Raw genomic sequence first — 72,089 nt, forward strand, 5'->3', positions numbered from 1 at the left:
AACCCGGTATGGCCATTTACGAATATACTGTCATGCCATTCGGCCTTTGTAATGCCCCAGCAACATTTCAATGTTTTATTAATGACATCTTCCATGACATTTTAGATAATTTTGTAGTTGTATATCTAGACGATATACTCATTTATTCAGACACTGAACAACAACATACCACCCATGTTAGGACTGTTTTAGCACGTTTACGAGAACATAAATTGTATGCCAAAGTAGAAAAATGTGAGTTCCACAGTTCTAGGGTCACTTTTTTGGGATATGTCATTTCCAACTCTGGAATTATGATGGATGACTCAAAAATCCATGCGATAACCCAATGGCCAACTCCTAATACCAAGAAACAGGTACAACGGTTTCTTGGATTCGCCAACTTTTACCGTAAGTTTATTTGTAATTTTGCACATACAGCCAGACCTCTTACTGACTTGACTAAGTTGGGAAAGCCTTTTAAATGGACAGATGAATGTGAACAGGTCTTCCAAAAATTAAAAAAAGACTTCACCACAGCTCCCATACTGCAGTTCCCAGACACTAACAGTCAGTTTATAGTCGAGGTTGACGCTTCGGATTATGCTCTGGGGGCAATCTTGTTGCAAAAAACAATTCTTACTGATAAAATGCATCCAGTTGCTTACCTGTCCAGACTACTTACATCTGCCGAATGTACCCCGTTGTGGAGAGAGAATTACTGGTGATCAAGATTGTGTTTGAGCAGTGGAGACACCTACTTGAGGGTGCTACATGTCCTATTGTAGTTATAACGGATCATAAAAACTTGCAGTACTTACAGCAAAATAGAACTCTCTCAGCCAGACAACTTCGCTGGAATCTCTACTTCTCTCGATTCGACTTTATCATAACTTATCGACCAGGTAGTCGAAATGGTAAGGCTGATGCCCTTTCCAGAAGGGACTCCAGACCACTTACTCTGGAAGCACCATCTACCATTATTCCAAAATCTAAAATTCTAGGGTTACTTATAACCTCTCATCCAGATTTTCAAAACTCTCAAATCAATGATCCATCCAAACCACTGCATCTCCTCCATACAAAACAAAACAGGTTGTATTATTATAATAGCTTATTATATATATCTCCTACTTGCAGGACTGATCTCCTTCACTCTTGTCATACCTCTCCTCTATCTGGACATTTAGGTTTTAGGAAAACATTGGATTTGCTTCGCCGTCACTATTGGTGGCCAGCTATGACCACATCAGTTCAAAATTTCATCACCCAATGTACCACCTGTGCAACTTTGAAACCAAGTCATCGATTTCCAATAGGGTTGCTCCAATCATACCGGTCCCTGAAACTCCTTGGTCCCATATTGGAATGGATTACATTGTCGACCTCCCACCATCCAACTGTTACACTTCAGTACTTGTAATAGTAGACTTGGCACATTTTGTCCCTGCAGTGGGTTTACCTACTGCTCAAGAGACCTGCGAAATGTTCATTAAAGAAGTAGTCCACTTACACGGGCTCCCCACAGTGATTTTGACTGATAGGGGTTCACAATTTACGTCTCGTTCCTGGAGGACCCTCTGCCAAACCCTGCAAATTACTCAGAAACTCACAACTTCTTATCATCCCCAGTCCAACGGGCAAGCAGAACGAACTAACCAATGGTTGGAGCAGTATCTGCAGTGTTTCTGCTCAAACCAACAAGACACTTGGGCGAAGCATCTAGCTTTGGCAGAATTCGCTTATAATAATTCCACTAACTCATCCACCTCTTTCAGCCCGTTCTTTCTCAATTATGGTTTACATCCAAGAATTTCCTACCTACCCTACACTCCATCCTCAAACCCAAGGGTGAATGATGCTGTAAACGATATCTCCCAAACTTTCACCGTTGCTCATCGTAACATTCAATCTGCACAAGCATCGCATAAAAAATACTACGATTTGCGTCATACACCTCAACCTACCTACCAAATTGGTCTGATGAAGCGCATGTGCTCATGCGCGAAACGCGTTAGATGGAGCTCACCTAACTTGTTGTAAGCCTGCATTGCAATAAACTCCATTACTGACCCCAGGACTCAGTTTCCTTTTTCCTCATTTCATATACCTACCAAATTGGTCAACATGTATGGCTCTCTACTAAGAATCTACGCTTACGTACCCCATCTAAGAAGTTAAGTAAACTTTTTATTGGTCCTTTCCCGATTGTGGACATTAAACATCCTACGACTGTTACTCTTCAACTACCTGATGTCTACAAAATTCATCCCACATTCCACATTTCCCTAGTGAAACCCTGTCTTGTTCACAACCTGACCCCCGATTTGGTCTCCCACAATGTGGCCCAGGATCTGGAATATGAGGTGCATTCTATTGTTGATTCCAGGCGCAGAAAGGGTGTTCTGGAATATCTCATCCACTGGAAGGACTTTGATCATTCTGAGGACTCCTGGGAGCTGGCTACTTCTGTATCTGCTCCTAGGTGTGTATCCTTGTTCCACCGTCGAAACCCCGATAGGCCTGCTCCATGAACACTCGTGGTGCATTCCTTTTTGGGGGGGCTGTGTCAGATCCTATCTGCCCCCTGTTACTGTTCCTTTAAATTTCTCTTGTCAGCCTATAAAAACCCACAGCTTCTTTGACTCTTTGCTGGATTATTTTTCCTGTCTCTGACGTTTCAGAGTTTCAGTGAACCAATCCGGTTCTCACCTTACAGGAAATCAGTTGCTTCTGTGGACTCTGCTCCTCTCAAGCCTTTTGCGCTCCTCCTAACACTCTGCGCTCAGAGCCTGTCAGCTCTCACTGCCTCTCAGCACTCACAGCCTGTCAGCACACGCTGTTACGTCATCAGCTGCAGCCGCAATCGTTACCACTCTCACAGATCCTCAGTGCAGGGGTAAATCAAGCTGTATTGTCTCCTGGCTTGTGACGGTTCCCTCTAACAGCAACCTCAGGTCGTATACTTCCAAACCGGTGATATTTATTCTTATTCATGAACGCTGTAACTCCTATATTCATATTTTAAACTGCAGTATTACTCTTCATATTATTACTTGTGATTTCTACCATTTTCTCCACGCCTCTGCACAGTGATACAGACTCCAGTGTCTGTCTATCACTATTGCATTAGGCATATATCAAACTCAGATTCTCTGCCTGCAGAACTTTCAGCTGTTTGTAGTCAAGGAAACTGAGACATTCATTTACCAGAAAGTAAACTTCTAATATAAAAAGTTTTGTTTACAAAATATTCTGATACTGTTCAAAAGGTGTGATAGTCGGACCTGATCAACACTGTCGGATCAGGTCCGACAGACCTTTGATAAATATGCCTCTGTGTTCTCATTGGTTACACTTGTCATGTGATAATATATCTCGTAAAGTGATACAATACTTTTTGTCTCCAAACTGTGACTGTATAAGAACTAAAGTAAAATTAAACTCTATAATTATGTTTCTTTATTTGTTATGTGTAAATTTATATATATATATATATATATATAATTAAAAAAAAAATAAGTTCTAAAATTATACTACCCAACAAAGAATTTTTGATCATTAAGAAGTCTTACGTTTATGATGGCTTACAAAACGGGAAAATTCTATTGCCATCTTAAGATAGGTATATTTATGGAAAAACATCTCTAGAATATAGTAATTTTTTAACATAATAGAAGACTGATTTAATATTCATCAACTGAAAATTGAGTTTATCTATATAGCTCTTATTATCCTTATTTTTAGTAATCGTATATAGATGCTGATCCGACTGGATCGCATCCATAAATGATTGCTGATTTAAATTTACTTGTTATATATTTTTTTATACATTATTTCAGTTGATGAATTTAATCTTAATATACAATATTTTTTTAATTTTGTGAATCATTAAACTTCTTGATTGAGTTCCTGAGTCCTACGAGAATCTTGATTGTTTCATGCGGCGGCCTCTTGGTGGTCGATTTGCGACTTCATTGGTGTTTGCGGCCACCCCTCCTCCTCCGTCTCGTCTGGCTCCCTGTGGGGAAAAAGATGACTGGGACTGAGGTGTTGTTCCTGCCGAATTTCCTCTTGACGTATCACTTGCATCGGATCGTACAGAGCGGTCTCATCCTCAATGATTCTGGTGTCTGACATCACCTCTGTAACCTCGCACCTCGTGAGATTCCCATCTGTATACATGACAATTCAGATAGTCATCAGCATCACGAGAAAACTTGTTACGTTTGCAGTCCTCATTGGTTTTACGGAATTCCTCTATGTTAGTATCCACTTCTGTTTTCAAAGTAGTAAACTTGGTAAGGGATCATTTTTCCTTCAAACCAACTTCTAATGCTTGGATTCTTTGTTGGTTAACTTGTATTTCTTTCTGTATATGTTAAATGCTCAATATCATCAAATCGAATGAGCATTTGTGGAGAATTTTCTCAAATGTGGAACAATATTATTTGTCATCCATAAAGCGTGTAGGTTTTAGGGACACTCTAAGCCCTCTGGGAATTCTGCGTAATCTGTAATATTCAGCAAGGGTAGAGGAATGAAGATCCCAATTTACTTCTTTTTTCTTTTCTCTCTCCCATTGTTTAGAATTTATTTCTGTATCTGAACCAGCCAGAAAGTCCCTTGGGTCAGAGTAGTGATGGCAGCAGCCTCCACATCTGTAAATGTAAACACATCTGGTTGTACATCAATTGCTTAATTTGGAAACTGTTTTACTCAAAATTGTGCAAGGAGCAGTGAAACAAAGTCAATGATAGACGTAAATACAGCACAAATGTCAATAATGATACAATTATTGGGTGCAAGCTGCCTCTGTCCCACCAAGACAGACTAATATAGATATAGAAGAAAGTCACCCCCGTCCTCAGACTAAAAGTATACAAACAATAAAATTCACTTAAAACCATAAAATAGTGCTCCCACCACCAAAATCATGCCCATCGATTACCGCTGGGGTCCCACAAGCGAAACTGCGCATGCGCTGAAGGAAATATGGAGTAATCGAAAGGGCCAAACCTCTAAAGAATGAAAGAGATACACACCATGGATTATGTGACACCCCTAGCAACCCATAGCAACATAAAGCATAACAATCTACTGAAATATGTTAAACATCCTACGAATTAGACATTAAACAAATACCAATTTCAGGCATTAGAAAGTAGTCAACTCTTATTCACACAATATACTGACTACGCTACGTTAGCATTACCAATATCATCAAATATATTAAGACAATGCAACTACAATTAATTAATTACTAACTGTCTATGCAACTAAGATGAATTAATTGCTAACTACCTATGCATGTTATACTATGAAACTCTGTCTATTATAATGTTGGACTTCATATCACTTAGCTAAATGGAATCGAATCACATATTAAAGGCCACTCAGATACATCAAGAGAACGAAATATAAAGTAACAGAAGCCTGCTACAAAAAGCACTGTAAATCCAAATTGGTGTTAAGTCCGCTGGGAAATAATGTATCCAGATCGAAAATCCAATGAAACTCCCTTTGTAGCAGGCTTCTGGCTCTATCACCACCCCTCAGTCTCATAGGTATGTGATCTATTATGATGTATCTGAGGTCTGAAACAGCATGTTTAGACTCCAGAAAATGACTGGCAACCGGTTGGTCTGACTAGCTATTTTTAATGGTTGACTGAATTGCAGACCGGTGATTTGCCATTCAAGTCCTCAGATCATCCTGGGTCTTACCCACAAAAAATCTGCCACATGGGCAATGTAAGAGATTTACAACATATCTTGTGGTGCATGTGACCCTATGCCTGATGTAATACTATTTGTTAGACCAAGGATGTATGAAGAAGTTACTCTGGGTTAGACTCCCACATGTTGTACATCCACTGCATCGGAAACAACCATTTTTGGGGATACTTAACCAAGTTCTATTGGTATAGCTATCCTTAAAATCTGGCGGTAGCAACAGATCCTTCAGAGAGCATCCCTCCCTAAACCTCACCATATGGGCCTCCATCTGCATAAGTGGCAACAATTTATCTGTGGAGATAATATCCCAGTTCTCTCTTAGGGTTCATGAGAAACCAAGTCTCTCTGGAGAAAAGATGGTGGTGAAAATCATCTTTTCACTACTCATCTCCTTTGCAGTCTTCAAGTTGATCGTTGTATCCCGGGAATGTTGTATATGGGCTTCACCATAGCCTCTTTCCCTGAACCTCATCTCAATCTTGGAGAATTGTTCATTCTTTTTGTCCTCCTCAGTATTATTACTGGTAGCGCATGTTTTAAACTAGGAGGATGACAGCTTGTCACTTTCAATAGTGAATTCCTGTCAGTTTCCTTTTGGAATAAAGTGGTACAAAAGGCATCAACACCCTTGCATTTGTATTTGTAGCAAAAATAAAATTTTCAGCCAGCAGGTCCTATTTGTGGCAAAAATACTATTCTTTGTGGTTTTTCAATAAATACATTATTGTAATTATTATCAAGACTGATTTTTTTTTTGTTTTTTGTTTTTAGTTAGGTGACCACATCACTTTAAATAAAATTAGAGGTAGCCCTTACCTTAAAAAAGTCTGCCGACCCCTGCTCTAGAGTGTGCAGCTCACAATTTCAGAATTAAATTACACTAAAAGTGGACAAAATAAAAAATTAAAGTATATTGCAGAGGTTTTTTATATATGTGATTTTACATTTTATATTACCATCTTAGTGTGTTTAATGTCCCTTTAGAGAGGCACATAAGTAAGCTAGCTGATATTTTATATTTAAAAAACAGTTTATCTCTATGTCCGACCAGGACACATTCCTGAAATTATGACCAGGACAAGTTCCTGAATCCTGTGTTCTACACAGACTTGTTTGCACAGCTTTATCAGTCTCTAATTTTAATCAGCAGGAGAGAAAGATAATGGGATAACTTAAGTTCAAGCATGGTGGTGTCCATTTCTTAATTGAGCCTCAGTGGTATTTAGAAACTATCAATTTTTAGAGTTAAATTACAGGAAAAGGGAACAACATAAATAATGAAAGTGTATTTCATAGTATTTAAACTACACATAATTAAATATTTTATATTACAATCTCATACTGTTTAATATCCCTTTAAGAACTACATGCATTTAGAGCTTCCAAAGTGTTGACATATTTATTTTCAACATTTGTAACAGTTCTCATGTTTTGTGCGAAATATCATGTATTGGGTTGGTGATAGATTAGAAAAGGTGAGATGAGCCTCAATAAAGTTTGAACATGTTCTCACTTGAATAAAAGTTCAAATGGTTTGGAGTTTGAGGAGTTTATTATCTAGTTAATGTCAAAGAAATAAGATAGGCACAAACCAAATTCCTGTTTACTATAGTTTGATTATTCAAATGGAATATCATAAAGTTTCTGATTACATTAAATGGACAGTCAAGTCCAAAAAAAACTTTCATATTTAAAATAGGGCATGTAATTTTAAACAACTTTCCAGTTTACTTTTATGATTATCACCAATTTTGCTTTGTTCTCTTGGTATTCTTAGTTGAAAGCTAAACTTAGGAGGTTCATATGCTAATTTCTTAGACCTTGAATGCCGCCTCTAATCTAAATGCATTTTGATAGTTTTTCACCACTAGAGGGCATTAGTTCACGTATTTCATATAGATAACACTGAGCTCATGCACGTGAATTTACCATGGAGACAGCTCTGATTGGCTAAAATGCAAGTCTGTCAAAAGAACAGAAATAAGGGGGCAGTCTGCTGAGGCTTAGATACAAGGTAATTACAGAGGTAAAACGTGTATAATTATAACTGTGTTAGTTATGCAAAACTGGGGAATTGGTAATTAAGGGATTATCTATCTTTTAAATCACCAAAAATTCTGGTGTTGACTGTCCCTTTAAGTAAACATTAAAGATTAGGGGCCAATTTATCATGCCCTGTACGGCCCCTAATGCCTCTGTTTCCGCATGAGCCTTCTTAAGACCACTGTTACTATCCACCCGATCGCATAGGTTGATTGACACCCCCTGCTGGCAGCAGATTGGCCGCGAATGTGCAGGGGGCGGCATTGCACAAGCAGTTTACCAGAAATGCTTGTGCAATGATAAATGATGACAGCAGATCATGTCCACTTGCACTTTCATAAATCAGCCCCTATGAATTTCAAAACAGTACAAACAATAATTTAAGAAAAATGTACAGATAAATAATTCCTCACCTTTTTATTCTTAGATTCTTTCTGCAGAAGACAACCTAAAATTGAATAGAATTAATAATTTAAGTAATCCTTCATGTGTTAGAGCTTAATGTTATGTCAAAATATAAAACCTAAAAAGTATAACAAGCGTGAGGTTTCTGGGAGCAACAGTAATGAATGAGGTGCATAGTACCCACCAGCACCAACAGAACTACTCTTGTATGACACTGAAATCTTTTGATTGGTCACTGATGAAGCAGAAGCGCCACTTGAGTGGTGGTCATTTACTAATTATCTACTGGTGTACGCGTCTGTTGGTGTATTTGTTTATGTATGTGCAGGTGAGTTATAATTTGTATGATGCACAATATAAGCACACAAGCATAAGTAAGGGCTCCCAAGATATGTCTGAAACTTAAAGGGACAGTAAAGTCAAAACTAAACTTTCATGATTCAGATAGGGCATGCAATTTTAAACAACTTTCCAATTTACTTTTATCATCAAATTTGCTTTGTTCCCTTGGTGGTATTTTTGAAAAGATAAACCTAGCTAGGCTCAAACTGATTTCTAAACAGTTGAAAACCGCCTCCTAGCTCAGAGCATTTTGAAAGTTTTTCACAGTTAGACTGTTCTAGTTCACATGTGTCATATAGATAACACTGTGCTCACTCCCGTGAAGTTATTTTGGAGTCTTCACTGATTGACCACACTGCATGTCTGTCAAAGGCACTTAGTTAAGGAGGCTGTCTGCAAAGGCTTAGATACAAGGTAATCACAGAGGTAAAAATTATATTAATATAACTGTGTTGGTTATGCAAAAACGGGGAATGGGTAATAAAGGGATTATCTATCTTTTTAAATAAGAAATATTTTGGTGTAGACTGTCCCTTTAATACATTTAACCTTTGTGGTTTAGTTACTGCCAAGTCAACATAATTCAATTTTAAAATACTTTTGTTTTATATATATATATATATATATATATATATATATATATATATATATATATATATATATATATATATATATATATATACACAGGGAGTGCAGAATTATTAGGCAAATGAGTATTTTGACCACATCATCCTCTTTATGCATGTTGTCTTACTCAAAGCTGTATAGGCTCGAAAGCCTACTACCAATTAAGCATATTAGGTGATGTACATCTCTGTAATGAGAAGGGGTGTGGTCTAATGACATCAACACCCTATATAAGGTGTGCATAATTATTAGGCAACTTCCTTTCCTTTGGCAAAATGGGTCAAAAGAAGGACTTGACAGGCTCAGAAAAGTCAAAAATAGTGAGATATCTTGCAGAGGGATGCAACACTCTTAAAATTGCAAAGCTTCTGAAGCGTGATCATCGAACAATCAAGCGTTTCATTCAAAATAGTCAACAGGGTCGCAAGAAGCGTGTGGAAAAACCAAGGCGCAAAATAACTGCCCATGAACTGAGAAAAATCAAGCGTGCAGCTGCCAAGATGCCACTTGCCACCAGTTTGGCCATATTTCAGAGCTGCAACATCACTGGAGTGCCCAAAAGCACAAGGTGTGCAATACTCAGAGACATGGCCAAGGTAAGAAAGGCTGAAAGACGACCACCACTGAACAAGACACACAAGCTGAAACGTCAAGATTGGGCCAAGAAATATCTCAAGACTGATTTTTCTAAGGTTTTATGGACTGATGAAATGAGAGTGAGTCTTGACGGGCCAGATGGATGGGCCCGTGGCTGGATTGGTAAAGGGCAGAGAGCTCCAGTCCGACTCAGACGCCAGCAAGGTGGAGGTGGAGTACTGGTTTGGGCTGGTATCATCAAAGATGAGCTTGTGGGGCCTTTTCGGGTTGAGGATGGAGTCAAGCTCAACTCCCAGTCCTACTGCCAGTTTCTGGAAGACACCTTCTTCAAGCAGTGGTACAGGAAGAAGTCTGCATCTTTCAAGAAAAACATGATTTTCATGCAGGACAATGCTCCATCACACGCGTCCAAGTACTCCACAGCGTGGCTGGCAAGAAAGGGTATAAAAGAAGAAAATCTAATGACATGGCCTCCTTGTTCACCTGATCTGAACCCCATTGAGAACCTGTGGTCCATCATCAAATGTGAGATTTACAAGGAGGGAAAACAGTACACCTCTCTGAACAGTGTCTGGGAGGCTGTGGTTGCTGCTGCACGCAATGTTGATGGTGAACAGATCAAAACACTGACAGAATCCATGGATGTCAGGCTTTTGAGTGTCCTTGCAAAGAAAGGTGGCTATATTGGTCACTGATTTGTTTTTGTTTTGTTTTTGAATGTCAGAAATGTATATTTGTGAATGTTGAGATGTTATATTGGTTTCACTGGTAAAAATAAATAATTTAAATGGGTATATATTTGTTTTTTGTTAAGTTGCCTAATAATTATGCACAGTAATAGTCACCTGCACACACAAATATCCCCCTAAAATAGCTATAACTAAAAACAAACTAAAAACTACTTCCAAAACTATTCAGCTTTGATATTAATGAGTTTTTGGGTTCATTGAGAACATGGTTGTTGTTCAATAATAAAATTAATCCTCAAAAATACAACTTGCCTAATAATTCTGCACTCCCTGTATACAGTATATATATATATATATATATATATATATATGTGCATAAAGTAGCCCATCTTGTGTTTCTCCCCCCCCCCCCCTTATAGATAGGCTAATAGACTAATATAATAATTTCTTACATCTTATCTTTGGATTTCTGATATATAACTCTTTTGGTTTTATTTCCATTGCTTCCGAATATATATTTTTTAGATTCTTACCATAATTTACCCACAGAAAAAAAAAACATGCCTTATAAATATTATATAGAGAAGCATAAGCATAAATAATTATACATATCACAGAACGTTTCTGTGATGATCCCTGTCTCATCTCTCCTTCAAGTTATACATAAATGGCAGTATCATAGGACGTGCTTCTGAAAATCATCCAATAATGCAAGATAATCTAATAAAATCCATCAGAAGAAATAAATATCTCTCAGTAATATAAATTGATCAATTTTATTATATCTACTTAAAACTACATTTTCTAGATGTGAAGGAAAGAGAGAATGCAATGGCCTAGATTTAACTAAACATTTAGTTTATGAGACTAATATCTCCATCATAAAAAAAAGCAGCAACTATAGATTGTAAATTCCCACGGGAATAGGGACCTCAATTCCTCCTGTATAAGTTTTGTATCATTGTTTTATTTAAAGGACCAGTCAACACAGTAGATTTGCATAATCAACAAATGTAAAATAACAAGACAATACAATAGCATTTACTCTGAATTTCAAATAAGTAGTAGATTTCCAAGTTATGTATATTTCCACTACCCCTGTACCATGTGATAGCAATCAGCCAATCACAAATGCATATACGTATAGTCAGTGAATTCTTGCACATGCTCAGTAGGAGCTGGTGACTCAAAAAGTGTAAATATAAAAGAATGTACACATTTTTTTTAATGGAAGTAAATTGGAAAGTTGTTTAAAATTACATGCTGTATCTGAATCATGAAAATTTAATTTGACCTGAGTGTCCCTTTAAACTAATTGTACACATGGACAGTACTGTGGACTATGTTGGTGCTTTTTGAATAAAGAATAATTCACAAGCGGCTAGATTTGGAGTTTTGTTGGTAACGACCCACGTAGCTAACGCTGGCTTTTTTCTGGCCGCACCATAAAAATTACTCTGGTATTGAGAGTCCACAAAAAGGCTGCATTAGGCTCCAAAAAAGGAGCGTAGAGCATTTTTAACGCAGCTTCAACTCTCGATACCAGAGTTGCTTACGCAAGCGGCCAGCCTAAAAAACGTGCTCGTGCACGATTCCCCCATAGGAAACAATGGGGCTGTTTGAGCTGAAAAAAAACCTAACACCTGCAAAAAAGCCGTGTTCAGCTCCTAACGCAGCCCCATTGTTTGCTATGGGGAAACACTTCCTACGTCTGCACCTAACACCCTAACATGTACCCCGAGTCTAAACACCCCTAGCCTTACACTTATTAACCCCTAATCTGCCGCCCCCGCTATCGCTGACCCCTGCATATTATTTTTAACCCCTAATCAGCAGCTCCGTAAACCGCCGCTACTTACATTATCCTTATGTACCCCTAATCTGCTGCCCCTAACACCGCCGACCCCTATATTATATTTATTAACCCCTAATCTTCTTCCCTCAACGTCGCCTCCACCTGCCTACACTTATTAACCCCTAATCTGCCGAGCGGACCTGAGCGCTACTATAATAAAGTTATTAACCCCTAATCCGCATCACTAACCCTATAATAAATAGTATGAACCCCTAATCTGCCCTCCCTAACATCGCCGACACATAACTTCAAACATTAACCCCTAATCTGCCGACCGGAGCTCACCGCTACTATAATAAATGTATTAACCCCTAAAGCTAAGTCTAACCCTAACACCCCCCTAAGTTAAATATAATTTTAATCTAACGAAATTAATTAACTCTTATTAAATAAATTATTCCTATTTAAAGCTAAATACTTACCTGTAAAATAAATCCTAATATAGCTACAATATAAATTATAATTACATTGTAGCTATTTTAGGATTAATATTTATTTTACAGGCAACTTTGTAATTATTTTAACCAGGTACAATAGCTATTAAATAGTTAAGAACTATTTTATAGTTACCTAGTTAAAATAATAACAAAATTACCTGTAAAATAAATCCTAACCTAAGTTACAATTAAACCTAACACTATACTATCATTAAATTAATTAAATAAAATACCTACAATTACCTACAATTAAAATTAACACTACACTATCAATAAATAAATTAAATACAATTCCTACAAATAACTACAATGAAATAAACTAACTAAAGTACAAAAAATAAAAAAGAACTAAGTTACAAAAAATAAAAAAATATTTACAAACATAAGAAAAATATTACAACAATTTTAAACTAATTACACCTACTCTAAGCCCCCTAATAAAATAACAAAGACCCCCAAAATAACAAAATGCCCTACCCTATTCTAAATTACTACATTTCAAAGCTCTTTTACCTTACCAGCCCTGAACAGGGCCCTTTGCGGGGCATGCCCCAAGAAATTCAGCTCTTTTGCCTGTAAAAAAAAACATACAATACCCCCCCCAACATTACAACCCACCACCCACATACCCCTAATCTAACCCAAACCCCCCTTAAATAAACCTAACACTAAGCCCCTGAAGATCTTCCTACCTTGTCTTCACCCTACCAGGTTCACCGATCCGTCCTGAAGAGCTCCTCCGATGTCCTGATCCAAGCCCAAGCAGGAGCTGAAGAGGTCCATGATCCGGATGAAGTCTTCTATCAACGGCATCTTCAATCTTCTTTCTTCCGGATCCATCTTGCAGACCTCCGACACGGAACATCCTCTTCTCCCGACGCCTACTAGCCGAATGACGGTTCCTTTAAGGGACGTCATCCAAGATGGCATCCCTCGAATTCCGATTGGCTGATAGAATTCTATCAGCCAATCGGAATTAAGGTAGGAATATTCTGATTGGCTGATGGAATCAGCCAATCAGAATCAAGTTCAATCCGATTGGCTGATTCGATCAGCCAATCAGATTGAGCTTGCATTCTATTGGCTGTTCCGATCAGCCAATAGAATGCGAGCTCAATCTGATTGGCTGATCGGATCAGCCAATCGGATTGATCTTGATTCTGATTGGCTGATTCCATCAGCCAATCAGAATATTCCTACCTTAATTCCGATTGGCTGATAGAATCCTATCAGCCAATCGGAATTCGAGGGACGCCATCTTGGATGACGTCCCTTAAAGGAACCGTCATTCGGCTAGTAGGCGTCGGGAGAAGAGGATGTTCCGCGTTGGAGGTCTGCAAGATGGATCCGGAAGAAAGAAGATTGAAGATGCCGTTGATAGAAGACTTCATCCGGATCATGGACCTCTTCAGCTCCCGCTTGGATGAAGACTTCATCCGGATCATGGACCTCTTCAGCTCCCGCTTGGATGAAGACTTCAGCCGGATCATGGACCTCTTCAGCCCCCTGCTTGGGCTTGGATCAGGACATCTGAGGAGCTCTTCAGGATGGATCAGTGAACCTGGTAGGGTGAAGACAAGGTAGGAAGATCTTCAGGGGCTTAGTGTTAGGTTTATTTAAGGGGGGTTTGGGTTAGATTAGGGGTATGTGGGTGGTGGGTTGTAATGTTGGGGGGGGGTATTGTATGTTTTTTTTTACAGGCAAAAGAGCTGAATTTCTTGGGGCATGCTCAGGGCTGGTAAGGTAAAAGAGCTTTGAACCATGTTCAGGGCTGGTAAGGTAAAAGAGCTTTGAACTTTTTTAATTTAGAATAGGGTAGGGCATTTTGTTATTTTGGGGGTCTTTGTTATTTTATTAGGGGGCTTAGAGTAGGTGTAATTAGTTTAAAATTGTTGTAATATTTTTCTTATGTTTGTAAATATTTTTTTATTTTTTGTAACTTAGTTCTTTTTTATTTTTTGTACTTTAGATAGTTTATTTCATTGTAGTTATTTGTAGGTATTGTATTTAATTTATTTATTGATAGTGTAGTGTTAGGTTTAATTGTAGATAATTGTAGGTATTTTATTTAATTAATTTATTGATAGTGTAGTGGTAGGTTTAATTGTCGATAATTATAGGTATTTTATTTAATTAATTTATTGATAGTGTAGTGGTAGGTTTAATTGTAACTTAGGTTAGGATTTATTTTACAGGTAAATTTGTAATTATTTTAACTATTTTAGCTATTAAATAGTTCTTAACTATTAAATAGCTATTGTACCTGGTTAAAATAATTACAAAGTTGCCTGTAAAATAAATATTAATCCTAAAATAGCTACAATGTAATTATTCGTTATATTGTAGCTATATTAGGGTTTATTTTACAGGTAAGTATTTAGCTTTAAATAGGAATAATTTATTTAATAAGAGTTAATTAATTTCGTTAGATTAAAATTATATTTAATTTAGGGGGGTGTTAGTGTTAGGGTTAGACTTAGCTTTAGGGGTTAATAAATTTATTAGAATAGCGGTGAGCTCCGGTCGGCAGATTAGGGGTTAATAATTGAAGTTAGGTGTTGGCGATGTTAGGGAGGGCAGATTAGGGGTTAATACTATGTATTATAGGGTTAGTGAGGCGGATTAGGGGTTAATAACTTTATAATAGTAGCGGTGCGGTCCGCTCCGCAGATTAGGGGTTAATAAGTGTAGGCAGGTGGTGGCGACGTTGTGGGGGGCAGATTAGGGTTTAATAAATATAATTTAGGGGTCGGCAGTGTTAGGGGCAGCAGATTAGGGGTACATAGCTAAAATGTAGGTGGCACCGATCACCAGTAGTACACCAAAAAAGGATTTACCACTACGTTATCCAAGCAGAATAAAAAAGACCACACAAAAGAAGTAGGATCAGTAATCAACCTATCTAATATCACCCTTAACAGCTCCCAAGTCAGTCTACTGAACAAAGGGTTGTCTTTTGCCCCGTCCACCAACTTTGATCTCTTTTCCACTATTCTAGACATTAACGCTTTGGTTAGAAAAATCACATTATATAAACACTTTTCACAAATCACATACACTGACAATGAACAAGCCAACAGCGTACAGCTAGAAAATACAGCACATACAAACATTAACTCTATAGGCTTACAATTTAGAGATCTCTGTGATCTGAACACTCTCACCTCACTCCAAGCCCTCACACTCAGAGAAGTCAGCACCTATGACACAGTTCCCACACTCAAAACACTACCACACACCAAATCTTACTTTTACCCAGTCCACAGCAGAAGTGAAGCCATAGAGATGTTCCAAAATCTTATAGAATTGGAACTCACTAGTTTACACTCCTCCTTAGAGAACGCCTCCAACGCGACAAGCAAACATAATCTATCTTCTAGTGAACAATTGGCACTCAAATCACTTAGTACTAATAAAGACATAGTGGTTACCCCAGCAGATAAGGGAGGGGCCATAGTAATCCTTAACACTGATGACTACAAAAAAGAGGTATACAGACAATTAAACGATAGGGAGACATACTCAAAACTAACTTTCAATCCGACACACAAATTCAAACAAGAACTCCACAATTTATTGGATTCTGCAATTGAGGAGGGACACCTAACTCAAGACATAGCCACTTATTGCCTAGTTGAGTACCCTACCATCCCTACATTCCGCATAGTCCCCAAAATACATAAGACCCTCACTGACACACCTGGCAGACCTATAGTAGCCAGCAGAGGCTCACTATGCGAAAGAGTAGGGAACTGGCTAGACAACATATTACAACCCATAGTCAAATCCTTGCCAGGGTACATACGAGACAGCACACACCTAATACAACAAATACAAGCAGTCACATGGCAAGAAAATTACACTTGGTTATCTATAGATGTCTCAGCACTTTATTCGAGCATCCCTCATGAGGAAGGCCTCACAGCTTTGACATATATGCTAAGGAGACACACCAGTTACCCAGAGGAATTCATCACATTCCTTGTGGAACTCACAAAATTTCTCCTTACACACAACTACTTTGTCTTCGAGGGCCATTACTACCTCCAGAAATGTGGCACTGCCATGGGGGCCAAGTTTGCCCCCTCTTATGCAAACTTGTATATGGGATATTTTGAACATCTTTATCTCTTTGGGGGTGGACTGGCCCTTGAGGACAAGGTAGTTGTGTATGGTAGATTTATAGATGATCTAATTCTGATCTATAAGAAGAACACAGAACTTACCATCCAAGAAATTATTAATTATTTTAACAATAACATACTCAATCTGACATTCACACACCAAAATGATGACCACATTATTAATTTTCTAAATCTTACACTAGAACACAATAGGACAGGAGAAATCATCACTAGCACATTCAGAAAACCGCTAGCAAGAAACACGATACTAAGAGCAGACTCTTGCCATGCCCCACACATACAAAAAGGTATCCCTAAGGGCCAATACCTCAGACTACGGAGAAATTGTAGTTCCCTCCAGGCATACATCAAACAAGCAGATGAACTAACAAATAGATTAGTAGCTAGAGGCTACAAAAAAAGTTTACTTCTCAAAATCAAATTGCAAGTAATGAGAATGGATAGGACATCACTGCTAATTAGCAAAACAGCCAAAAGTACATCAAACAGAAATGACATAAAAGAAGACATATGTTTTGTCACAAACTATAGCAATCAATTTTACACCATCACTAGAATCATTAAAAAGTATCTCCCTGTTCTCAATAGTGACATCATCCTAAGGGATAAATTACAGAAATGCATTAGATTTGTAGCCAAAAAAGCACCAACAATACGAGATAAGATTACACACAAGTTTCATGATAAAACCCCATTAACCACCAATTGGCTCACTCCCACAAAAGGCAACTACAGATGTGGCCGTATACCATGTAAAAGCTGCAAATATACCGATAAGTATCTAACATTTACCTCTTCCCAAACCAACACAACATACCCCATCACCACTAGGATGGACTGTACATCAACATACATAATTTATTTGATCACATGTTTATACTGCCAACAACAATACGTTGGTATCACCACACGTCCCTTAAAAGACCGCATAAGGGAACACCTCTTATCCATAGAGGAAGAATTCCCTAGAACACCAGTGGCGAAACATTTTCACACACACCCACAAAAACTGACCCATTTTTCATTTAAAGCAATCGAACATATAACAAATAACCCTCTAGGAGGAGATAGGAATAAAACTCTATCCAAAAGAGAAGTATACTGGATCTTCATGCTTCAAACTAGGGCACCACAAGGCATGAATAAAAGATACGATGTCAATCTGTACATTGAATGAATAGTACCCCTTCTTCCACTCATCCAGGATGCCTTTGATCCCAAAATCTATATGCCAGGGACATATGATAAAAACCTTATAGTAGAGAAAAGTACGAAACTATAAGTAATAACCAAGAAACATACATATAAAATTACAGGATGTTCCCAGTTTAGATCTAGACGAATTTATCCCTCTCCCAAAAATAAATTAATTATTATTTTTTCCTTTAGCTAATCTATTGTATAAAGAAAAAAACACACAAAAATTCTTTTATCATGCTTTCTAATAGCTCTACTCCTTAACCAGTGTTGTTATTCACAACAGGTAAGGTAGCTAACATACCCCTGTAGTCCCCTACAGTATCAATCAATAGAACTTCCTTTCTTAGTATGGACAATACCTATTTTTAGAGTAAACTTTTTATTTACTGTTTGTCCTTTCTCTCCTATTTGTAATACACAACTAGGAGTCATTATTACCAGGGGACCCAAGGGATATAGCATAGTAAATATAGATTGTTTTATGGGTCTTACAGAAGTAACTTACAAACATACAGTATCAAAGTTACCCAAAAATGCTATTAGACTACAGAATGTTATTAATTATTAATCATTTTTATGCATGATGATGTTTGGAATAGTACTGTTAGCCCCATGAAGGGCCATTGTCAATTTTTGTCCCAGTTGAGCCACATATTACTCCTGCAAGTCCAAATTTCCCCATAAAGGGCTTTGTTAAATCACGGGTCTTCAAAATGTGAGCCAACTGTCTAACTTAAATATGTGCTTATTCTCAGATGTAAAAAATGTAAAAAACATAGAAACTGAAATCAAAGCAAATTATACAATAGGCACCTAGATACACATACACTGTTGTGACATTATTCAGTACTATACCAACTGAGATTTATATATATATATGTTAGAAATAATATGTATAATTAAGTTCTATTTTTAAAATCATTTAATCATTATTTATCTGTTCTATTCTAGTTCTCTGCTGCACAGGATCGATGCAAACATAGCAGTGGGTGACCATCAGACCACACACCTGTTGGCAATTTTTACATCCAATGATGAAATTGCCATACCTGCCCTGATAGGTCACTCACCACTTTATATTGACCCTGAACAGCAGAGACTAATATCTCTGATGAAGCGCATGTGCCCATGCGCGAAACGCGTAAGATTGGAGTTCACCTTGTATCCAGAAAGCCTACCTTGCAATAAAACTTTTTCCTGACACCTGGACTCAGCTCTCCTTCTTCCTCATTTTGTACATAGCTAAAATGTAGGTGGCGGCGCTTTGCGGTTGGCAGATTAGGGGTTAATTATTGTAGGTAGCTGGCGGCGACGTTGTGGGGGGCAGATTAGGGGTTAATAAATATAATACAGGGGTCGGCGGTGTTAGGGGCAGCAGATTAGGGGTACATAAGTATAACGTAGGTGGCGGTCGGCAGATTAGGGGTTAAAAAAATGTAATCTAGTGGCGGCGATGTGGGGGGGCCTCGGTTTAGGGGTACATAGGTAGTTTATGGGTGTTAGTGTACTTTAGAGTACAGTAGTTAAGAGCTTTATGAACCAGCGTTAGCCCAGAAAGCTCTTAACTAATGACTTTTTTCCTGCGGCTGGAGTTTTGTCGTTAGATGTCTAACACTCACTTCAGACACGACTCTAAATACCGGAGTTAGAAAGATCCCATTGAAAAGATAGGATACGCAATTGACGTAAGGGGATCTGCGGTATGGAAAAGTCGCGGCTGAAAAGTGAGCGTTAGACCCTATTTTGAGTGACTCCAAATACCGGAGTTAGCCTAAAACCAGCGTTAGGAGCCTCTAACGCTGGTTTTCACGGCTAACGCCAAACTCCAAATCTAGGCCAAGAACTGCTGGTGCAATGATAAATGCCGACAGTGTATGCTGTCGGCATTTATCGATGTGTGGCGGACTATCATAAATTGACTCCACAGACTTGATAGAGTGATACATGACCAAGGGCAATCATGTCTTTTTAAATTGTGCATGCTGATTAACAGTTTAGGTGAAAGATCCCAAGTATGCCTTGAGGAATGAGCACTCAGGAATGCATACAGTCAGCTTCTTTTAGCAATCTCCAAAATTCCTGAGACAAATACTGTTCTATCCTGCAAGACTACTTAAAGGGATGTTAAACAGTAAATACATGCAAGACATAACTATGTATTCAAATAAAAGATCAGAATAATATGTAGATGCATTTTTTACCCTGATATTAATTGTTTAAATATTGAAAATATAAGTGTAAAGGTGTAGTTTCTAAAAAGTACTATAGTTTCTATAAATTAATGGGAACAAAAATGTTTGAACTAGTTTTCTATTTATCTCTGTTTTTAATAGCAGGGAAGATAGTTAAGGGGAAAACTTAAGTTTAAGCATGATGGTATCCATTATTAAATCAAGTCTCAGTGGAATTTATAAACCATCCATTTTCAGAGTTAAATTACAGGAAAAGGGAAGAAAATGAATAATGAGAAGTATATTGCACAGTTTTTAAACTACACAAAATGTAACATTTTATATCACCGTATCATACTGTTTAAAATAATTGTAATGTTTAATCAATTAAAGCCCAGTATCTAAAAATACTATTTTAATTCATTAAACTTTACAAACACGCTTTTTGTTACGGTAAACAGACCGATGATCCTCCGCCCACATCTTCTTCTTTATTTTGCAGATAGATGATGAATCTGGCTTCCTCCAATTGTTGCATGTCCCCATTGGCGTCCAGCTCCTGGGGCACGCAACGATTGGAGGAAGCCTGATTCGTCATCAATATGCAATATACAGTCGGAGATACGGGCGGATGATCAGTGGTCTGTTCACCGTAACAAAAAAGTAAGTTTTTTTTTTTTTTTAAAAAAAGTGTGTTTGTAAAGTTTAAAGATACTGGGCTTTAATTCCTTAAACTTTATAATCATTTTAATATCCCTTTAACAACTATATGCATTTAACGCTTTCAAATTGTTGACATTTTATTTATTTTCACCATTTCTCATGTTCTCATGTTCTATGAGAAATATCATGTATTGGGCTGGTGATAGACTAGAAAAGGTGAAATGAGCCTTAAAGGGATAGTATAGTCAAAATTTAACTTTTATGATTCAGATAGAGGATGCAATTTTAAGCAATTTTCTAATTTACTCCTATTATTAATTTTTCTTCGTTCTCTTGATATCTTTATTTTAAAAAGCTGGAATGTAAGCTTAGAAGCTAGCCCATTTTTGGTTCAGCATCTGGATAGCACTTGCTGATTAGTGTCTAAATGTAGCCATACAATCAGCAAGCGCTATCCAGGTTCTGAACCAAAAATGGTCTGGCTCCTAGATTTACTTTTCAGCTTTTTTAAATAAATATACCAAGAAAACAAAGTAAAATTGCTAATAGGAGTAAATTAGAAAGTTGCTTAAAATCATGGACGTTTATTTTTGACTAGCCTATCCCTTTAATAAAGTTTGAACATGTTCTCACTTAAATGAAAGTTCAAATGATTTGAGGGTTTGGGGAGTTGAATATCTAGTTAATGTAAAATAAATAAGATAGACACAAACCAAATTCCTGTTTACTTGTAGCTTGATTCTTCAAATGGAATATCATAAAGCTTCTGATTACATTAAGTAAACATCATTAAAGGGGCAGCCTTCTCCAGAATTTTTATTGCTTAAAAATATAGATAATCACTTTATTACCCATTCCCCAGTTTAGCATAACCAACACTTCTATATTAATATACTTTTTACCTCAATAATTACCTATTATCTAAGAGCCTCTGCATCTGCCCCCTTATTTCTGTTTTTTTGACAGACTTGCATTTTAGCTAATCAGTGCCCTCTCATAAGTAATTTCAAAGGTGTGAGCACAATCAGCTAGATTACGGGTTTTAAGCGCTATAGAGAAATTAACTAACGCAACAAAAGTTATGTTATTTAATTTCCTATAGCGCTGCTATTACAGGTTTGCAAACATACGCCTTTTGCGTGCGATATGGTTGCGTTGAGCTCCATACCGCACACAATCAGAGCACTGCTGAGATGTGCCCGTGCACAATTTCCCCATAGATATCAATGGGGAGAGTCGGCAAAAAAAACTAACACCTGCGATCGCGGAAACAAAGGTTCAGTAACGCAGCCCCATTGATGTCTATGGGGAAATAAAAATACTGTTTAAACCTAACACCCTAACATAAACCCTACATCTAAACACCCCTAATCTGCTGCCCACAACATCTTTTGATGTCTGCCTACAGTTATTAACTAGTGATGTCGCGAATAGTTCGCCGGCAAATAGTTCCCAGCGAACATAGCATGTTCGCGTTCGCAGCGGCGGGCGAACATATGCGATGTTCGATCCGCCCCCTATTCTTCATCTTTGAGTAAACTTTGACCCTTTACCTCACAGTCAGAAGACACATTACAGCCAATCAGCGGCAGACACTCCCTCCCAGACCCTCCCACCTCCTGGACAGCATCCATTTTAGATTAATTTGGAAGCTGCATTCTTAGTGAGAGGAGGGACAGTGTAGCTGCTGCTGATTTAATAGGGAAATTGATAGCTAGGCTAATGTATTCAGTGTCCACTACAGTCCTGAAGGACTCATCTGATCTCTGCTGTAAGGACAGCACCCCAAAAAAAACTTTTTAGGGCTAGAACATCAGTCTGTTTTTTTTTTTTCCTGTGTAATCTAATTGCAGTTGCCTGCCTGCCAAGCCACTTGCCCAGTGCCACCACTCATATCTGGTGTAACAGTAGTGTAAATTATAAAAAAAAAAACTATTTTGACTGTGAAACTTCAGTCTGCTAGTGTAATCTAATTGCAGTTGCCTGCCTGCCAGCGTGTGTGCCAGGCCCACTTGCCCAGTGTCACCACACATAGCTGGTGTAACAGTAGTGTACATTTAAAAAAAAAACTTTTATAACTGTGAAACATCAGTCTGCTAGTGTAATCTAATTGCAGTTGCCTGCCTGCCAGCGTGTGTGCCAGGCCCACTTGCCCAGTGCCACCACTCATATCCGGTGTAACAGTAGTGTAAATTTAAAAAAAAAAAAAAAACTTTTTTGACTGTGAAACATCAGTCTGCTAGTGTAATCTAATTGCAGTTGCCTGCCTGCCAGCGTGTGTGCCAGGCCCACTTGCCCAGTGTCACCACTCATATCTGGTGTAACAGTAGTGTAAATTTAAAAAAAAAACTTTTTTGACTCTGAAACATCAGTCTGCTAGTGTAATCTAGTTGCAGTTGCCTGCCGGCCAGCGTGTGTGCCAGGCCCACTTGCCCAGTGCCACCACTCATATCTGGTGTAACAGTAGTGTAAATTTAAAAAACAAAAAACTTTTTTGACTGTGAAACATCAGTCTGCTAGTGTAATCTAATTGCAGTTGCCTGCCTTCCAGCGTGTGTGCCAGGCCCACTTGCCCAGTGTCACCACTCATATCTGGTGTAACAGTAGTGTAAATTTAAAAAAAAAAACTTTTTTGACTGTGAAACATCAGTCTGCTAGTGTAATCTAATTGCAGTTGCCTGCCGGCCAATGTGTGTACCAGGCCCACTTGCCCAGTGCCACCACTCATATCTGGTGTAACAGTAGTGTAAATTTAAAAAAAAAAAACTTTTTTGACTGTGAAACATCAGTCTGCTTGTGTAATCTAATTGCAGTTGCCTGCCTGCCAGTGTGTGTGCCAGGCTCACAGTGTATACTGTGCCCACTTGCCCAGTGCCACCACTCATATCTGGTTTAATAGTAGTGTAAGTGTACATTTAAAAAAAAAAACTTTTTGGACTGTGAAACATCAGTCTGCTTTTTTTGTGTCAGGCTCACAGAGTATACTGTGCCCAATTGCCCAGTAGCACCACTTATATCTTGTTTAATAGTAGTGTAAGTGTACATTTAAAAAAAAAAAACTTTTTGGACTGTGAAACTTCAGTCTGCTTTTTTGTGTTAGACTCACAACAGCGCATACTGTGCCCACTTGCCTAGTGCCACCACTCATATTTGGTGTAACAGTAGTGTAGATTTTAAAAAAAAAAACACTTTTTTGACTGTGTTAAATAATAGCAGTCAGTTTCCTTCACATGTGTGCGTTTCAGAGCCTGCCTGCCAGGGCACAGTGTCACCCCAGTGCAACTTATATCTGGTGTAACAGTAGTGTAGATTAAAAAAAAAAAAACACTTTTTTGACTGTGTTAAATAATAGCAGTCAGTATCCTTCACACGTGTGCGTTTCAATGCCTTCCTACCAGGGCACAGTGTCACCCCAGTGCAACTCATATCTGGTATAACAGTAGTGTAGATTTAAAAAAAAAAACACTTTTTTGACTGTGTTAAATAATAGCAGTCATTTTCCTTCACACGTGTGCGTTTCAGGGCCTGCCTGCCAGGGCACAGTGTCACCCCAGTGACACTGGGGTGACACTACCTGATCGAAACAACATCATACCTGATGTTTTAAAGAATGTTATTCCAAACAATTTAGAAATGTTAGGTGATTTATGCCCTTTATGGCTTAAAACCAGACTCTGCATCAACTATGTAATTTTCCATGGGAGTTTTGCCATGGATCCCCCTATGCCACAGTCCAGGTGTTAGTCCCCTTGAAACAACTTTTCCATCACTATTGTGGCCAGAAAGAGTCCCTGTGGGTTTGAAAATTCCCCTGCCCATTGAAGTCAATGGAGGTTCGCCCGGTTCGCCAACTTTTGGGGAAGTTTGCGTTCGCTGTTTGCGAACCCAAATTTTTAGGTTCGCGACATCACTATTATTAACCCCATAATCGGCCGTTCCCAATATCGCCGCCACCTAAATAAAATTATTAACCCCTAATCTTCCGCTCCCTGATATCGCCACCACTATACTACATTTATTAACCCCTAAACCACCAGCCCCCACCTTGCAACAAGCTAAATTAAACTATATTAACCCCTAAACCTAACCCTAATGTAACCCTAACCGTAACGTAAACCTAACGTAACCCTAAACCTGACCCTAACACCCCCTTACTTTAACATAATGAAAATATAGCTAAATTAAATTTACAATTATTAACTAAATAAACCTATTAACCCCTAAACCGACAGCCCCCACATATCACAACAAGATAAATTAAACTATATTAACCCTTAAACCTAACCCTAACTCTAAATCTAACCCTAACAACCCCTAACTTTAACATAATAAAAATATAGCTAAATTAAATTTGCAATTATTAGCTAAATAAACCTATTAACCCCTAAACCGCCAGTCCCCCACATCGCAACAAGCTAAATTAAACTATTTTAACCCCTAAACCTAACCCTAACGTAACCCTAAACCTAACCCTAACACCCCCTAACTTTAACATAATAAAAATATAGCTAAATTAAATTTACAATTATTAACTAAATAAACCTATTAACCCCTAAACCGACAGCCCCCACACATCACAACAAGATAAATTAAACTATATTAACCCCTAAACCTAACCTTAACCCTAAATCTAACACTAACAGCCCCTAACTTTAACATAATAAAAAATATAGCTAGATTAAATGTACAATTATTATCTAAATAAACCTATTAACCCCTTAACCGCCAGCCCCCCACATCGCAACAAGCTAAATAAACTATATTAACCCTTAAACCTAACCCTTACCCTAAACCTAACTCTAACCCACCTAACTTTAACATAATTAAATTAGATATAAATTAAATTTACAATTATTAACTAAATAATACCTATTTAAAACTAAGTACTTACCTGTGAAATAAAACCTAAGCTAGCTACAATATAACTAATAGTTATATTGTATGTAGCTTAGGTTTTATTTTCATTTCACAGGTAAGTTTGTATTTATTTTAACTAGGTAGAATAGTTATTAAATAGTTATTAACTATTTACTAACTACCTAGTTAAAATAAATGCAAACTTACCTGTGAAATAAAACCTAAGCAACCTTACACTAAAATATAACATTACAAAAAATAAAAAACCTACCATTACAAAAAATAAAAAAAACATTCCATTACAAAAAAACAAACTAAATTATAAAAAATAAATAAATATTAATCCTATTCTAATACCCTTAAAAAAAAAGAAACACCTCAAAATAAAAAAACTACTCTAGAATAAACTACCAAGGGCCCTTAAAAGGGCCTTTTGGGGGCCCTTAAAAGGGCCTTTTGCAGGGCATTGCCCTGAGATAAACAGCTCTTTTGCTCCAAAAAGAATACAACAGCTCCTAACACTATACAAACCCCCACTCCCTAAACTACCAAGGGCCCTTTAAAGGGCCTTTTGGGGGTCCCTTAAAAGGGCCTTTTGTAGGGCATTGCCCTGAGATAAACAGCTCTTTTGCTCCAAAAAAGAATACAAACACCCCTAACACTATACAAACCCCCCACCCCCCAGACTACCAGGGGCCCTTAAAAGGGCCTTTTGAAAAGGCATTGCCCTGAGATAAACAGCTATTTTACTAAAAAAAAACATCCCCTAAAAATATACATTACACAAAATAACAAACAAATTATCAAAAATAAAAATGAATTACACCTAATCTAATTGTCCTATAAAAATAAAAAATCCCACCCAAAATAAAAAAAACCTAGCCTACAATAAACTACCAATGACCCCTAAAAGGGCCATTACACCCCCCAACAGTAAAACCCACTACCCAACCAGCCAACACCCCAAATAAAAAACTAATTAATATAACCTAAGCTACCCATTGCCCTGAAAAGGGCATTTGGATGGGCATTGCCCTTAAAAGCGCATTTAGCTCTTTTACTGCTCAGACCCTAAACTAAAAACAAAACCTAAAACTAACCCCCAAAGATCCACTTACAGTTGTTGAAGTCCCGCTTGAAGGATCCATCCAGCCGGCGAAGTCCACATCCATGTGGCAAGAAGTCTTCATCCAGACGGCCTCTTCGATCTTCATCCAGCCGGCGCAGAGCAGGTCAATCCTGAAGACATCCGACGCGGAGCATCCTCTTCATACGGTCTCAACCATACAGTGAATCTTAAATGCAAGGGACGCGATTTAAGATGGCTTCCCTTGAATTCCTATTGGCTGAAAATTTTGAATCAGCCAATAGGAATTAGGGCTGCTAAAATCCTATTGGCTATTCAAATCAGTCAATATGTTTTCAGCAGTTCTCATTCAATTGGTAGTTTAGTTTTATTTAATTGGTAGTTAGTTTAATTTTAGTTTAATAATTATAATAGTTTAATTGTTAGTTTAAAATTATTTTTTTTAATTTGACAGGTAAGATTTAATTTAAGCTAGGGAAATTGTAATTTTATTATAAAGTTAGGGGGTCGTTAGGTTTAGGGGTTACTAGTTTAAACTAGTTTATTTCGCTGGGGGGGCTTTTGGTTTAGGGGTTAATAGTTTATTTTAGTATATTTCGTTGTGGGGGGCTTGCGGTTTAGGGGTTAATAGGTTTATTATAGTGGCGGTGTGGGGGCGGACGGCAGATTAGGGGTGACGATGTCAGGGAGCAGCGGAATAGGGGTTAATACATTTTTTAGTAGCGGCGATGTCGTGAGCGGTAGATTAGGTGTTAATACATTTATTATAGTGTTTGTGATGTGGAAGCACCTCGGTTTAGGGGTCAATAGGTAGTTTATGGGTGTTTAGTGTACTTTGTAGCAGGTTAGTTATGAGTTTTATGCTACAACTTTGTAGTTTAACACTCATAACTACTGATTTTAGATGGCGGTACAGATCGTGTCGTTTTAGGCTGTAACGCTCATTTTTTAGCCTAACGGCAAAATTCATAATACCGGCGCAATGGGAATCCCATGAAAAAACGTAATTTTTACATGTGCGGGACTGACGCGGGACTGACGTTGCGGTACAGGCTAAAAGGTGTGCGGTACACCTATACCGACATGACTTGTAATAGCTGCGGTGCTGTTTTAACGCTGAAAATGCCATATTTTCAATGTTACAAGCCGCAACGCAAAACTTGTAATCTAGCTGATTGTTATCTATGAGGCAACCGTGAACTAACGCCCTCTAGCTGTGAAAAACTGCCAAATGCATTGAGAAAAGAGGCATAGAAATTAGAATATGAGCCTACCTAGGTTTAGCTTTCAACTAAGAATACTAAGAGAACAAAGCAAATATGATGATAAAAGTGAATTGCAAAATTGTTTAAAATTACATGCACTATCTGAATCATGACTGTTTAATTTTGACCAGACTGTCCCTTTAAAGATTAAGAATTTCAAAACAGTAGTACATTAAAGGGACAGTAAACTTAAAAAATAATGTTATATTATTCTGCACCTGGTGCAGAATTGTATAACATTATCTTAGCAACAGCTTTCAAAATCAAAAGATCATGGAGAACAGAACAGGTAAGTGCAACTTTGACAGGTAAAATCTCTAAAATCCTTTGATTTTGAAAGCTGTCACTTAGATAATGTTATATAATACAAAGACAAAAAAGGGTGCCCCAATGGTGTGGTATCTTTGTGTAAATTAATATTGCAAAGTGCAAGAAACGTACTCACAGATAGTGCTGTACACACAGGCAGGACTCGTTTGACGCCAACCAGCTGACTTAAACCACCAGAGGTATTGACTCTGAATAGTTTCTTCAAGTAAACAGTGCAGGTTCCCACATTGGTTAGAAAGGCTCCAAACAGGACGCTGCAAACTGTCAGACTCTCCTCCAGAATATCTCCTTCCCAAATACAACTCAGATCACCGAAACAAATATAAAAAGATGTGTTTAATAAAAATTATGTTAAAACAATCATAAAAACAAACACTCACAGCGCATTTCTCGGTTATACCGTTTCATCAGGTGAGTCCTGATGAAATGGTATAACCGAGAAATGCCTTGTGAGTCTGATTAAACGGTATAACCAAGAAATGCCTTGTGAGTGTGTTTTTATGATTGTTTTAACATAATTTTAAATAAACACATCTTTTTAAATTTGTGTCGGCGATCTGATTTGTACTTGGGAAGGAGATATTCTGAAGGAGAGTCTGACAGTTTGCAGCGTCTTGTTTGGAGCCTTTCTAACCAATGTGGGAACCTACACTGTTTACTCGAAGAAACTATTCATTGTCAATACCTCGGGTGGTTTAAGTCAGCTTGTTGGCTTCAAACAAATCAAGTCTGTGTGTACAGCACTATTTCTGTGTGCTGATCAAAGGTAAAAATGAGGTGCACCAGGATACAGTGATTTCTTGTTGAAAAACTTTATTGCAGATAAAATCTTTTCTTCCCAATAGGGATACAGCTTGAATCACCAATGGCGATGTGAGTGGTATGGACTCCACTTTAGTGACTGACTGCTGACATGTTTCGTAATCGTAGCTGCAGTCTCAGGCTAACAGCCTGATAAGCCTGACAGTGAAACCTGATTGATTTAAAACTAAATAAATAAGAACCTTACCTGGAGTGAAGTCCACACCCCAAGGTAACAAATGTAGGAAACACATATCATAAAATAGACAATAACTCACATAATAAAATTATTTAGTTAACATGAAAAATTACAACTGATGAATAATGAGGACATTAAATAATTCAAAGTGCAAAATAGAAAGAGATAATTCATAAGGAATACATTGCATTTTAATTTTTAAATATTATTGAATTAAACTCTTTTCTATATCAACAAATCAAAAAAACACAAAAATAAAGATTATAATACCTTAAGACTATAATAATAAATTCTAATAGTTGTCTTTAGTATTTAGATCAAGCAATATACATTTTTGCTTATATGATATTAAATACTCACTATTAATGCTTAGGCAAGTCATATGATGGTATGGAATAATTGACAAATCGAACCATACTTAGGTATTGGATACAGAGACCCAGGGCCATTACTCCCAGAAATTGATTAAATCAAATTTAGAGTTCAGTCCTTCTGGTACCCTGGTCCTGAGTCTGTGTATCCAAAAACCTTCTCTCTTAGCCAGCAATTTGTCCCTGTCACCTCCTCTCCTTTTACACTTAACTGATTCTATGATGGTCCATCTAAGTATGTTTACACTTTTATAATGCATCATCTTAAAATGTTGAACTAATGGTGTTGTCAACTTGCCAGCTTTAATATTGGAGACATGTTGTCTGATTCTCTCATGGGTCTCCCTGGTAGTTAGACCTGTATACTGAATTCCACATTCTATACATGTCAATAAATAGACTACATAACTAGTTCTACAGTTAAGACAAGTGAAATGTTGAAATGTCTCTCCGGTCACAGTGCTCCTGAAACCTTCTCCCTGTTGCAAATATTCACACGCTATGCATTGTGCAAAACTACACTTGTACGTCCCTTTAAATCTGAGCCACGATGATCCTTCTGTGTTTTCTGCCTTAAGCTGTGTTGGGGCTAGTATGTTTCCTATGCTTATTCCTCTCCTAAAGGCATATCTGCAACCCTTTGTCGCTATTTCCACCAAGCTATCATCTGCCTTTAATATGTTAAAGTGTTTCCTGATGATATTGCATATTTGGGGGTATTGGTTGCTGTATTGGGTAATAAAAGATACACCCTGAAAATCCCTAGTTTGTTTATCTCCTCTCTTTTTAGGCCCAAGAAATACTTCGCTCTCAGTAGCCTTGATGTTCATTCTATAAGATTTAACTATACTTCTTTTGTACCCCCTTTCACAGAATCTCTCCTCCACCTCGAGATTGTTTTTCAAACTCTTCATCGGTTGTACAATTTCTCCGGAGTCGGATAAATTGTCCTTTCAGGACAGACCGAAACACCCTTTTTGAATGGTTACTCTTGGCATGGAGGAGAGTGTTTCCTGTGATGGGTTTTCTGTAAACTTTTGTAATAACACTCCCTGTTGTTGTACCTGTTAACGTAAAATTGATACTTGTTTCACTAAATTCATGTGTGAACTTAATGCCTATATCATTATCATTTAGTATTTGTACAAAACTTATAGCTTCTACTTGTGTACCTTGCCAGATGACCAAAAGGTTGTCTATATGTCTTCTGTAGTATATTACTTTGACTTTCCAACGCTCATCACATCCAAAGATGTTGGACAGCTCCCACCAACCCATAAATAGGTTGCCCCCATAGCTGTCCCACTCCTTTGGAGGTAATGAACGTTGAACACTAAATACTAAAGACAACTATTAGAATTTATTATTATAGTCTTTAGGCATTATAATCTTTATTTTTGTGGGGGTTTTTTTATTTGTTTATATAGAAAAGAGTTTAATTCAATAATATTTAAAAATTAAAATTCAATGTATTCCTTATGAATTATCTCTTTCTATTTTGCACTTTGAATTATTTAATGTCCTCATTATTCATCAGTTGTAATTTTTCATGTTAACTAAATAATTTTATTATGTGAGTTATTGTCTATTGTATGATATGTGTTTCATACATTTGTTACCTTGGGGTGTGGACTTCACTCCAGGTAAGGTTCTTATTTATTTAGTTTTAAACCAATCAGGTTTCACTGTCAGGCTTATCAGGCTGTTAGTAACCTGAGACTGCAGCTACGATTATGGCTTTCTGAGCGGAAACATGTCAGCAGTCAGTCACTAGAGTGGAGTCCATACCACTCACATCGCCATTGGTGATTCAAGCTGTATCCCTATTGGGAAGAAAAGATTTTATCTGCAATAAAGTTTTTCAACAAGAAATCGCTGTATCCTGGTGCACCTCATTTTTACCTTTGATCAGAATTCTTGGAACGGAGGTTGCACAGTTTCTTATAGTGATTGTTCCTTGCAAGGCTATACCGGTCTCCCCCTCCTCTGCCGAAGAGTCTACAGTCCCTGCCGGGAGGAAGATATTGTTAACCGGATGTAGACAGAGTGACGTCACACGCCAACAGAGAGGAAAGTGTACAAGCGACTGGAGCGGTCGACAGCGGCGACAAGTGCCGGACAGGCTTCCTATGCATATGATGCTTACTTAAGGTCGGTGGATTGTACAAACACCTCTGTAGGTTTGGCTTTGTGTGTTTCCTTTGAAGCAATTGGAGATAAGGGAGGTAAGCGGTATAGCAGTTTGGGCTACAGATCTATGCCCTAGTAGCACACTATCTTAATTGTGTTCCAACATTGACTGTGGTTTAAAATATATAACTGTGGATATAGGTGCCGACATACACTGACAACTACTATTTCCGTGTGCTCAAATCTGTGAGTATGTTTCTTGCACTTTACAATATTAATTTACACAAAGATACAACACCATTTTTTTGTCTTTGTATCTTCTAGAGTCCCTGTCACACCTTTGTGAGAGAGAGACTTTTTTCTGAAGAGGAAGTCGCCCTAGGGATAATCCATATCCCCTTCCCCTTTTTCTGCGGATTAGCATTGAAAGGGGGAATTTAAGAACTGTGCACTTATTTCTGACTTATTTCTGTATTACATATTTTATATGTAATCTTTTGTTTGTATGTATCATGGCACTTTCAGTTACCTTTGCATAATGTTATATAAATCTGCACCATGTGCAAAATGATATATTATTTTTTTAGGTTTACTGTCACTTTAAGAATAAGTTACAGATGAATAATTCCTTACGTTTTTGGCATCTTTTTTTTCTTAGATTCTTTCTGCAGAAGACAACCTAAAATGGAATATAATTAATAATTTTAGTAATCTTCTTTTGTTAATGCTTTATGTTTTGACAAAATGCATAATCCAAAAAATGTAATATTTGTCTAATTCTATAGTTGCTTTTACATCTCTGTATAAAAAGGTTGCATCTATCACTGTCATAATTTTCTAGTCACTTTAAAATACTAACTTAATAGAAAGATTATTCTTGCACATCTCTAACTGTGTTTGAATAATTTTAATTTATTTCCATTGTTCTATTTCTGTCACGTTCTCACTTCCTTTCAGGGGATTTTTTTCCCTTTGTAACCTTTTGAAATGTTGAAATGATGAAATCATATATTAGGATGCTACGTATCTTGTTCAATCTATTTTGACTTTAAAATAATTTGAAAATATATTTATTTTATATAAATCTTTCAAGAAATGACATTAATATTAAGTATTATTTTATGCTGGTTTTATTTAAATAATGATTTTAGACAGTAAAGAAATTGTGTGTCATTTAAAAAAAAAAAAAATTAAAACCAAGATAAAATAGATGCCAAAGTACCTGTCATTTAGACTAATGGCCAATAAAGTGCTTGATACAAAAAGGAGGCCTAACTCATTTTACAACCAGATTTTACATTATAAAACTTATATGACCTTTATTCTTGTTTAAAAAGTCTTTACAATACCTATGTTATTTTATACACCATCTTTATTATTCGCAAATGTGAAATTTGATATGCATTAATGCAAAGAATCAGCAGAAAATGATTATTATTAGTTATTTGTAGAGAGCCAACAGATTCTGCAGCACTAAATATACTGGGTGCGATCAAATATACGGTGCAGGTTTCGGCGCAAGCGGGGAAACCTGCGCTGCCCGTAATTTCACCTCACACATCGGGGTATTACATATATGGCGTCGGCATTTCCTAAGTGGCGTAAGTCGGATAAACTAGCGATGTCCAGAAATAAGCTAAATACAAATTTCTGGAGTCGCCAGTGACTTACGGCACTTTAGAAACTGACGGCACATAAGAAAAGTTGAGAAAATAACAAATCTCCCGTAAAAGTCTAACACTTCTCCCAAAAATAAGCCTGATACGTAAAACCCCTATATCCGCAATCCCCCCCTCTCATTACTAATATTAAATGTATAACCCCTAGACCGACAACCCCCCACAACGCAATATGCCTATTTAAACTATTAACCCCTATATCCGCCATCAAACCCACACCACAAGTAATAACTAAATTATTAACCCCTAAACCGCCATAGCCCACAACACAATTAACCTATTCAAGTATTAACTCCTAAACCACCATAGCCCACATAGCCTATTAAATGTATTAACAACTAATCTGCCGCCGCCAACGTCGCTGCCACTATAATAAAGTTATTAACCCCTAAACATAAGTCTAACCCTAACCGTAACACCCCCCTAACTTCAATATTATTTAAATAAATCTAAATAAATGTACTATTATTAACTAAATTATTACTATTTAAAACTAAATACTTACCTATAAAATAAACCCTAAGATAGCTATAATATAATTAATAATTACATTGTAGCTATTTTAGGATTTATTTTTATCTTACAGGCAACTTTGTATTTAGTTTAACTAGGTACAATAGCTATTAGATAGTTAATAACTATTTAATAGCTACCTAGTTAAAATAAATACAAATGTACCTGTAAAATAAATCCTAACCTATGTTACAATTACACCTAACAGTACACTATCATTAAATAAATTAAATTAAATAACTACAATTACCTAAAATTAAATACAATTAAATAAAATAAACTATAGTACAAAAACCCCCACCAAATTACAGAAAATAAAAAATTACAAGAAGTTTAAACTAATTACACCTAATCTAAGCCCCCTAATAAAATAAAAAAGCCCCCCAAAATAATAAAATTCCCTACCCTATACTAAAGTACAAATAGCCCTTAAAAGGGCTTTTTGCGGGGCATTGCCCCAAAGTAATCAGCTCTTTTACCTGTAAAAAAGAAATACAACCCCTCCCAACATTAAAATCCACCACCCACACACCCAACCTTACTCTAAAACCCACCCAATCCCCCCTTAAAAAAACCTAAGACTAACCCCTTGAAGACCACCCTACCTTGAGCCGTCTTCACCCAGCCGGGCAGAAGTCTTCATCCGATCCGGGCAGAAAAGGTCCTCCAGCCTGGCAGAAGTCTTCATCCAAGCGGCATCTTCTATCTTCTTCCATCCGACGAGGAGCGGCTCCATCTTGAAGACATCCGACGCGGAGCATCCTTCCTGGCCGACGACTAACCGACGAATGAAGGTTCCTTTAAATGACATCATCCAAGATGGCGTCCCTTCAATTACGATTGGCTGATAGAATTCTATCAGCCAATCGGAATTAAGGTAGGAAAAATCCTATTGGCTGATGCAATCAGCCAATCAGATTGAAGTTCAATCCGATTGGAACAGCCAATAGAATGCGAGGTCAATCCTATTGGCTGATTGGATCAGCCAATCGGATTGAACTTCAATCTGATTGGCTGATTGCATCAGTCAATAGGATTTTTCCTACCTTAATTCTGATTGGCTGATAGAATTCTATCAGCCAATCGGAATTGAAGGGACACCATCTTGGATGACGTCATTTAAAGGAACCTTCATTCGTCGGTTAGTCGTCGGCCAGGAAGGATGCTCCACGTCGGATGTCTTCAAGATGGAGCCGCTCCTCGTCGGATGGAGGAAGATAGAAGATGCTGCTTGGATGAAGACTTCTGCCCGGCTGGAGGACCTCTTCTGCCCGGATCGGATGAAGACTTCTGCACGGCTGGGTGAAGACGGCTCAAGGTAGGGTGGTCTTCAAGAGGTTAGTGCTAGGTTTTTTTAAGGGGGGATTGGGTGGGTTTTAGAGTAAAATTTGGGTGTGTGGGTGGTGGGTTTTAATGTTGGGGGGGTTGTATTTCTTTTTTACAGGTAAAAGAGCTGATTACTTTGGGGCAATGCCCCACAAAAGTCCTTTTAATGGCTATTTGTAATTTAGTATAGGGTAGGGAATTTTATTATTTTGTGGGGCTTTTTATTTTATTAGGGGGCTTAGATTAGGTGTAATTAGTTTAAACTTCTTGTAATTTTTTTTTATTTTCTGTAATTTAGTGTTTGTTTTTTTTTGTACTATAATTTATTTTATTTAATTGTATTTAATTTTAGGTAATTGTAGTTAATTAATGTAATTTATTTAATGATAGTGTAGTGTTAGGTGTAATTGTAACTTAGGTTAGGATTTATTTTACAGGTAAATTTGTAGTTATTTTAACTAGGTAGCTATTAAATAGTTATTAACTATTTAATAGCTATTGTACCTAGTTAAAATAAATACAAAGTTGCCTGTAAAATAAAAATAAATCATAAAATAGCTACAATGTAATTATTAATTATATTGTAGCTATCTTAGGGTTTATTTTATAGGTAAGTATTTAGTTTTAAATAGGAATAATTTAGTTAATAATAGTAATATTATTTAGATTTATTTAAATAATATTGAAGTTAGGGGTGAGTGTTAGGGTTAGACTTAGGTTTAGGGGTTAATAACTTTATTATAGTGGCGGCGACGTTGGCGGCGGCAGATTAGGGGATAATACATTTAATAGGCTATGTGGGCTATGGCGGTTTAGGGGTTAATAGAGTTTATTAGTTATTGCGGTGGGGGATTGCGGTTGACAGGTAAATAGACATTGCGCATGCGTTAGGTGTTAGTTTATTTTTGCAGGCATTTTCCTGTATGCTACGCCGTATATGTGATACCAAAACAGCGCAAAACCCAGCGTTGCCTGCTTTTGCGGGCAAAGCTCTATATGTAATGGAGGCCACTATGGTAGTTTATGTAAGATGTAGTATTAAAAATGCTTATGTATTTCAATATTATCACAAAGTTTCCCCATGGTGTTTAGGAAAACCTTAGGCCAAGATTTAAAGCACTTATTAGAAACTTTTTGTCATTAGGTTGAAGAAAATTAATAGATACAAAATGTGATATCATAGATATTAGATAATGCAGTGATTTATTAAGCTTTTCATGTCAAGCAGCAACAGATATTCATATTTAAATAAAATAAAACACCCAGCACTTCCAATAATTTTTGACAGAAGACAAAGTATACAAAAAAATCACCTTTTACAGGGTTACTTTCTCAGTATTTTTTTAAAATAATTAAACGCTATTATTATGTTCCAAAACTTCATTGCAACCATGTTAATATTGTATTTGTTAATATGATTCAAATTTGTCTTAAGATTAAAAAAAACTAAAATGTGTTACTGTCCTCCAGCCATAATAAGGCAGAAACACAATAATAAAAAAAAAATGGTAAGGATACTTTTGATGGACACCCTCACCCATATACACGGGAATGTGAAATGCCTGGCAATAATAGATGTGTTTTATATATTGAAACCATTCAGATGCAAAAAAAAGCAGTACCTTGCTAGCCAGTGTATTAAAAAAATAATTTTATAAGAGAATAAAAAAAGCAATATACAGGTGATACCTTTAATAGCTAACTTATAGTGGATACAATTGCAAGCTTTCAGGACACTGAGGTTCCTTTGTCCAGCATTCTGATGTTCAAGTGAAGCTAAGTCATATTTATATACAATAAAATTGACATCAGTAAAGCATGAACATTTGATGTGTTGGATGTGCTTTGGGAAAGGTTTCACAGGGATTTGCAAATATGTTTGTTATGCATATGTAAGTAATCATGGCTAGGAATCACAAAGTGTTAAGCAGAGTGCAGGATACTGATGTCACATATGTGTTAATAAGCTGTCTGTCTTTCCTGAGTGATTTTTTTAATAGCAAGCAATTAGATTTACCCTGTCCTTAGGAAATATAAGAGTTCATAAAGCTATAGGTCAGGTTCCATCCTGTATGAAAAGAGTCAAACAGGCTTATGAATTTTGTATTCCCAAATTCTTCTTAGGGACCATTCTAAAATAGACCTCATGACACCGAACACTGCCCAAAAAAACTATTTTCATGTGAGCACAATTATTATAATTGCATTGTATATTTTAAGTATTAAAGTAAATAGTGGTGTATTTTAGCATTTAGATCACTACTTTATAGTAAATCATGGATTGCTAAATGGATTTATGTAAGTTTGGAAGTAAGAAATTTGGAAGATTTTATCACAAAGAGAACTAAACACAAATTTATTCTGATATATGGTATGTGCTTATATATAGCATGGGAAGTATTATCCTTACTTAGCATTATCACTGGTAAAATATCTGGGTTTGTAATGGACAGTATATTTAAATAGAGTTAACACTGATTGATTGCATAAATGCTTGTCATAAATGAAGACATCTAGAAAGTTAAATAAGAGTCTTAGAAACATATATAATAATTCTCTTGGTGAAGAAAAGGGAAGTACAATGTTAACTAGTAAATTAGGAGAAAGTTGAAAACCTTTGTTAAAAAACCCCCTCAAATAACTGAATTAATGTAGAGGTGAGATTACTTAAGTCTAATAGTGAATACAACTCCGAGCATTAAGGATACTGAGATCTCCATAACATGATGAAAAATAGAGTGGGTAAAAGTCTATTTTTAAATAGTTAAAGCACATTATGTAACGCAGGCAGGTTAGTGCACATATTACAAGTTGAAAGTAAAATGTTTCCATGCAAGCGAAACCCAATGCACGCTAATTTCAGGACTTCAGATATTGTGATCACCCTAACTTCTTCTACCCATAGATTTTAATGGAGCACGCTGTTAAATTAAAAAAATATATATATATCACTTATCACTTGCACACTAACCCAACACCTCGTTAGAATTGCAGCACTAAACCCAAAGGTAGTTATGCATATTTTACATTCCAGTGTTCTTCACAAAGAAGGAAATGTTCTTTTTATTTTAAAATATATATACCAGAAGTGAAGTCATAGCTGCATATTGTTCCGCCCTTACACGTCTCGTGAACTCTTTCACTTTGTCTCTCTCTCTCTCTCTTGTCCCTTTAAAGCCAAAATCCTACAGCACAAATTAACACTCGGCTAGATTACGAGTTTTGCGTTATGAGTGAAAAAGCAGCGTTATGGCTCTTTATCACTACCGCTGGTATTACGAGCTTTCAAAAAGTCCTTTTTCAATGGGACTTCCATAGCGCCGGTATTACGAGTTTGCCTTTCCGGCCAAAAAGTGAGCGGTATACCCTATACCGTCAAGATCCATATCGTAAACTGAAAGTCAGTAGTTATGGGTTTTACGTTACAAAGCCGTAACATAGAACGCATAACTAAAGTGCTAAAAAGTACACTAACACCCATAAACTACCTATTAACCCCTAAAACGAGGCCCTCCCACATCGCAATTCGCAAACACTAAAATAAAATTATTAACCCCTAATCTGCCACTCCGGAAATCACCGCCAATATAATAAACATATTAACCCCTAAACCATCGTACTCCTGCATCGCAAACACTAGTTAAATATTATTAACCCCTAATCTGCTGTCCCTAACATCGCTGCAACCTACATTACTGTTATTAACCCCTAATCTGCTGCCCACAAAATTGCCGCCACTATACTAAAGTTATTAACCCCTAAACCTAACCCTAAGTCTAACCCTAACACCCCTAACTTTAATAAAATTAAAATAAATCTAAATAAAACCTACTATTAATAACTAAATAATTCCTATTCAAAAGTAAATACTTACCTGTAAAATAAAACCTAAGCTAGCTACAATATAACTAATAGTTACATTGTAGCTAGCTTAGGTTTTATTTTTATTTCACAGCTAAGCTTGTATTTATTTTAACTAGGTAGAATAGTTAGTAAATAGTTATTAACTATTTACTAGCTACCTAGTTAAATAAATACAAATTTACCTGTAAAATAAAACCAAACCTGTCTTACACTAACACCTAACCTTACACTACAATTAAATAAATTACATTAATTAAATACAATTAACTAAATTACAAAAACAAAAACCCACTAAATTACACAAAATAAAAAAGAAATTATCAAATATTTAAACTAATTACACCAAATCTAATAGCCCTATCAAAATAAAAAAGCCCCCCCCCCCCCAAAAAAAAAACCTTGCCTAAACTAAACTACCAATGGCCCTTAAAAGGACCTTTTGCGGGGCATTGCCCCAAAGAAATCAGCTCTTTTACCTGTAATAAAAAATACAAACAACTCCCCAACAGTAAAACCCATCACCCACACAACCAAACCCCCCAAATAAAAACCTAAAAAACCTAAGCTCCCCATTGCCCTGAAAAGGGCATTTGGATGGGCATGGCCCTTAAAAGGGCATTTAGCTCTTTTTCAGCCCAAACCCTAAGCTAAAAATAAAACCCTTTTGGGGGCGGCAGATTAGGGGTTAATAAGTGTAGGTAGGTGGCGGCGATGTCGGGGGTGGAATATTAGGGGTTAATAAGTGTAATATAGGTTACGGCGATGTTGGGGGCGGCAGATTAGGGGTGTTTAGACTCGGGGTTTATGTTAGGGTGTTAGGTGTAAACATAAATTCCCGTAGGAATCAATGGGGCAGCATTACGGAGCTTTACGCTCCTTTATTGCAGGCGTTAGGCTTTTTTTTAGTCGGCTCTCCCCATTGATGTCTATGGGGAAATCGTGCACGAGCACCTAAAACCAGCTCAAAGCAGCACTGGTATTTGTGTGTGGTATGGAGCACAATTTTTCTCTACGCTGCCATATTGCCTGCTAACGCAGAGTTTTTGTAAACCTGTAATAGCACCACTATAGGTAGGTAAGTGGTTAGAAGCTGCTCATAACGCTAAACTCGTAATCTAGCCAACTATTTAATAACATTAACTTATAAAGCCAACTTTATATAAATATATAAAAAAAATGAGAAAACAGATTTACAGTTTACAAGCAACTTAATAAAGATTTCAGAGGTCAGTTTGCATCAAAGTAATACATAAGTGATTATTGAAAAATAGAGTATGTTTTGCCAAGATTAAAAATTAAAGAAGAGCAGTCCACTTTTAAAGTCTTCATTACAGACACAAATAACTGTTGGGTCAGAAGGGTATGAATATCTGATAATAAATATCATTGGAAAGTTGAAAGGTCGCAATATACATACAAGCAATATTGGAATGCTAAATGACTGTGGACATTTTTTTACTTTTAATAGAGAATCATTGCTTTATGCAAGCCATGGTATTTGTACATTTTAAAGAAGAAAAAAATGAATGTAATGAAGTGGAAATTCAGAAGCAAAATCTTCTTTTTTTTTGTTTTTTTTGTTTAAAGGGACATAATACTCATATGCTAAATCACTTGAAACTGATGCAGTATAACTGTAAAAAGCTGACATGAAAATATCACCTGAGCATCTCTATGTAAAAAAGGAAGATATTTTACCTCACAATTTACTCAGCTCAGCAGAGTAAGTTCTGTGTAAAAAGTTATACTTCACCTGCTCCCAGCTGCAAGTAAAAATAAAAAAAAAAATGAAGAAATGAACAGCAGCCAATCAGCATCAGCAGTGCTGAGGTCATGAACTCTTACTTTGATCTCATTTGATTTGACTTAACTCTCATGAGATTTCATAGCAAGCTTCCTTTACCTGATTGGTGAAATAATATGAGAGTTCACGAGGCTCATCCTTTCAGATGTCCCAGGACAGACACACTAAAATGCTGCTTAGAAATCCTTTACAATGGGAGGTGGCTACTGAGGAACTTTTGAGGTAAAATATCTTTCTTTTTTACATAGAGATGCTCAGGTGATATTTTCTAGTCAGCTTTTTACAGATATGCTGCATCACTTTCAATTATTTAAACATTTGTGTATTATGGCCCTTTAAGAGAGGAAAAGAACAACATGCATTCTATTCAATTCTTCAGTACAATGCTTTCCTCGAGTGCTTTCGGGGCTATTCATTCCACAGTTTGAGAGGCATCATTTTCAGCTTGAAACTTAATATTAATTTAACTAACAGATGAGTTGAAAAGGAGAGCAAATATGAGGGATATAAGCAATAAGACGAATATTTCAAGCAGAATGTGTAGTGGAAACAGAAATAAAGGTCATGTTAATTACTACGAGATAGTTAATTCAACAAAAGGTAAAATGAACAAAAGTATATCTTGCCTATTGCAAAGATTTATTTTTCTGGCAAGAAGTCTATCAAAGAAAAGTTTTAGAAGAAATCAAAAAGAAATTTATGAGTGTGCCCTCAAAAAAGAAAGAGATGTGATGACACATGAAGATGATCCACCATGTGAGGGTTTAAGAACCAAATTAACATGAGCCCCAGACCATATTACTACATGAATTGGAACTCATTTTTGTAATTTTTCAAGGAAAGTATCTGATCTTTATTGGGACAATATGGCCAAAAAGATGGTCAACTTTATAGCAGCAGAGCTATTACAAAGTAACATTATTGATGGTATCTGTTTTATTTCATGCAGCATTAAAAACGCTAACTGTTGCATGTCATCTGCTTTTAGTTATCTGTGGCTTTTGGTATTTTCAATAAATCACTAAAACTAAAATAAGAATTTGCAGTTAGTAGTAGAAATGTTTATTTTACACTACATGTGATGCATTTACAAATGTACTAGTAGAAATAGCTGCAGTATAAATCAATTATAAAAATTGCAATACAATAAAAAGTTATATCATTTAGCTATACCAAGTAACACATATTATCTTGCAAAAGAAAACAACACACTGCCACATCGGTTTCCAGGGCCTTGAAAAACAGAGAATTATTTAAAATCACTTGTCCCGGATAGTGGGAAAAGAAATATATGTGTAATCATATCTATATATATATGTGTGTGTGTGTATATATATATGTGTTATTTGGTATTAAAAAGATTTAAAGCAAGATAGAACAGATTGGACACAATACATTTTAAGATGGTCATAAAGTTCTTTGGAACGGTACCTAAATTACACAAACTACAAAATTCTCATCTACGCATCAAATGGGAAAAGAAATATATGTGTAAGTATGTATATATATATATATATATATATATATATATATATATATATATATATATATATATATATATATATATATATTATTTGGTATTAAAAGATTTAAAGCAAGATACAATCGATTTGACACAATAAATTTTAAGATGGTCATAATGATCTTTGGAATGGTACCTAAATTACACAAACTACAAAATTCCCATCTACGCATCAAAATAAAATAAAATTGCACACTGACCACAGTCTACTTTTTCAAATACTTGGGTATGTTGTTAGACACCAATCTATCTTTTGACCTTCACATAGAAAAACTTGCATCTAAACTCTATCCAAAACTAGGTGACCTGTACAGAAACAAATCCTGTCTTAGCCCTACAATAAAAGAAAAGATTGTACAGCAAATGCTGATGCCAATCATGGATTATGGGTATGTAGTATATGCACCTGCACCGCAAACTCACCTAAATAAACTTAATACACTGTATAACTTGTTCTGCCGATTTGTGCTACAATGTAACTACAGGACCCACCATTGTGACATGCTATAAGAACTAAACTGGCTGTCCCTGGAATCCAGATGCACCCTCCATCAGTCCAGCCTTGTGTTTAAGAGCTTTTCTGGGAAGCTCCCACCCTACCTGAGCAGAATGCTCTCCCCAGCTGTTCCCACCTCCCATAATCTCCGATCCAGTACCAGCACATTATTTAGTTTGCCTCCATACAAAAAGAAAGCAGCTCGATCCTCCTTTTCCTACAGAGCACCACAATTATTGAACGACTTCCCGCACACTTTAAAACCTTCCCCAAGCCTAAAATCCTTTAAGAGATCCCTCTTTGCATATCTCAAAACAGAATGCACCTGTCATGGTTGATTATATATTTCCTACCTGTACTATGTTAAATTTTGCATTACTTATGTATTAATATTATTTTTGTATTTTATTGTACCCTATTGTATCAATGCAATGTTTTGTGGACCTAGGAAATACTTGAAAACGAGAGAAATCTCAATGTATCCTTCCTGGTAAAATATTTTATAAATAAATAATGGTCATAAAGTTTATTATACATAGAGAAAAAAAGAAACTGCAATGCAATTTGTAAAAGTTACAGGGCTATATTACAAGTGGAGCTCTAAATTATTGGGACAATTACAAAAGGGCTAGATTACAAGTGGATCGCGATAATTAACCAGCCATTACAAGGGGCAGTTTACTGCTACCACAAGCTCGCTGTAGCAATCAGAGCTCAGAAATTTAACCAGAGATCCAATCTCTGGTTAATTTTCTAAAAGTGCGCCAAATGCCCTCAAAATAGAGGGCATTATGGTTTTTTTTTTTAATAAAAAAACTACACTAGGCAGTTTTGGGGATTGGTGGGAGTGGGAACTGTGTGTTCTCATAGACCACAATGCAAATATATATATGTATATGCGTATATACATATATATTTATGTGTTAATATGTGTAGATACACATATTAACACATAAATAAATATGTTTATATGTATATATTCATATATATTTAAAAATGCTTCCCATGTGTCAGGGTGACTGTCTCTTTAAGGGCTACAAAATTCTCTTCCCCTAGCACTATTTATTCACACCCCTTCTCAGGTGCCTAGTAATTTGTGTGTTTCCTGTGAACACAGCTGAGTTCTCTAGCTTAGCTCCAGTTACCGGCTCCGCATACTCAAGTGAAACGCTCTCTGCAGCTATTTCTAAAGCCAACACTACATTTCCAGAGTCTCCCTTCATGCTGCAGGTTGCAGCTTTCTAAGTTTGCAGCTTTCCAGAGTTTGTGTATTTTCAACACCAGCTTACCTCTATCGAAGACCAAACTGAACCTGTGCATTCAGCTGTCTAACCTGAGATTACCAAGTTGCCTGTGAACCTCCGGTCTGTATCTTTCTGATCCACTGATCACTTTATATATATTTGGAACTGTTGTTATTTCTGCAATATACTAGCTGAAGTGAACTTTACTAAAAAAATCCTTTTTCCTTCTGATCAAGCAAGGTTGTGGTGACCACGCCCACTAGTGTATTGTCACAGATAAACCGGCACATATTTTAAAACAACTTCTGTCACAAGAGTATTGATACTTTGTCTACATTGCTAAGTATCCTTTTACGTCAGCTGACATACAAACACACTTAACATTTAATGTTGTTTATGCAGTTGTGATCCTCTAATCTTGTTGTGTGAAACATAAAGATATTGTTACTCTTACACCATGCTACTTACCCCTTCGCTGTGCAAGGTTCTGAGGCCATCTCTGACCATCTATGGAAGCTCTCTCTCGTGAGCGCAATGCCTCCTAGCAATGCGAATGCAAGCTCGTGTTTGCATTGCGATTTACTTGTAATACCAGCTCTGGTAGTTAAAAACCTAAATAAATTCCTTTATACAAAGTATAAAATACAGAAACAGAAGATACCAAGTATATATATATATATATATATATATATATATATATATATATATATATATATATCCTTTTTTTAAATAAATATGCAGTTTGCTTGTACACTACTATATTTTTCATTGCTACATTCTTAAAATTTACCATCACTTTAAGGGCCCCATTTATTGAGCAGCAGATGCTGCTGCAGAGGCCCATCGTTTTAGGCTCACCTGAAACAAAAGTTAAGAAGTAGTGGTCATAGGACCACTACTCCTTAACCTGTCTGCCACCTTTTAGGTGGCGGATTGAAATCATCCAAATCCAATTCGATCGGTATGATTGACAGGCCTATTGGCTGCCAGTGAGTGGCATTGCACAAGAATTTCACTAGAAATGCTTGTGCAATGATAAATGCAGACAGGGTATGCTGTTGGCATTTAGCGTTGCCGGGCAGACATGATTCACTATAGCTGCTGTCCTGGTCTAAAATTGCATACTTTCAGACTGTCTGCCAATACTTAAGATGGGGGTGGTCAGTGGGGGGAGGATGGAAGAAAGCTGTTTGAGAGGAATTAGGGAGGGATTAGAGGGTGGGAAGTGTCAGGTGGGAGGCTAATCTACACTTAAGATAAAATTAACCTTACAAGGTACTTAATTAAACCCTTCACTGCTGGGAATAATAAAAGCGTGGTGCACAGTTGCAATTCGCAGCCTTCTAATTACCAAACAGCAATGGCAAAGTCATATATGTCTGCTATTTCTGAACAAAGGGGATCCCAAATAAACCTTTACAACCATTTGTGCCATGATTGCACAAGATGTTTTCAAATAATTTAAGTGAAAAACCTAATATTTGTAACATTTGGCTGTGAAATGGTGGCATGAAATATACCAAAATGGGCCTAGATCAATACTTTGGGTTGTCAACTAAAAAAAATGTAGATGGTTTTGATAGGTAAATAAAACAAAAACTCTATTTCTGTTTAAATGGAGTGATGGCAAAAAATCCAAAAATGCTGGTCTTTTGGGGAAGTTTTAGTCTGAAATGCCCAGTCCTTCATCATACAAATTGCTAAAAGCATTATGAAGAATCTAAAGGTATATATTTAGCCTTTTTAATGTATGGTATAGAACAAGCTGATTGGTTTGAGATGTGTAGAAATTCTGTAAGATCTTAGCTGAAATTGTTACCAGATACTTAGAGGATCTTGAGGTGTTAATTGTTATATGTTATACTTGTTTATAATAACGCTGCTCAACAGTGAAATTGTTTCTGCTCAACAATGAAAATACTTGAAAATACTTCTAATTGATTTCAGCATGCGATAAACGAATATGGCATTTAAATCTATCAGTTAGCTCACGGCTCCTGAGATAAAGCCCATTGATGATGATTTAGGATATGGCTGTAGAGTTCAGGGTGTTGCACTCCTAGCAGCCTAGTAAGGAACCTGGCAGACCTAAGTACAGGAATGATGAGTCACTGTAGGCCTTGTTTTGTTTATTGTCTTGCTTGCATGAAGTGAAGGTCTAGTTACTTTCATTGTTTTGAGTTTTGTGGCAATGCTTTACATTAAAAGCCAGGATGCCACGTAAATGTGTTCATGAAGAACTTTGTAAAAGAGATGAACAAGGATGGAAAAGCTTTCAAGTACCTGAGAGGAAAATTTCCACTGCTGAATGAGGCTAAAGTTAAGGAAGGAATCTTTGTTGGTCCACAAATTTGTGAACTTATAACGGATGAAAACTTTGGGCAAGTCCTCAAGGGTAATGAGAAAGTGGTTTGGAAAGCTTTTTAAAGGTGTTGTGCATGGTTTCTTGGGTAATGGAGAGCTGAAAATATATGTTGAGCTTGCAAACAACCTTCTAGAAAAGTATCATCAATTAGGCTGCAACATGTCACTCAAAATACACTTTCTCGACTCTCATCTGGACTTCTTCCCTGACAACTGTGGTGTAGTAAGTGATGAGTACAATGAGTAGATCCACCAAGACATTTCAACAATGGAATGACGATAACAGGGTATGCTTCTATGCTTGCTGACTACTTTTGGACGGTGACAAGAAATGCCCCAGAAGAGGAGTCCAAGCAACAAGCAAAGATAATTGATTAGTATAAAGTAAGTACCAGTGAGTTGGCTGAGCAGTGGCATTCCTTGAAGTTCTCTCAAAGAATTGTAATATGAATTTCATCCTTGACTAATTTATCTATTAATTTCTCTCAAACTATGCAGTGAAGTTATTACAAAGATAGAAAAATATAGGTGGTATATGAAACTAGAAATAAATAAAAAAAAATAAAGTATACTAAAAAAAAGTCTTCAGTTTGATTTGTATTTTTCTTTTTAAAAAAATCACGCAGATAGATCAAAAGTAGATTAATCAGCTTGACTGTTTTTGTACTTGACAGAGAGGTGCAATTTCCTGCTATATGTTTAATGTATGTGTGTGCAACAGGATAATATGTTTTATTTGTCTCCATTCCAGATGATAGATAACAGTGATTAAAAAGATATTACAGCCTCCTTTCCTGTTTTAAATTATAGTTAGTACAAGGATTTTTTATTCTTATTACTCGGCCCATTTTTTTTTTTTTAAAAATTAAGATTTGTTATTTTCTTTAACTATGATAAGTATAAATAGGACTTTATAAAGTTGAAATTTATTCTGTGAAAGACTACTCCATGCTTAAGCATTGTTTTCCTTTATCATATTAGAAAATAATGTTCCAGGAAAGATAAAAATAAAAATAATTGGATGTATAGCAGGCTATTTCAGATTACAAACACTTACAATGTAAATGAATGGTAGATTATTATCGGCATAACATAATAGCTCTTGCATTCTTTTGTCCCTTTGGACATGAATATACTGCAGACAGTAAACAAATAAAAAGGAGAGAAAAAAATACCTCTGAAAACGTCTTACACCTTCTACATTCAGATTTCCATATTTATTTGTATTTCAAATGAAACAGCAAATTGAATTTACTGAATATGTAATAACATAAGAAGAAATTAAAATGGTTTACAAATCCTATTTTATGGTGATTACATTGATTTTTAGTTGATCTGAATTTTTAGGTATTGCCCTGAAAGTATCAGCATTTTCTTGTTTGTAAAGATACTGTGTTGCAGTGTCATAAAATAAACTGCATCAAAATTCTCGTCTTTATTGCAGTTTGAGTAATGATACTGCATCTTTCCCTGAGGTTCTGCATAGTAAACCTGACTATAATATGATCAGACAGGGGGAAAACAGATCTGTGATTTCTTGCATACATATTATGGTCCAGATATAAAAAGATATATAGACAGTGTTTAATTTTTTTTTTTTCTTATTCTTTAATGAAACCATAAGTTATAAAGTAAATTTAGATATAATTTAACACAGATGTTTGCTCATTTGGGACATATGATAATATGTTGTATATTTAAATAAAAATTTTTTATTTGTGAACATGATGTATGCTAATGGAACTACAAAAGGCACATTTTTTTTTAATATTACATTTCTATTTATTTATTTTTTGCCCATATTTCTCATCAATATGGGATGAAAAATGATTTACTTAACTCTTCTATCTCTCAATAAAGTAATATAATCTATAAATGTATATTTCTGAGTTATGGGGAAAATACAGTATTTATTTTATACTTTTTTTTCTATCCAACCCACCTATTTTCTCTTTTAATATTTTGAATTAGCTTTTTAAAATAGTGTAAAAATGTAATTATTATATAATAGAATGGTGAGAACAATTTTTTCCAGTGTTTTGAAGTTTATCTAAAACCATTTAGTGTTCAGTAATATGTTTTCCATTTGATGAAGCTTTTTGTTTTAAAGAATTTTTTTAGCTCGTTCTATGTCTAAAGTTTTTTGTGTTGTTTTTTTGATAAATCTTTAGAAATCATACATTATTTTTGTCAGAAGATCAAGTGCTAAAAGCAAATAAATGTATGCCTAGATGCCATGCTATGCACTACCCGTAGCTCCAGCTATGCACTAGCCAGCTTATAAGTAGAGTGTCAAAAGCTATCATATTGGGCTCACTACAAATGATAGGTCCAGTTGGGTTGTAAAAGATATTGACAGATAGTTAGTTACTTTCTATACCTTGTTTAAGAACCATTCCAACATTGTTCTGATGGTATATATATATATATATATATATATATATATATATATATATATATATATATATATATATATATAAAGTCTACATTTTAAACCCAGAGCAATTAACCCTTTACTACAATTACCCCTAAAACATTCCAATTAAGCTTAATGGGAATTACTGCAACCAAAAACTATCCGCTTTAATAATTATTCCCCACCTTAAATACTAAAACTAAGTAAAAAATCCATTGAAACACCCCCCTTTTAAACCCAAGGTTTAAATTATAAAACTACTAACATATTTAATTTAAAAATAAAGAAAAAATGTTTAAACTTACTATGTCCCCATCTTAATGAAACCCATTTTCTTAGCTATTTTTTCATCCGTGAGAATATGAACAGCAAAGTCCTCATTAAAAGTTTCTCAGTCATGGTCTGACTTCTCAGTGAGTTCTTTATATAAGGGAGGGCTGACCATTGGTACCTTTTATTCTGATTGGTTACTATTAGATGTGAGTCATATTTTTACTGTTTGGGGGAGGGGAAAACAACAAGGAAATGGTAGCCTTGGGTAAAAGCCAAAAGAAACACAATATGAAAAGTGTCAAATAGATTTAGTAGTAAACAAGAAGGCTAGAACATGCACTAAAATAAAATAGAACATTTTAGAAAAATTTAGAAAAATATATTTGACATCACTCATAGAAAGTACAAGATGTGATTTTTTTAACTCTCAAATTTTTAGTAGTAGTATAATATTTGTAATTATTGTTTCACCTGAAGTGCGGAATGGCGATCGCCGTAACGCAACCCCATTGATGTCTATGGGGAAAAGAAAGTTAACATAAACCCTAAGTCTAAACACCCCTAATCTGCCACCCTCGACATCGCCGACAACTAAATAAAGTTATTAACCCCTAATCTGCCACCCCGACATCGCCGACACTAATAAAAGTTATTAACCCCTATTCTGCCACTCCCGACATCGCCGGCACTATAATAAAGTTATTACCCCTATTCTGCCGCTCCCCGATATCGCCGCCACTATAATAAAGTTATTTACTCCTAATCTGCCACTTCCAACATGGCTGCCACTAATAAAAGCTATTAACCCCTATTCCGCCACCCCCGACATCGCCGCCACTAAATAAAGTAATTAACCCCAAAACCACCGGCCTCCCACATCACAAAACACTAAATTAAACATTAACCCCTAAGCCTAACACCCCCTAACTTTAAATAAAATTACAATATAACTCTATTTAAATAAATTAAAACTTAACTGTGAAATAAATATAAACCTAACATTAAACTAAAAATTAACCTAATATAACTAATCTAATAAAATAAAAAAAACTACTAAATTAAAATATCTAAATTACAAATTTAAAAAAACCTAACACTACAAAAAAAATTAAAAAATCTAAATTACAACTAAAAAAAACAAATCCTACGAAAAATTTAAAAAGTCTAAGTTTAGCAAAAATAATAAACACTAAAATCACAAAAAATAAAAAACACTAAGATTACAAAAAACAACGAAATTATCAAAATTAAAAACAATTACACCTAATCTAATAGCCCTATAAAAATAAAAAGTCCCCCCAAAATAAAAACACCTCCTAGCCTACAATAAACTAACAATAGACCTTAAAAGGGCCTTTTGTAGGGCATTGCCCTAAAGAAATAAGCTCTTTTACCTGTAAAAAAAATACAAAGTCCCCCCAACAGTAAAACCACCTATCCAACCAAACCCCAAAATAAAAAACCTAACTCTAAAAAAAACCTAAGCTACCCATTTCCCCTAAAGGGGCATGTGTATGAGCATTGCCCTTAAAAGGTTATTTAACTCTTTTGCATTGCACATAAAAGGGCATTTAGCTCTTTTTCAAAGCCCAAACCCCCCAAAAAATAATAAAAAATAACCCCAGAAGATCTACTCACGGTTTCTGAAGTCTGGACATCCATCTTCATCAAGGCGGCAAGGTCTTCATCCATCCCGGGGGCGTCTTCTATCTTCATCCCAGCGGCGTGGAGCGGAGCCATCCTGGAAGCTGATCCCATCCTGCATGGAGCGTCCTCTTCATACGGTCGCCACCGTACACTGAAGGTGAATGCAAGGTAGCTGTTTCAAAATGGCATCCCTTGCATTCCTATTGGCTCAGTCAATAGGATGAGAGCTTCTGAAATCCTATTGGTTGTTCAAATCAGCCAATAGGATGAGAGCTACTGAAATCCTATTTGTTGTTCAAATCAGCCAATAGGATTTCAGTAGCTCTCATCCTATTGGTTGTTTTAAACAGCCAATAGGATTTCAGAAGCTCTCATCCTATTGTCTGATTTGAATTTGAAGAATCAAATCAGCTAATAGGAAAGCAAGGGACACCATTTTGAAACGACTACCTTGCATTCAACTTCAGTGTACTGTGGCGACCGTATGAAGAGGATGCTCCACGCAGGATGGAATCAGCTTCTAGGATGGCTTCACTCCAGCCACCGGGATAAAGATAGAAGACGACCCCGGGATGGATGAAGACCTCGCCACCTAGCGTTAGGTGTTTTTTATTCTGGGGGGTTGGCTGGGTGGTGGGTTTTACTGTTGGGAGTGACTTTGTATTTTTTTACAGGTAAAAAAGCTGATTAATTTAGGGCAATGCCCTACAAAAGAACCTTTTAAGGGCTATTGGTAGTTTATTGTAGGCTAGGGTTTTTTTATTTTGGGGGGCTTTTTATTTTTATAGGGCTATTAGATTAGGTGTAATTGTTTTTATTTTTGATAATTTCGTTTATTTTTTGTAATCTCAGTGTTTTTTTTGTTGTGATTTTTTTTATTATTTTTGATAAACTTAGATTTTATAATTTTTTTGTAGTATTTGTTTTTTTAGTTGTCATTTAGATTTTTTAATTAGGTGTTAGGTTTTTTAAATTTGTAATTTAGATATTTTAAATGGTAGTTTTTTTAATTTATTTTATTAGAATAGTAAGGATAGGTTAATTTATAGTTTAATCTTTATATTTATTTTACAGGAAAGTTTTTATTTATTTAAATAGAGTTATATTGTAATTTTAATTTAAATTAAAGGGGTGTTAAGTTTAGGGGTTAATATTTTAATTTAGTGTTTTGCGATGTGGGGGGCCGGTGGTTTAGGGGTTAATAGGTTTATTTAGTGGCAGAGATGTGGGAGGCCGGAGGTTTAGGGGTTAATAACTTTATTTAGTGGCGGCAATCTCGGGGAGAGGCAGAATAAGGGTTAATAACTTTATTATAGTGGCAGCGATGTTGGGGAGCAGCGGTTTAAGGGGTTACTATATTTAAATAGTGTTGGTGATGTAGATGGGCAGCAGATTAGGGGTTAATAGATTTATTTAATAGCCGCCATGTGGGTGGGCGGCAGATTAGGGGTTAATAAGTTTAATATAGTGTTTGCAAAGTGGGAGGGCCTTGATTTAGGGGTTAATAGGTAGTTTATGGGTGTTAGTGTACTTTGTAACATTTTAGTTATGAGTTTTAGGAAACATTTTTGTTACACAAAATCCATAAGTGCTGCTCTCAGATGGCGGTATGGATCGTGTTGGTATAGGCTGTAACGCAAGCATTTTAGCTTTACAGCACAACCTGTAATACTGACGCTGTGGAAATCCCACTCAAAAAACATAATTGTTTTGAGTGCGGGATTGACGTTGCGTTACAGGCTAAAATGCTTGTGGTATAGCTATACCGACATGACTCCCAATAATGCGCTCCTGCTTTTACGCTGAAATTGCCATTTTTCAGCGTTAAAAGCCACAACGCAAGACTTGTAGTGTAGGTGTCTGTTATTTAAACATAACCTTAGCTATCCCATTTTTCTTATCTTATATTTTTAGACTTTTTAAAATTATTTAATTAAATAGTTCCTCCTGTGCACCCTCAGATACTATATATACTAATTACCAGTATATATATATTTATATAATTATATATATATATACAGTCATGGACAAAAATATTGGCACCCCTGCATTTCTGTCAGATAATTTACCACTTAGCCCAGAAAATTGTTGCAATTACAAATGTTTAGGCATTCTTATCTAACATACGGCTAGATTACGAGTTTTGCGGCAAGAGCTGTTCGGTGCTAACTTGCAAGTTATTGTCACCGCTCACCTCCCTATAGTGCTGCTATTACAGGTTTGCATATACCCGGCGTTAGCAGGCAAGAAGTGAGCATTGAGCAAAATTAAGCTCCATACCGCACTCCAATACCAGCGCCGCGGTGAGATGGTTTTACGTGCTTGTGCACAATTTCCCCATAGACATCAATGGTGAGAGTCGGCTGAAAAAAAGTCTAACACCTGTAATAAAGGAGTGTAAAGCTCCATAACTCAGCCCCATTGATTCCTATGGGGAAATAAAAAGTTATGTTTACACCTAACACCCTAACATAAAACCAGAGTCTTAACACACCTAATCTGCTGCCCCTGACTTCGCTGCCACCTACCTACACTTATTAACCCCTAATCTGCTGCCCCCAACGTCGCCGCCACTATACTAAAGTTATAAACCCCTAAACCTAACCCTAAGTCTAACCCTAACCCTAACTCCCCCTACTTTAATATAATTAAAATAAATATAATAAAAAATTCCTATCACTAACTAAATAATACCTATTTAAAACTAAATACTTACCTATAAAATAAACCCTAAGCTTGCTACAATATAACTAATAGTTACATTGTAGCTATCTTAGGTTTTATTTTTATTTCACAGGTAAGTTTGCATTTATTTTAACTATGTAGACTAGTTAGTAAATAGTAATTAACTATTTATTAGCTACCTAGCTAAAATAAATACAAATCTACCTGTAAAATAAAACCTAACATGTCTTACACTAAAACCTAACGTTACACTACAATTAAAAAAACTACATTAATTAAATACAATTAACTAAATTAAAAAAACAAAACAAAAAAAAACCACTAAATTAAACAAAATAAAAAAATAAATTATCAAATATTTAAACTAATTACACCTAATCTAATAGCCCTATCAAAATAAAAAAGCCCCCCCAAAATAAAAAACCCTAGCCTACAATAAACTACCAATAGCCCTTAAAAGGGCATTTTGGGGCATTGCCCCAAAGAAATCAGCTCTTTTACCTGTAAAAAAAAAATACAAACAACCCCCCAACAGTAAAACCTACCACCCACACAACCAACCCCACAAATAAAATCCTAAAAAACCTAAGCTCCCCATTGCCCTGAAAAGGGCATTTGGATGGGCATTGCCCTTAAAAAGGCATTTAGATCTTTTTCGGTGCCCAAAAGTCCTAATCTAAAACTAAAACCCACCCAATAAACCCTTAAATAAACACTAACCCCCGAAGATCCACTTACAGTTTTTGAAGACCCAACATCCATCCTCAACGAAGAGTCAGAAGTCTTCATCGAAGCCGGCAGAAGTCTTCATCCAAGTGGGCCGAAGTCTTCATCCAAGCCGGCAGAAGTCTTCATCCAGACGGCATCTTCTATCTTCATCCATCCAGCGCGGAGCGGCTCCATCTTCAAGACATCCGTCACGGAGCATTCTCTTCTTTCCACAGCGACTGAAGAATAAAGGTTCCTTTAAGTGAAGTCATCCAAGATAGAATTCTATCAGCCAATTGGAATTAAAGGTGAAAAAATCCTATTGTCTGATGCAATCAGCCAATAGGATTGAGCTTCAATCCTATTGGCTGATCCAATCAGCCAATCAGCCAATAGGATTGAGCTTGCATTCTATTGGCTGTTCCAATCAAAAAAATTTCACCTTTAATTCCGATTGGCTGATAGAATTCTATCAGCCAATCAGAATTCAAGGGACGCCATCTTGGATGATGTCCCTTAAAGGAACCTTCATTCTTCAGTCGACGTGGAAAGAAGAGGATGCTCCGTGCCGGATGTCTTGAAGATGGACCCGCTCCGCACCAGATGGATGAAAATAGAAGATTCCGTTCGGATGAAGACTTCTGCTGGGCTGGATGAAGACTTCGGCCTGCTTGGATGAAGACTTCTGCTGGCTTCGATGAGGACTTCTGCTGCTTCATTGAGGATGGATGTCGGGTCTTGTTTTATTTTACAGGTAAATTTGTATTTATTTTAGCTAGGTAGCTAGTAAATAGTTCATAACTATTTACTAACTAGTCTACCTATTTAAAATAAATACAAACTTGCCTGTGAAATAAAAATAAAACCTAAGATAGCTACAATCTAACTATTAGTTATGTTGTAGCTAGCTTAGGGTTTTTTTTACAGGTAAGTACAGTGGGGCAAAAAAGTATTTAGTCAGCCACCAATTGTGCAAGTTCTCCCACTTAAGAAGATGAGAGAGGCCTGTAATTTTCATCATAGGTATACCTCAACTATGAGAGACAAAATGTGGAAACAAATCCAGACAATCACATTGTCTGATTTGGAAAGAATTTATTTGCATATTATAGTGGAAAATAAGTATTTGGTCACCTACAAACAAGCAAGATTTCTGGCTCTCACAGACCTGTATCTTCTTCTTTAAGAGGCTCCTCTGTCCTCCACTCATTACCTGTATTAATGGCACCTGTTTGAACTTGTTATCAGTATAAAAGACACCTGTCCACAACCTCAAACAGTCACACTCCAAACTCCACTATGGTGAAGACCAAAGAGCTGTCAAAGGACACCACAAACAAAATTGTAGACCTGCACCAGGCTGGGAAGACTGAATCTGCAATAGGCAAGCAGCTTGGTTTGAAGAAATCAACTGTGTGAGCAATAATTAGAAAATGGAAGGCATACAAGACCACTGATAATCTCCCTCGATCTGGGGCTCCATGCAAGACCTCACCCTGTGGGGTCAAAATGATCACAAGAACGGTGAGAAAATATCCCAGAACCACATGGGGGACCTAGTGAATGACCTGCAGAGAGCTGGGACCAACGTAAAAAAGGCTACCATCAGTAACACACTACGCCGTCAGGGACTCAGATCCTGCAGTGCCAGATGTGTCCCGCTGCTTAAGCCAGTACATGTCCGGGCCCATCTGAAGTATGCTAGAGAGCATTTGGATGATCCAGAAGCAGATTGGGAGAATGTCATATGGTCAGATGAAACCAAAGTAGAACTGTTTGGTAGAAACACAACTCGTCGTGTTTGGAGGAGAGAGAATGCTGAGTTGCAACCAAAGAACACCATACCTACTGTGAAGCATGGGGGTGGCAACATCATGCTTTGGGGCTGTTTCTCTGCAAAGGGAACAGGATGAATGATCCGTGTGAATGAAAGAATGAATGGCGCCATGTATCATGAGATTTTGAGTGCAAACCTCCTTCCATCAGCAAGGGCATTGAAGATGAAACGTGGCTGGGTCTTTCAGCATGACAATGGACCCAAACACACCGCCCGGGCAACGGAAGAGTGGCTTCGTAAGAAGCATTTCAAGGTCCTGGAGTGGCCTAGCCAGTCTCCAGATCTCAACCAAATAGAAAACCTTTGGAGGGAGTTGAAAGTCTGTGTTGCCCTGCGACAGCCCCAAAACATCACTGCTCTAGAGTAGATCTGCATGCAGGAATGGGCCAACATACCAGCAATAGTGTGTGACAACCTTGTGAAGACTTACAGAAAACGTTTGACCTCTGTCATTGCCAACAAAGGATATATAACAAAGTATTGAGATTAACTTTTGATATTGACCAAATACTTATTTTCCACCATAATTTGCAAATAAATTCTTTCCAAATCAGACAATGTGATTGTCTGGATTTGTTTCCACATTTTGTCTCTAGTAGTTGAGGTATACCTATGATGAAAATTACAGGCCTCTCTCATCTTCTTAAAGGGACACTGAACCCAAATTTGTTCATTTGCAATTCAGAAAGAGCATGCAATTTTAAGCAACTTTCTAATTTACTCATATTATCAATTTTTCTTCGTTCTCTTGCTATCATTATTTGAAAAAGAAGGCATCTAAGCTTTTTTTTGGTTTCAGTACTCTGGACAGCACTTTTTTATTGGTGGATGAATTTATCCACCAATCAGCAAGCACATCCCTGGTTGTTCACCAAAAATGGGCCGGCATCTAAATTTACATTCTTGCATTTCAAATAAAGGTACCAAGAGAACGAAAATAATTTGATAATAGGAGTAAATTCGAAATTTGCTTAAAATGTCATGCTCAAGCTGAATCACGAAATTACATTTTTGGGTACAGTGTCCCTTTAAGTGGGAGAACTTGCACAATTGGTGGCTGACTAAATACTTTTTTGCCCCACTGTATTTAGTTTTAAATAGGAATTATTTAGTTAATGATAGGAATTTTTTATTAGATTTATTTTAATTATATTAAAGTAGGGGGTGTTAGGGTTAGACTTAGGGTTAGGTTTAGGGGTTTATAACTTTAGTATAGTGGCGGCGACGTTGGGGCGGCAGATTAGGGGTTAGAAACAGTAATGTAGGTTGTGACGATGTTAGGGACAGCAGATTAGGGGTTAATAATATTTAACTAGTATTTGCGATGCGGGAGTGCGGCGGTTTAGGGGTTAATATGTTTATTCTAGTGGTGGTGATGTCCGGAGCGGAAGATTAGGGGTTAATAATTTTACTTTAGTGTTTGCGATGCGGGAGGGCCTCGGTTTAGGGGTTAATAGGTAGTTTATGGGCGTTAGTGTACTTTTTAGCACTTTAGTTATGAGTTTTATGTTACGGTGTTGTAGCATAAAACCCATAACTACTGACTTTAAGTTTACGTTATGGATCTTGTAGTTTTAGGCTGTACTGCTCACTTTTTGGCCGGACAGGCAAACTCGTAATACCGGCGCAAAGGAAGTCCCATTGAAAAAAGGACTTTTTGAAATCTGCGGTAGTTACGTTGTGTTACGGCCAAAAAAGTGTACGGTGCAGCTAAACCTGCAAGACTTGTAATACCAGTGGTAGTGGAAAAGAGTCATAACGATGCTTTTTCACCCATACCGCAAAAAGTGTAATCCCACTAAAAGGTGATCCATTGTATACTAGCAATCATATCCATGAATTTTGTTTCTAGACAGAAATGTGTCCAACACTTTTTAAATGTGTCTAGGGTATTGGCATTCACTACCTCCTTTGGTAATGAGTTCCACAATTTCATTGCTCTTACAGTGAAAAAACGTTTCCATTGCTGGAGATTAAATCTCCTTTCGTCCAACCTTTAATTGTGACCTCTTGTCACAAACACTTTTCTTGGAATAAACAGAGCTTCTGCCATCTCTGTATATGGGCCTTGAATATATTTATATAAAGTAATCATATCACCTCTCAAGAGCCTTTTTTCTAAAGAAAACAGACCCAGTTTGGCTAGTCTCTCCTCATAGCTTAAATTCTCGTTTCCCCTTATTAGTTTTGTGGCAGTTCTCTGAACTTTTTCTAGTTCTGCAATATCTTTTTTTGCGATCGGTCCCCCGAACTGCACTTCATACTCAAGGTGAGGTCTTACGAGGGATTTATATAGTGACAGAATTATGCTTTCCTCCCTTGAATCAATGCCGCTTTTAATACATGCTAGTATTGTATTAGCCTTTGTAGCCGCTGCCCTTCATTGTGCACCCATCTTTAGATTGTTATCTATTACTACTCCCAAATCCCTTTCCTCCTCTGTTTTGCTAAGTCTTATGCCATTTAAATAATATGTTGCCTGCTTAATTTTATTTCCAAAATGTAGAACTTTGCATTTTCCTGTATTAAATCTCATTTTCCATTTACCTGCCCATACTTCTAATTTTTGCAGATCCCTTTGTAATGAAAGTTCATCCTGCTCTGACCTAATGACCTTACTTAACTTAGTATCATCTGCAAAAATAGAGATGTCACTATTTAATCCTTGCTCCAAGTCATTTATAAAAATATTAAAAAGAACAGAGCCCAGTACTGATCCCTGGGGGACTTCACTGATTACCTTTGTCCAATCTGAGTATGATCCATTTACTACTACTCGTTGCTCCCTATCTTTTATCCAGTTATTTATCTATGAGCTAACATTTTCAGCTATTCCCAGTTCCTTAATTGTGTGCATTAATCTCTCATGTGGCACTGTATCAAATGCCTTTGCAAAATCTAAGTATGTCACATCAACCGATTCCCCTTTATATTTTTACTTCCTTCCTCATAGAATCTAATTAGATTAGTTTGACATGATCTATTTCTCATAAAACAATGCTGAATAAAACTCATTATCTTGTTTGCACAAATGTGCTCAACAATATAATCCCTTCAAATATCTTCCCCACTATTGATGTCAGACTAACTGGTCTATAGCTTAGATCAACCCTGCTTCCATTTTTCCCTTAACACCCTTGGGTGTTATTTTATTTACTTTTAAATAAAATGGGTGGAATTTTATTTACCTTAATATTATCCAGTTTTTTCCTGATATGCTCTTTATATAACCCAGTTAATGGTATGGCCTGGCATGTTCTATTTTGTTCCAAAGTATCATCCATTGGTTCCTCTCTTGTGTATACTGAAGAAAAAAACTGGTTTAGTACCTCAGTCTTCTCCCTGTCACTGTTAACCATGCTACCTTCCACGCATTTTAATGTACATATATTGTCCTTCTTAGATTTTATGCTATTTATGTACTTAACCCTTTGAGTGCTAAGCACTTTCCCACCTGGGTGCTAATATTTTCTAAGTTTTTTTTTATTTTTTACATTTTTGGGGACCCCCCAAGACTTACACTGTTGGAAGGGTTAGGCGATTACCTTTCCAACGGTGGGTCTTGGTGGTCTGTAGCTGCTTAGATGCCTGAGATACAGGCTTCTAAGCAGCATGCTCCCTCCTCCTATACTTAACATTGTTAAGTATAAATAAAGTTGCACGGTGACGTCATTGTGTGTGACGTCACCGTGCATCACCTGAAGTCCCGGCGATGCCTGTCACTCTACAGGCACGATCGCCAGGGTAGGATAGGTTAGGAGCCCCCAGATCTCCCCTCAAGGTGGGAGAGTGCTCATGACTCTGAGCCGTCATTAGCACCAGAGTGAGAAACTCTGTGATGTATCAGAGCCTTCATTAGCACTCAAAGGGTTAAAGACCCTAATTTGATTGCTTTTTTGCATGTTTTGATATATTCCTTATAAATATGGAATGTTGAGTTTGAACTATTTTCTCTGAATAATTTAAATGACCTACGTTTATTCCTAATTTCTCTTAACACATTTTTATTTAGCCACATTGGCTTGGATTTTTTATTTTTTATTTTAGAACCATATGGTATTTGTTGATATGTATATTTATCCTCTGTATTTTTATTAGATAATACTCTGTCCTAATTTATGTTATTTAATGATTTCCTTAAATCGTTGAATTTTGCTTTCTTGAAATTAAAAGTCTTTAAGTCTTTAAGACACTGCTTATTATTATTATTATTATTATTGGTTATTTGTAGAGCGCCAACAGATTCCGCAACGCTGTAAACAGAGGGTAGTACAATAAAACCATTAAAGGGATCAATTGGGTAGAGGGCCCTGCCAAGAGTTGCACTGTTGTAGTTAGCTCTTAAGAAGGTGATCTACAGACAGCTGGACTTAAGGGGGTTCAAGGGATAGCAATGGAGGAGTGGAACTGGTATAAAGTAAGGTTAGCATAGGTTGTATGCATCCCTGAACATTAGAGTCTTTAGGGAGCACTTGAAGCTTTCAAAACTAGGGGAGAGTCTTGTGGGGCGAGGCAGAGAGTTCCACAAGATAGGAGCCAGTCTGGAGAGGTCCTGTAAATGGGAGTGCGATGAGGTAACCAGAGAGGAAGAGAGTATGAAAAGAGATGTCAAATGTGACCATGTTATTGTCATGATCCGGTGTACATGCGCTCAGGACACAGACCCTCGGGGCAGTGGTAGGGATTTAGAGACACCGACCCCTGACCCGGGGAAGAGTATCCTGGACGTGGATAGATGATATTCTGTGATTCATAGTTGCTAGAAGTTATTGTAGAATAAATGGAGAGTGCAACATTTGTATACAATATATTCTGACTTCACTGTGACTTATAGTTAGTTAATAGGAGAAGCTGCAGGATTCAATGAGAGAAAAATATGGCAATGTGGAATGTTCAGGCTTCAGAGTAAACTGGTAAAAGATTGACACTTAGATGCAAACTAAGGTTTGTTGCAGGTTTACAGTACATAATATTATATAGAGCTGTATGTCAGAATTAAACAGAGCAACACAGGTGATAGTCAAGTTGCAAGTTTAAAGGCATCAATTACTGTTTGTGCATATATTGGAGAATCACATGAAAGCTTTTAAATGAACACATAGATGCAAAGTTCTGAATATGTTAACATATTTGTAGAAGGATATTTCAGCTATGACAACTTGTTCTGAGTAAGATGCTGTTATAATTAGAGAGTGATGATAACAAAAAGTATGCTTGATTTATAATAAAGTTCAGAGTTTGTTAAGTAGCAGTGTCCAGGAAACAGAAATGGAATTATTTGGATACTTGCGATTTGATGATTTTAGGCATAGGTAATAGAAAAGGCTGTAGCTTCAATAAGTTGGTAAATTCATGCAGGAAAACAGTCACAGACCTCTGTTGTCCAGGATCACAACTTCAAAGTTAATGCCAAGCACATTAGGCCTGAGAAGACTTAAAAAGAGGCTGAGGAAATCAGGTGCATGAATGATTAATCAGGCAGGCAAGCTGAATGCAAATACTGCCCAAACCAGAATGATTGTCAGAAGCAGGGAAGGCAGTCTTAAAGGGACAGTGATATTATGCTGAGATATGTTACAGAACCCCCTCCTTAAAGGCGACCTCCGGGCCTGAAATACCTTATATCAGGTTGAGAACAGAAATCCTCTTCATCACTGGATGCATAATTCTGAAGTAATAAATCATCATAGTAGTTGGGGGGACCATTTCTCCAAACAGCAGTCTGTAAACCAGAAGTCTCTTCTTCCAGCTCTGAATCTGTCCAATCTACAGAATCCATGGGAATATCAGAAATAGGAAGATCAGTATTTCCATGAGAGGTTTCATGATGGGAGCTGTCTGTATCATTCATATTGTAAATATAAAAACCAAGGATTTCATTATAGCCAATACACTGTGCACAGAATTATTAGGCAAATGAGTATTTTGACCACATCATCCTCTTTATGCATGTTGTCTTACTCCAAGCTGTATAGGCTTGCAAGCCTGCTACCATTTAAGCATATTAGGTGATGTGCATCTCTGTAATGAGAAGGGGTGTGGTCTAATGACATCAACACCCTATATCAGGTGTGCATAATTATTAGGCAACTTCCTTTCCTTTGGCAAAATGGGTCAAAAGAAGGACTTGACAGGCTCTGAAAAGTCAAAAACAGTGAGATATCTTGCAGAGGGATGCAGCACTCTTAAAATGGCAAAGCTTCTGAAGCGTGATCATCGAACAATCAAGCGTTTCATTCAAAATAGTCAACAGGGTCGCAAGAAGCGTGTGGAAAAACCAAGGCACAAAATAACTGCCCATGAACTGAGAAAAGTCAAGCGTGCAGCTGCCAAGATGCCACTTGCCACCAGTTTGGCCATATTTCAGAGCTGCAACATCACTGGAGTGCCCAAAAGCACAAGGTGTGCAATAATCAGAGACATGGCCAAGGTAAGAAAGGCTGAAAGACGACCACCACTGAACAAGACACACAAGCTGAAACGTCAAGACTGGGCCAAGAGATATCTCAAGACTGATTTTTCTAAGGTTTTATGGACTGATGAAATGAGAGTGAGTCTTGATGGGCCAGATGGATGGGCCCGTGGCTGGATTGGTAAAGGGCAGAGAGCTCCAGTCCGACTCAGACGCCAGCAAGGTGGAGGTGGAGTACTGGTTTGGGCTGGTATCATCAAAGATGAGCTTGTGGGGCCTTTTCGGGTTGAGGATGGAGTCAAGCTCAACTCCCAGTCCTACTGCCAGTTTCTGGAAGACACCTTCTTCAAGCAGTGGTACAGGAAGAAGTCTGCATCCTTCAAGAAAAACATGATTTTCATGCAGGACAATGCTCCATCACACGCGTCCAAGTACTCCACAGCGTGGCTGGCAAGAAAGGGTATAAAAGAAGAAAATCTAATGACATGGCCTCCTTTTTCACCTGATCTGAACCCCATTGAGAACCTGTGGTCCATCATCAAATGTGAGATTTACAAGGAGGGAAAACAGTACACCTCTCTGAACAGTGTCTGGGAGGCTGTGGTTGCTGCTGCACGCAATGTTGATGGTGAACAGATCAAAACACTGACAGAATCCATGGATGGCAGGCTTTTGAGTGTCCTTGCAAAGAAAGGTGGCTATATTGGTCACTGATTTGTTTTTGTTTTGTTTTTGAATTTCAGAAATGTATATTTGTGAATGTTGAGATGTTATATTGGTTTCACTGGTAAAAATAAATAATTGAAATGGGTATATATTTGTTTTTTGTTAAGTTGCCTAATAATTATGCACAGTAATAGTCACCTGCACACACAGATATCCCCCTAAAATAGCTATAACTAAAAACAAACTAAAAACTACTTCCAAAACTATTCGGCTTTGATATTAATGAGTTTTTTGGGTTCATTGAGAACATGGTTGTTGTTCAATAATAAAATTAATCCTCAAAAATACAACTTGCCTAATAATTCTGCACTCCCTGTAGGTTGAGGTTTTGTCTGAGTTTGTGGCGAATTAAAGTTGCACTCATACCAGTCTAATGCCAGTTCAGCTGGATCTGTGAAGTCATCCTGTTTGTTGACATATTCTGACTCAGAATCAGTATCACCAGGATAGGAATCACAAACAGGAGGAGTAGATGGTATTCTGGAACAGTAATCCTGTCTTTAAATCTTTAAAGGTCTGAATTTTTTCTGCTGAATCTATGAAAGCATCCTCTTCAGTTACATAGTCAGACTCAGAATCAGTTTCACCAAAATGGAAATCACAAACATGGGGAACAGATGAAATTCTAGAAAAGTGGTTCTGTCTCTTTAAATCTTTAAAGATCTGAATTTTTTCTGCTGAAGCTATGGTTAAATCCTCTTCATTTTCATAGTCAGATTCAGGATCAGTTTCACCAAAATGGTAACCACGGACATGAGTAGAGGATAGTCTAGAATAGGAGTACTGTGTCTTTACATTTTTAAAAGTATGAAAATCTTCTGTTTTTTCTTTAGAGATAGCGTGGGTCTAAGATAGGTTGTAATTTTTTATTTTCCTTCGAGGGTCGGTGCATCCACTACCACTGCGGATCCCTTTTTTAGGCATTAACTTTCTGTCATGATCCGGTGTACATGCGCTCAGGACACAGACCCTCGGGGCAGTGGTAGGGATTTGGAGACACCGACCCCTGACCTGGGGAAGAGTATCCTGGACGTAGATAGATGATATTCTGTGATTCATAGTTGCTAGAAGTTATTGTAGAATAAATGGAGAGTGCAACATTTGTATACAATATATTCTGACTTCACTGTGACTTATAGTTAGTTAATAGGAGTAGATGCAGGATTCAATGAGAGAAAAATATAGCAATGTGGAATGTTCAGGCTTCAGAGTAAACTGGTAAAAGATTGACATATGCAAACTAAGGTTTGTTGCAGGTTTACAGTACATAATATTATATAGAGCTGTATGTCAGAATTAAACAGAGCAACACAGGTGATAGTCAAGTTGCAAGTTTAAAGGCATCAATTACTGTTTGTGCATATATTGGAGAATCACATGAAAGCTTTTAACTGAACACATAGATGCAAAGTTCTGAATATGTTAACATATTTGTAGAAGGATATTTCAGCTATGACAACTTGTTGCAGAGAATAGTTATAAAGTTCTGAGTAAGATGCTGTTATAATTAGAGAGTGATGATAACAAAAAGTATGCTTGATTTATAATAAAGTTTAGAGTTTTTTAAGTAGCAGTGTCCAGGAAACAGAAATGGAATTATTTTGATACTTGCGATTTGATGATTTTAGGCATAGGTAATAGAAAAGGCTGTAGCTTCAATAAGTTGGTAAATTCATGCAGGAAAACAGTCACAGACCTCTGTTGTTCAGGATCACAACTTCAAAGTTAATGCCAAGCACATTAGGCCTGAGAAGACTTAAAAAGAGGCTGAGGAAATCAGGTGCATGAATGATTAATCAGGCAGACAAGCTGAATGCAAATACTGCCCAAACCAGAATGATTGTCAGAAGCAGGGAAGGCAGTCTTAAAGGGACAGTGATATTATGCTGAGATATGTTACAGTTATGATCACTGTTACTCAAATGTTCTTTGACTTCTATGTATGATTTTATGGGGCCTATCTTTCAAAGTGTCAACTGCAAATACGCCGGAATTCTGCATCGTAATTGTTGCAAGATTGATCCAACCTAGTTATCAAAGTCTCAAGACCGGCAAATGTTGAAATTTGTGACGTAACATACGATCCGCCGGTCTCAATCTGATGCAGATCAATGCTTACATCATTACAGATGTTCCGAATACACCTTCAGCTCCATTTGACACTTTTTCCCATTGATCAAACTTTTAACAAGTAGGCTCATGGCTATTCGGATGCATTGTACCTGGTTGTCAATCTGACACCCTTTAGGCCACAGATGCCATAGAAATCAATGGAAGTATGAAAGCACCGAAAGCTTATGTTCAATGCTGCAAGAGAATGAAGCATACCCCATTGATTTCTATAGTAGATCAAAAGTTATGTTTACACCTAACACCCTAACATAAACACCCCTAATCTGCTGCCCCGACATCGCCGCCACCTACATAATGTTATTAACCCCTATTCCACCGCTCCCCAACCCTGCCGCAACCTAAATAAACTTATTAACCCCTAAACCTCTGGCCTCCCACATCACCACCACTAACTAAACCTATTAACCCCTAAACCATCAGCCCCCCATATCGCCAAAAACTAAATTAAGCTATTAACCCCTAAACCTAACAACCCCTTTTAATTCTACAGGTAAGTTTAATTTATATTAAGATAGTGATGTTGTAATTTTAATTTAAAGTTAAGGGGTTGTTAGGTTTAGGGGTTAATAGCTTAATTTAGGTTTTTGTGATGTGGGGGGCTGACAGTTTAGGGGTTAATAGGTTTAGTTAGTGGTGGTGATGTGGGAGGCCAGAGATTTAGGGGTTAATAAGTTTATTTAGGTTGCAGCGATGTCGGGGAGCGGCAGGATAGGGGTTAATAAGTTTATTTAGGTTGCAGCAATGTCTGGGAGCGGCGGGATAGGGGTTAATAACTTTATTTAGGTTGCAGTGATGTCATGGAGCGGCGGGATAGGGGTTAAACTTTTTAGTATAGTGGCGGCGTTTAGTGACATGCTATAAATATAGTTAGGAAAAATACGAATAGCAGCGTCATCGATGACTGTTAGTTAACAACTGTCCGATGTTTATTGCCCCGTACTTGGTGCACGTGTTTTTGATGGCTTTTTATATAAATATGGAGATCGTATTGAGATCCGCGGCCATGATGTTTGGCGATGTTAGGCAAGCGTATTGACACCCGCGAATGCAATATAGTTGACACTTTGTTACATATCCCCCTATATCTGTATTGTTTGATAGCACTAAATTCAAAATAGCTTTACTCCTAGTTGGCTCTTCTATTATTTGAGACAAGAAGTTAACCCTGAGAATATTTAAAAATCTATCCCCCTTAGCTAAATTGCTAGTTTCATTGGCCCAGTTTATTTCAGGGTAGTTAAAATATCCCATAATTACAGCCCTGTTATTAGCAGATTTACCTAGTTGCATTAGTAGTTGAGTTTCCTCCTGGTAACTAATGTTGGGGGGCTTGTAGCATGTTCCAAGTAATATTTTTTAAGGATTTTTCCACCCACTCTTTATTTCAACCCACAGGGTCTCTACATTGTCACCTGTATCATAAATACCTTCCCTTATTGTAAGTTTAAGGTTATTGTAGGTTTAAGGTTAGGTTTAATATACCAGCAATAGTTCCCGTCTGGTAACCCAGTGTGCAGGTTTGCTACAAAGAAAACTTTCTACTGTCCAGGTGAGCAGAGAACTCTGTTGCCAAGACGTTTGCTAAAGGCATCCCGGAGTCAAGCAGTAGCCAAGTTCAAGCCGCAAAAAGTATACAGCACTTACCATAGACGAGAGGATCGTAATTGCAGGTTAAACAGCAGGAGCCGTGACACAGTGCAGCGAAATCCGCGGTCGAAGCCGTGCTGATTTGGAGGTGCGTGGGAGGAAGTTTTCTGTATATCAGAGGAAAGTAACCACGGAAGCCCCGCAACTATACTCCTGTTGATTTGTCTGTGTGTTTGGAGGATATGCTATACAGAACTTTGGCTTGCTTAAAATCCTGCTCTGCCTGCATACACGCTTATACATAGCTACTCTGTCTCTATCAGTTGCAACTGCATCTATTGTGGAACATTGGCTGCTTTTCCTTAATCTCCAAAACACTGCAGTGTAATTAATAAGCTTGTCGGCTTTTTCCTGCATGAACTAACTTTACTCTATGTAGGATGATTGTTGGAAGAATAATATGCCTACCACATGTGGTTAATTCAATGAACTTCATTGAGACTTCTATAGCTACCTGTATGAGTTCTATTGCTGCAATATTTTAAATGTGTGTTTTTTGAATGTGTGTTCTACCTCTGTGTGCATTATAATTTAATAAATAAAAACCAAGTATAGGTTTTATCTGTACAAAATGTGCTAAATTCCCTATCTATTTCTAAAAACTAAGGCTTACAAGTTTCCTAGTTTTTCTATTTTCTCTAGTTCTTTATCAAACAAATTTCCTATGTAATTTGTAACAAAAAAATCTGATTATAATCTAATTTCATTTTGAATCATTTGTCCTCATTTATTAAAACAAGAATTGGCAATGGCTAGGTTCCTGTCCACATCTATCACTGCTAGGTATTGGTGGGTAGTTAAAAGTGAATTATACTGTATAAATATGCGTGTGAATTCAGTTCAAAAGTATATAACATTGTATACAATTTAACTTTATCAACTGAACTTCTGAGCTATGCACATAAAATATTTTTTGAATGCATTTCTGTATAGTTAAATTTTTACATATTCTATCAATCTACTAAATTGATTGCATAAAAAACATGATATGTCCAATTAAATTGAATATAAAGTCTTATTTAAGTGATAGTGATCGCATTTTCCTGAACAATTTAGGATATGTATCAATCCCATATACTGTAAATATAACTCATAGAATATGTAACATTTTGCCCAGTAGACAATAATTTCACAGTAAATGCAGTGATCAATGAAGGGCTGAATACTGTTATGATTCACTGTGTGGTCATGCACTACAGGAAGTATTTCTTCAGTGCATTAAAGGTCTGTTACAAAGACCAAGACATTTAACCTTACCCAAGAAAGTGAAGCATTAAAAACACATCCACATAGTATTTTAGATACTTACATTTTTAGAGGAATTCCTAACATTTAATAATGCTCATTTTAGATGATTACTTAGTCTTGGTATTCATAAATCTGTGAGCCTTAAAGGGCTAAATAATGAGTGGAGCGATATTTATCACTCCAGGACACGCTAAATCTGCTAAAAGTAAGCTTTTTGCACGCGCTGGGTACCGTGCATATTAAAAGTTGAAAGTATAAGGTGTTTGCTTTTGCGCTACCCTGACACACACAAAAATCTTAAGTTATAATATCACAACGGTGTTAATGTATTCCCCCATAGACTTCAATGGAATGTGAAAAGCTGGGGGGAAAAAAACAAGTTGAGCTGATGTTTTTTTGGTGAAATATACATCTATATAACTAGATGATTATATATAGGTATTTATATATACAGATATATACAAAAATATCTATTTATACATACTTAGAACATATTTCCCTTTATGAAAAACATTGGAATGGGAAATATTTGTAGTAAATACATAATTTTGGCACGGATTACAAGTCGTGCAAACACTAAATAAAACAATTAACCCCTAAACTGCCATGCTCCCACATCGCAAACACTAAATAAACCTATTAACCCCTAAACCAACATCCCTCCACATTGCAAAGTATTAAACTAATATCTAAACCCCCTAACCTTACATTCCCTAGCTTAAACCTAATTAAAATACACCTAAATTAAAATAAAAACGTACCTGTAAAACCTAAGGTTAAACTAAAAAAAATATTACTTTTAAAAAAAAAAAATTACAAAAAAGCAAAAACCTACATTACAAAAAAAACATAACATTACAAAAAATAAAACCCTAACATTACAAAAAAATAAAAATACTAACATTTCAAAAAATAAAAAACCTACCATTACAAAAAAAAACCTAACTAAAAAATCCCTAATCTATCCGTTGCCCCGAAAAGGGCATTTGGATGGGCATTCAGTTTATTTTGTGCCCATTAAAAATAAAAAAAAAACTAATCTTAAAAAAAACCCTCAAAAATAAAAAAACACTAACCCTAATATTGGTACTCACCAATGATGAAGGGCAGCGCTTCATTTTCATCCATTGCAGGACCATCTACAGGCGACTTAGAGTGCCTCTTCATGCAATCTCCAGTCGCACACTGAAGATTGCATTTCTATTGACTGATTTGTTTCTTCAAATTCAAATCAGCCAATAGGATGAAAGACGCTTTCATTCTATTGGCTGATTTAAATTTGTTCAGCCAATATGAATACAAGTTACCCCTATATAAAAGGGGGACCTTGCATCCAATTTTCAGTGTGCGGCTGGAGATCACATAAAGAGGAGCTCCAAGTCTCCTGGCTGAAGATGGACCAATATGAGCACAACCAGACCAGCACAAAAAGCTTATTTCTAAAGCAGTTAATGCTCGAGCATCACCATTAAATGGCGCTTCACTTGTAATCTGGCCCGAAATCGTTATAATTGAAAATCCAAAGATAAAATATATTATTTATGCCAATGTTTTCATGATGATTATCTGATAACCACATGGACATGTAAACCCTCCTTTTAAAGAGTGACTGCTCCTCTTTCAAATGAGGGGTCAATTTCCCTATTGAATAGCTTGTTATGGAATGATAGGGTGCCTTTTAAAGCCAAGAGAAATGTAAACGCCATTTTATATAAAGGTTATTAGAATTTACATTGCAATCACCAGCTACCTAAAGGGGCATGAGACCTCTTTTTCAAAGTAGGTATTCCCCTCTTTTATTTGAGAAGTATTGTGTGCCTGTGTGTTTTGCTCTATTTTTAAAGGATAGGAGCTTCCTTAAAGCCACGGCCCCTACAAAGTAAGCACATTAGATAGGACATTGACATGTTTATGGAATTCACAAATTAGACACCCCTCATTGGAAATAGAAAGCTCCCCACTTTCCAAAGGGCAGCCTCATAATACATTGTGATTTATAGAGGGATAAGTGCACCCTTCCCTTGTCAAACACTATACAGGTGCTTAACTGGGGCAGGTTAACATCACTACCACAGTGAACACATGACTATTACAGGGTGGTGTGATTCCCTCATTTCAAAGTGGGAAATTTCCATTTTCACATGATGGGTCTCATACCACTTTAAGTAAAACAGAGTGGAATATCTGTGATAGTCCCCCTCCCCTCTACTAAAATATTTAATCAGTTTAAGGTTTAAACTTATATAAAAAAAAATATTCTGCAAAAATACCTGAGAGAATGAGATTTTGCTCCTGAAAAAAAATAAGAGGCATGGCTTTCAAAGTTTAGTTCCCAGAAAAGGATACAAACATAACGAAAAAAAATCTTAGAATTCAGGCAAATAGTATGGATAAGATTATACACCCTGATCAGACTGGGTTAATGTCAATTAGAAATTCTGCAAAAAAACATCTGAAAGGTTGTGACTTTTTTAGATTATTGTTAGAATACAGAAAAAAATAGCCAGAAAAATAACTTACAGGATATAGCAAATCTTACTTTAGATGCCGAAAATGCTTTTGATTACACTTTTTATGGGAATATTTGTTCAAAGCTTTATATAAATTTGGATTCAAAAATCATACATAAGATATACCATAACCCAATTTTCTTTCTTCTTATTAATAATTCACTATCTCCAAAGATAACATTACAGAGAGGCACAAGACAGGGATATCCTCTATCCCCCGTATTATTTAATATTGCACTCGAACCTTTAGCTATATGTTTAAGAAATATCATTAAACCCATTATGTTAGGTTCACGTTTGCAGGAATTTAATATTTTGTTAAATGCAGATGACCTGCTTTTATTTCTTAATAATACACGTTGTTCAATACCTAAAATATTACAATATCTTAATGATTTTAGCTCTTTTTTTGGATATAAAATACATTTTACAAAGAGTGAATTATTATGGGTTAAGAAGTCCAGATTAAGTTGGCATGACCATCCCTTTAGAGTAGTCGATATTATCAAATATCTAGGTATATATCTTCACAAAATCCCAAAATTATGGTATAAGTTAAATCTCTCATCTTTGTTTGATAAGGTTAAAACGGATCTGGAAATTTGGACCACATTCCCAGTATCAATGTTGGCTTGCGTTAATTTAATAAAACCTATTATCTTTTCCCGCCTGTTGTACCCAATACAGAATCTACCACTATTCATATTAAATTCGGATTTGCAGAAGCTATTATCTTGGTTTTCTAAGTTTGTTTTGGGAGGTAAGAGAATGCTTATTCCTGAAAATAAATTAACGCAAAAAAAAGGGACTAGCGGGTCTGGCTTTGTCAAATGTTAAACTTTATAACTATGCATCTTTGGTTAAGATAGCAATCTACTGGATTGCAGTGACTAATATCTTTTCTTGTCTTGAAATGGAAAACCATCTTATAGCCCCTTTTACTTTAAAAGATATATTACATTGTCCATATAAGCAACTTCCTTCTAATATTCTTGGCCTAATGTCAATTAAAAATGTGGTCATAGCTTGGCATCAATTTTGTTCAATATTAGAATTAGACCACAGCTTCTCGGAATGTTTGCCCATAATGCGTAACCCCTAATT

This window comes from Bombina bombina, chromosome 6 (assembly GCF_027579735.1).
Source record: "Bombina bombina isolate aBomBom1 chromosome 6, aBomBom1.pri, whole genome shotgun sequence".
Lineage (NCBI taxonomy): Eukaryota > Metazoa > Chordata > Amphibia > Anura > Bombinatoridae > Bombina > Bombina bombina.